The sequence below is a fragment of the Giraffa tippelskirchi genome, chromosome 3, assembly GCF_054371585.1.
Source record: "Giraffa tippelskirchi isolate mGirTip1 chromosome 3, T2T-mGirTip1v1.2.pri, whole genome shotgun sequence".
Taxonomy (NCBI): Eukaryota; Metazoa; Chordata; class Mammalia; order Artiodactyla; family Giraffidae; genus Giraffa; species Giraffa tippelskirchi.
In genome coordinates this window covers 192494638-192562917 of record NC_137277.1, presented here as the reverse complement: position 1 = coordinate 192562917, position 68280 = coordinate 192494638, and the positions used below count along the sequence as shown (strand labels likewise).

The 68280-nt window shown below is 47.7% G+C and overlaps 1 pseudogene; it reads left to right on the top strand.

Moving 5' to 3' along the window:
* The first annotated feature begins 39748 nt into the window (after positions 1 to 39748).
* On the top strand, positions 39749 to 47309 carry LOC145540520 (histone-lysine N-methyltransferase PRDM9-like; annotated as a pseudogene).
* Positions 47310 to 68280: the final 20971 nt, after the last annotated feature.

Sequence of the window (68280 nt, the reverse complement as noted above, 5' to 3'; positions counted from 1 at the left end):
TAACCCTAACCCTATTTTTTTTTTTTTTTTTAACCCTAACCCTAACCCTAACCCTAACCCTAACCCTAACCCTAACCCTAACCCTAACCCTAACCCTAACCCTAACCCTAACCCTAACCCTAACCCTAACCCTAACCCTAACCCTAACCCTAACCCTAACCCTAACCCTAACCCTAACCCTAACCCTAACCCTAACCCTAACCCTAACCCTAACCCTAACCCTAACCCTAACCCTAACCCTAACCCTAACCCTAACCCTAACCCTAACCCTAACCCTAACCCTAACCCTAACCCTAACCCTAACCCTAACCCTAACCCTAACCCTAACCCTAACCCTAACCCTAACCCTAACCCTAACCCTAACCCTAACCCTAACCCTAACCCTAACCCTAACCCTAACCCTAACCCTAACCCTAACCCTAACCCTAACCCTAACCCTAACCCTAACCCTAACCCTAACCCTAACCCTAACCCTAACCCTAACCCTAACCCTAACCCTAACCCTAACCCTAACCCTAACCCTAACCCTAACCCTAACCCTAACCCTAACCCTAACCCTAACCCTAACCCTAACCCTAACCCTAACCCTAACCCTAACCCTAACCCTAACCCTAACCCTAACCCTAACCCTAACCCTAACCCTAACCCTAACCCTAACCCTAACCCTAACCCTAACCCTAACCCTAACCCTAACCCTAACCCTAACCCTAACCCTAACCCTAACCCTAACCCTAACCCTAACCCTAACCCTAACCCTAACCCTAACCCTAACCCTAACCCTAACCCTAACCCTAACCCTAACCCTAACCCTAACCCTAACCCTAACCCTAACCCTAACCCTAACCCTAACCCTAACCCTAACCCTAACCCTAACCCTAACCCTAACCCTAACCCTAACCCTAACCCTAACCCTAACCCTAACCCTAACCCTAACCCTAACCCTAACCCTAACCCTAACCCTAACCCTAACCCTAACCCTAACCCTAACCCTAACCCTAACCCTAACCCTAACCCTAACCCTAACCCTAACCCTAACCCTAACCCTAACCCTAACCCTAACCCTAACCCTAACCCTAACCCTAACCCTAACCCTAACCCTAACCCTAACCCTAACCCTAACCCTAACCCTAACCCTAACCCTAACCCTAACCCTAACCCTAACCCTAACCCTAACCCTAACCCTAACCCTAACCCTAACCCTAACCCTAACCCTAACCCTAACCCTAACCCTAACCCTAACCCTAACCCTAACCCTAACCCTAACCCTAACCCTAACCCTAACCCTAACCCTAACCCTAACCCTAACCCTAACCCTAACCCTAACCCTAACCCTAACCCTAACCCTAACCCTAACCCTAACCCTAACCCTAACCCTAACCCTAACCCTAACCCTAACCCTAACCCTAACCCTAACCCTAACCCTAACCCTAACCCTAACCCTAACCCTAACCCTAACCCTAACCCTAACCCTAACCCTAACCCTAACCCTAACCCTAACCCTAACCCTAACCCTAACCCTAACCCTAACCCTAACCCTAACCCTAACCCTAACCCTAACCCTAACCCTAACCCTAACCCTAACCCTAACCCTAACCCTAACCCTAACCCTAACCCTAACCCTAACCCTAACCCTAACCCTAACCCTAACCCTAACCCTAACCCTAACCCTAACCCTAACCCTAACCCTAACCCTAACCCTAACCCTAACCCTAACCCTAACCCTAACCCTAACCCTAACCCTAACCCTAACCCTAACCCTAACCCTAACCCTAACCCTAACCCTAACCCTAACCCTAACCCTAACCCTAACCCTAACCCTAACCCTAACCCTAACCCTAACCCTAACCCTAACCCTAACCCTAACCCTAACCCTAACCCTAACCCTAACCCTAACCCTAACCCTAACCCTAACCCTAACCCTAACCCTAACCCTAACCCTAACCCTAACCCTAACCCTAACCCTAACCCTAACCCTAACCCTAACCCTAACCCTAACCCTAACCCTAACCCTAACCCTAACCCTAACCCTAACCCTAACCCTAACCCTAACCCTAACCCTAACCCTAACCCTAACCCTAACCCTAACCCTAACCCTAACCCTAACCCTAACCCTAACCCTAACCCTAACCCTAACCCTAACCCTAACCCTAACCCTAACCCTAACCCTAACCCTAACCCTAACCCTAACCCTAACCCTAACCCTAACCCTAACCCTAACCCTAACCCTAACCCTAACCCTAACCCTAACCCTAACCCTAACCCTAACCCTAACCCTAACCCTAACCCTAACCCTAACCCTAACCCTAACCCTAACCCTAACCCTAACCCTAACCCTAACCCTAACCCTAACCCTAACCCTAACCCTAACCCTAACCCTAACCCTAACCCTAACCCTAACCCTAACCCTAACCCTAACCCTAACCCTAACCCTAACCCTAACCCTAACCCTAACCCTAACCCTAACCCTAACCCTAACCCTAACCCTAACCCTAACCCTAACCCTAACCCTAACCCTAACCCTAACCCTAACCCTAACCCTAACCCTAACCCTAACCCTAACCCTAACCCTAACCCTAACCCTAACCCTAACCCTAACCCTAACCCTAACCCTAACCCTAACCCTAACCCTAACCCTAACCCTAACCCTAACCCTAACCCTAACCCTAACCCTAACCCTAACCCTAACCCTAACCCTAACCCTAACCCTAACCCTAACCCTAACCCTAACCCTAACCCTAACCCTAACCCTAACCCTAACCCTAACCCTAACCCTAACCCTAACCCTAACCCTAACCCTAACCCTAACCCTAACCCTAACCCTAACCCTAACCCTAACCCTAACCCTAACCCTAACCCTAACCCTAACCCTAACCCTAACCCTAACCCTAACCCTAACCCTAACCCTAACCCTAACCCTAACCCTAACCCTAACCCTAACCCTAACCCTAACCCTAACCCTAACCCTAACCCTAACCCTAACCCTAACCCTAACCCTAACCCTAACCCTAACCCTAACCCTAACCCTAACCCTAACCCTAACCCTAACCCTAACCCTAACCCTAACCCTAACCCTAACCCTAACCCTAACCCTAACCCTAACCCTAACCCTAACCCTAACCCTAACCCTAACCCTAACCCTAACCCTAACCCTAACCCTAACCCTAACCCTAACCCTAACCCTAACCCTAACCCTAACCCTAACCCTAACCCTAACCCTAACCCTAACCCTAACCCTAACCCTAACCCTAACCCTAACCCTAACCCTAACCCTAACCCTAACCCTAACCCTAACCCTAACCCTAACCCTAACCCTAACCCTAACCCTAACCCTAACCCTAACCCTAACCCTAACCCTAACCCTAACCCTAACCCTAACCCTAACCCTAACCCTAACCCTAACCCTAACCCTAACCCTAACCCTAACCCTAACCCTAACCCTAACCCTAACCCTAACCCTAACCCTAACCCTAACCCTAACCCTAACCCTAACCCTAACCCTAACCCTAACCCTAACCCTAACCCTAACCCTAACCCTAACCCTAACCCTAACCCTAACCCTAACCCTAACCCTAACCCTAACCCTAACCCTAACCCTAACCCTAACCCTAACCCTAACCCTAACCCTAACCCTAACCCTAACCCTAACCCTAACCCTAACCCTAACCCTAACCCTAACCCTAACCCTAACCCTAACCCTAACCCTAACCCTAACCCTAACCCTAACCCTAACCCTAACCCTAACCCTAACCCTAACCCTAACCCTAACCCTAACCCTAACCCTAACCCTAACCCTAACCCTAACCCTAACCCTAACCCTAACCCTAACCCTAACCCTAACCCTAACCCTAACCCTAACCCTAACCCTAACCCTAACCCTAACCCTAACCCTAACCCTAACCCTAACCCTAACCCTAACCCTAACCCTAACCCTAACCCTAACCCTAACCCTAACCCTAACCCTAACCCTAACCCTAACCCTAACCCTAACCCTAACCCTAACCCTAACCCTAACCCTAACCCTAACCCTAACCCTAACCCTAACCCTAACCCTAACCCTAACCCTAACCCTAACCCTAACCCTAACCCTAACCCTAACCCTAACCCTAACCCTAACCCTAACCCTAACCCTAACCCTAACCCTAACCCTAACCCTAACCCTAACCCTAACCCTAACCCTAACCCTAACCCTAACCCTAACCCTAACCCTAACCCTAACCCTAACCCTAACCCTAACCCTAACCCTAACCCTAACCCTAACCCTAACCCTAACCCTAACCCTAACCCTAACCCTAACCCTAACCCTAACCCTAACCCTAACCCTAACCCTAACCCTAACCCTAACCCTAACCCTAACCCTAACCCTAACCCTAACCCTAACCCTAACCCTAACCCTAACCCTAACCCTAACCCTAACCCTAACCCTAACCCTAACCCTAACCCTAACCCTAACCCTAACCCTAACCCTAACCCTAACCCTAACCCTAACCCTAACCCTAACCCTAACCCTAACCCTAACCCTAACCCTAACCCTAACCCTAACCCTAACCCTAACCCTAACCCTAACCCTAACCCTAACCCTAACCCTAACCCTAACCCTAACCCTAACCCTAACCCTAACCCTAACCCTAACCCTAACCCTAACCCTAACCCTAACCCTAACCCTAACCCTAACCCTAACCCTAACCCTAACCCTAACCCTAACCCTAACCCTAACCCTAACCCTAACCCTAACCCTAACCCTAACCCTAACCCTAACCCTAACCCTAACCCTAACCCTAACCCTAACCCTAACCCTAACCCTAACCCTAACCCTAACCCTAACCCTAACCCTAACCCTAACCCTAACCCTAACCCTAACCCTAACCCTAACCCTAACCCTAACCCTAACCCTAACCCTAACCCTAACCCTAACCCTAACCCTAACCCTAACCCTAACCCTAACCCTAACCCTAACCCTAACCCTAACCCTAACCCTAACCCTAACCCTAACCCTAACCCTAACCCTAACCCTAACCCTAACCCTAACCCTAACCCTAACCCTAACCCTAACCCTAACCCTAACCCTAACCCTAACCCTAACCCTAACCCTAACCCTAACCCTAACCCTAACCCTAACCCTAACCCTAACCCTAACCCTAACCCTAACCCTAACCCTAACCCTAACCCTAACCCTAACCCTAACCCTAACCCTAACCCTAACCCTAACCCTAACCCTAACCCTAACCCTAACCCTAACCCTAACCCTAACCCTAACCCTAACCCTAACCCTAACCCTAACCCTAACCCTAACCCTAACCCTAACCCTAACCCTAACCCTAACCCTAACCCTAACCCTAACCCTAACCCTAACCCTAACCCTAACCCTAACCCTAACCCTAACCCTAACCCTAACCCTAACCCTAACCCTAACCCTAACCCTAACCCTAACCCTAACCCTAACCCTAACCCTAACCCTAACCCTAACCCTAACCCTAACCCTAACCCTAACCCTAACCCTAACCCTAACCCTAACCCTAACCCTAACCCTAACCCTAACCCTAACCCTAACCCTAACCCTAACCCTAACCCTAACCCTAACCCTAACCCTAACCCTAACCCTAACCCTAACCCTAACCCTAACCCTAACCCTAACCCTAACCCTAACCCTAACCCTAACCCTAACCCTAACCCTAACCCTAACCCTAACCCTAACCCTAACCCTAACCCTAACCCTAACCCTAACCCTAACCCTAACCCTAACCCTAACCCTAACCCTAACCCTAACCCTAACCCTAACCCTAACCCTAACCCTAACCCTAACCCTAACCCTAACCCTAACCCTAACCCTAACCCTAACCCTAACCCTAACCCTAACCCTAACCCTAACCCTAACCCTAACCCTAACCCTAACCCTAACCCTAACCCTAACCCTAACCCTAACCCTAACCCTAACCCTAACCCTAACCCTAACCCTAACCCTAACCCTAACCCTAACCCTAACCCTAACCCTAACCCTAACCCTAACCCTAACCCTAACCCTAACCCTAACCCTAACCCTAACCCTAACCCTAACCCTAACCCTAACCCTAACCCTAACCCTAACCCTAACCCTAACCCTAACCCTAACCCTAACCCTAACCCTAACCCTAACCCTAACCCTAACCCTAACCCTAACCCTAACTCTAACCCTAACCCTAACCCTAACCCTAACCCTAACCCTAACCCTAACCCTAACCCTAACCCTAACCCTAACCCTAACCCTAACCCTAACCCTAACCCTAACCCTAACCCTAACCCTAACCCTAACCCTAACCCTAACCCTAACCCTAACCCTAACCCTAACCCTAACCCTAACCCTAACCCTAACCCTAACCCTAACCCTAACCCTAACCCTAACCCTAACCCTAACCCTAACCCTAACCCTAACCCTAACCCTAACCCTAACCCTAACCCTAACCCTAACCCTAACCCTAACCCTAACCCTAACCCTAACCCTAACCCTAACCCTAACCCTAACCCTAACCCTAACCCTAACCCTAACCCTAACCCTAACCCTAACCCTAACCCTAACCCTAACCCTAACCCTAACCCTAACCCTAACCCTAACCCTAACCCTAACCCTAACCCTAACCCTAACCCTAACCCTAACCCTAACCCTAACCCTAACCCTAACCCTAACCCTAACCCTAACCCTAACCCTAACCCTAACCCTAACCCTAACCCTAACCCTAACCCTAACCCTAACCCTAACCCTAACCCTAACCCTAACCCTAACCCTAACCCTAACCCTAACCCTAACCCTAACCCTAACCCTAACCCTAACCCTAACCCTAACCCTAACCCTAACCCTAACCCTAACCCTAACCCTAACCCTAACCCTAACCCTAACCCTAACCCTAACCCTAACCCTAACCCTAACCCTAACCCTAACCCTAACCCTAACCCTAACCCTAACCCTAACCCTAACCCTAACCCTAACCCTAACCCTAACCCTAACCCTAACCCTAACCCTAACCCTAACCCTAACCCTAACCCTAACCCTAACCCTAACCCTAACCCTAACCCTAACCCTAACCCTAACCCTAACCCTAACCCTAACCCTAACCCTAACCCTAACCCTAACCCTAACCCTAACCCTAACCCTAACCCTAACCCTAACCCTAACCCTAACCCTAACCCTAACCCTAACCCTAACCCTAACCCTAACCCTAACCCTAACCCTAACCCTAACCCTAACCCTAACCCTAACCCTAACCCTAACCCTAACCCTAACCCTAACCCTAACCCTAACCCTAACCCTAACCCTAACCCTAACCCTAACCCTAACCCTAACCCTAACCCTAACCCTAACCCTAACCCTAACCCTAACCCTAACCCTAACCCTAACCCTAACCCTAACCCTAACCCTAACCCTAACCCTAACCCTAACCCTAACCCTAACCCTAACCCTAACCCTAACCCTAACCCTAACCCTAACCCTAACCCTAACCCTAACCCTAACCCTAACCCTAACCCTAACCCTAACCCTAACCCTAACCCTAACCCTAACCCTAACCCTAACCCTAACCCTAACCCTAACCCTAACCCTAACCCTAACCCTAACCCTAACCCTAACCCTAACCCTAACCCTAACCCTAACCCTAACCCTAACCCTAACCCTAACCCTAACCCTAACCCTAACCCTAACCCTAACCCTAACCCTAACCCTAACCCTAACCCTAACCCTAACCCTAACCCTAACCCTAACCCTAACCCTAACCCTAACCCTAACCCTAACCCTAACCCTAACCCTAACCCTAACCCTAACCCTAACCCTAACCCTAACCCTAACCCTAACCCTAACCCTAACCCTAACCCTAACCCTAACCCTAACCCTAACCCTAACCCTAACTCTAACCCTAACCCTAACCCTAACCCTAACCCTAACCCTAACCCTAACCCTAACCCTAACCCTAACCCTAACCCTAACCCTAACCCTAACCCTAACCCTAACCCTAACCCTAACCCTAACCCTAACCCTAACCCTAACCCTAACCCTAACCCTAACCCTAACCCTAACCCTAACCCTAACCCTAACCCTAACCCTAACCCTAACCCTAACCCTAACCCTAACCCTAACCCTAACCCTAACCCTAACCCTAACCCTAACCCTAACCCTAACCCTAACCCTAACCCTAACCCTAACCCTAACCCTAACCCTAACCCTAACCCTAACCCTAACCCTAACCCTAACCCTAACCCTAACCCTAACCCTAACCCTAACCCTAACCCTAACCCTAACCCTAACCCTAACCCTAACCCTAACCCTAACCCTAACCCTAACCCTAACCCTAACCCTAACCCTAACCCTAACCCTAACCCTAACCCTAACCCTAACCCTAACCCTAACCCTAACCCTAACCCTAACCCTAACCCTAACCCTAACCCTAACCCTAACCCTAACCCTAACCCTAACCCTAACCCTAACCCTAACCCTAACCCTAACCCTAACCCTAACCCTAACCCTAACCCTAACCCTAACCCTAACCCTAACCCTAACCCTAACCCTAACCCTAACCCTAACCCTAACCCTAACCCTAACCCTAACCCTAACCCTAACCCTAACCCTAACCCTAACCCTAACCCTAACCCTAACCCTAACCCTAACCCTAACCCTAACCCTAACCCTAACCCTAACCCTAACCCTAACCCTAACCCTAACCCTAACCCTAACCCTAACCCTAACCCTAACCCTAACCCTAACCCTAACCCTAACCCTAACCCTAACCCTAACCCTAACCCTAACCCTAACCCTAACCCTAACCCTAACCCTAACCCTAACCCTAACCCTAACCCTAACCCTAACCCTAACCCTAACCCTAACCCTAACCCTAACCCTAACCCTAACCCTAACCCTAACCCTAACCCTAACCCTAACCCTAACCCTAACCCTAACCCTAACCCTAACCCTAACCCTAACCCTAACCCTAACCCTAACCCTAACCCTAACCCTAACCCTAACCCTAACCCTAACCCTAACCCTAACCCTAACCCTAACCCTAACCCTAACCCTAACCCTAACCCTAACCCTAACCCTAACCCTAACCCTAACCCTAACCCTAACCCTAACCCTAACCCTAACCCTAACCCTAACCCTAACCCTAACCCTAACCCTAACCCTAACCCTAACCCTAACCCTAACCCTAACCCTAACCCTAACCCTAACCCTAACCCTAACCCTAACCCTAACCCTAACCCTAACCCTAACCCTAACCCTAACCCTAACCCTAACCCTAACCCTAACCCTAACCCTAACCCTAACCCTAACCCTAACCCTAACCCTAACCCTAACCCTAACCCTAACCCTAACCCTAACCCTAACCCTAACCCTAACCCTAACCCTAACCCTAACCCTAACCCTAACCCTAACCCTAACCCTAACCCTAACCCTAACCCTAACCCTAACCCTAACCCTAACCCTAACCCTAACCCTAACCCTAACCCTAACCCTAACCCTAACCCTAACCCTAACCCTAACCCTAACCCTAACCCTAACCCTAACCCTAACCCTAACCCTAACCCTAACCCTAACCCTAACCCTAACCCTAACCCTAACCCTAACCCTAACCCTAACCCTAACCCTAACCCTAACCCTAACCCTAACCCTAACCCTAACCCTAACCCTAACCCTAACCCTAACCCTAACCCTAACCCTAACCCTAACCCTAACCCTAACCCTAACCCTAACCCTAACCCTAACCCTAACCCTAACCCTAACCCTAACCCTAACCCTAACCCTAACCCTAACCCTAACCCTAACCCTAACCCTAACCCTAACCCTAACCCTAACCCTAACCCTAACCCTAACCCTAACCCTAACCCTAACCCTAACCCTAACCCTAACCCTAACCCTAACCCTAACCCTAACCCTAACCCTAACCCTAACCCTAACCCTAACCCTAACCCTAACCCTAACCCTAACCCTAACCCTAACCCTAACCCTAACCCTAACCCTAACCCTAACCCTAACCCTAACCCTAACCCTAACCCTAACCCTAACCCTAACCCTAACCCTAACCCTAACCCTAACCCTAACCCTAACCCTAACCCTAACCCTAACCCTAACCCTAACCCTAACCCTAACCCTAACCCTAACCCTAACCCTAACCCTAACCCTAACCCTAACCCTAACCCTAACCCTAACCCTAACCCTAACCCTAACCCTAACCCTAACCCTAACCCTAACCCTAACCCTAACCCTAACCCTAACCCTAACCCTAACCCTAACCCTAACCCTAACCCTAACCCTAACCCTAACCCTAACCCTAACCCTAACCCTAACCCTAACCCTAACCCTAACCCTAACCCTAACCCTAACCCTAACCCTAACCCTAACCCTAACCCTAACCCTAACCCTAACCCTAACCCTAACCCTAACCCTAACCCTAACCCTAACCCTAACCCTAACCCTAACCCTAACCCTAACCCTAACCCTAACCCTAACCCTAACCCTAACCCTAACCCTAACCCTAACCCTAACCCTAACCCTAACCCTAACCCTAACCCTAACCCTAACCCTAACCCTAACCCTAACCCTAACCCTAACCCTAACCCTAACCCTAACCCTAACCCTAACCCTAACCCTAACCCTAACCCTAACCCTAACCCTAACCCTAACCCTAACCCTAACCCTAACCCTAACCCTAACCCTAACCCTAACCCTAACCCTAACCCTAACCCTAACCCTAACCCTAACCCTAACCCTAACCCTAACCCTAACCCTAACCCTAACCCTAACCCTAACCCTAACCCTAACCCTAACCCTAACCCTAACCCTAACCCTAACCCTAACCCTAACCCTAACCCTAACCCTAACCCTAACCCTAACCCTAACCCTAACCCTAACCCTAACCCTAACCCTAACCCTAACCCTAACCCTAACCCTAACCCTAACCCTAACCCTAACCCTAACCCTAACCCTAACCCTAACCCTAACCCTAACCCTAACCCTAACCCTAACCCTAACCCTAACCCTAACCCTAACCCTAACCCTAACCCTAACCCTAACCCTAACCCTAACCCTAACCCTAACCCTAACCCTAACCCTAACCCTAACCCTAACCCTAACCCTAACCCTAACCCTAACCCTAACCCTAACCCTAACCCTAACCCTAACCCTAACCCTAACCCTAACCCTAACCCTAACCCTAACCCTAACCCTAACCCTAACCCTAACCCTAACCCTAACCCTAACCCTAACCCTAACCCTAACCCTAACCCTAACCCTAACCCTAACCCTAACCCTAACCCTAACCCTAACCCTAACCCTAACCCTAACCCTAACCCTAACCCTAACCCTAACCCTAACCCTAACCCTAACCCTAACCCTAACCCTAACCCTAACCCTAACCCTAACCCTAACCCTAACCCTAACCCTAACCCTAACCCTAACCCTAACCCTAACCCTAACCCTAACCCTAACCCTAACCCTAACCCTAACCCTAACCCTAACCCTAACCCTAACCCTAACCCTAACCCTAACCCTAACCCTAACCCTAACCCTAACCCTAACCCTAACCCTAACCCTAACCCTAACCCTAACCCTAACCCTAACCCTAACCCTAACCCTAACCCTAACCCTAACCCTAACCCTAACCCTAACCCTAACCCTAACCCTAACCCTAACCCTAACCCTAACCCTAACCCTAACCCTAACCCTAACCCTAACCCTAACCCTAACCCTAACCCTAACCCTAACCCTAACCCTAACCCTAACCCTAACCCTAACCCTAACCCTAACCCTAACCCTAACCCTAACCCTAACCCTAACCCTAACCCTAACCCTAACCCTAACCCTAACCCTAACCCTAACCCTAACCCTAACCCTAACCCTAACCCTAACCCTAACCCTAACCCTAACCCTAACCCTAACCCTAACCCTAACCCTAACCCTAACCCTAACCCTAACCCTAACCCTAACCCTAACCCTAACCCTAACCCTAACCCTAACCCTAACCCTAACCCTAACCCTAACCCTAACCCTAACCCTAACCCTAACCCTAACCCTAACCCTAACCCTAACCCTAACCCTAACCCTAACCCTAACCCTAACCCTAACCCTAACCCTAACCCTAACCCTAACCCTAACCCTAACCCTAACCCTAACCCTAACCCTAACCCTAACCCTAACCCTAACCCTAACCCTAACCCTAACCCTAACCCTAACCCTAACCCTAACCCTAACCCTAACCCTAACCCTAACCCTAACCCTAACCCTAACCCTAACCCTAACCCTAACCCTAACCCTAACCCTAACCCTAACCCTAACCCTAACCCTAACCCTAACCCTAACCCTAACCCTAACCCTAACCCTAACCCTAACCCTAACCCTAACCCTAACCCTAACCCTAACCCTAACCCTAACCCTAACCCTAACCCTAACCCTAACCCTAACCCTAACCCTAACCCTAACCCTAACCCTAACCCTAACCCTAACCCTAACCCTAACCCTAACCCTAACCCTAACCCTAACCCTAACCCTAACCCTAACCCTAACCCTAACCCTAACCCTAACCCTAACCCTAACCCTAACCCTAACCCTAACCCTAACCCTAACCCTAACCCTAACCCTAACCCTAACCCTAACCCTAACCCTAACCCTAACCCTAACCCTAACCCTAACCCTAACCCTAACCCTAACCCTAACCCTAACCCTAACCCTAACCCTAACCCTAACCCTAACCCTAACCCTAACCCTAACCCTAACCCTAACCCTAACCCTAACCCTAACCCTAACCCTAACCCTAACCCTAACCCTAACCCTAACCCTAACCCTAACCCTAACCCTAACCCTAACCCTAACCCTAACCCTAACCCTAACCCTAACCCTAACCCTAACCCTAACCCTAACCCTAACCCTAACCCTAACCCTAACCCTAACCCTAACCCTAACCCTAACCCTAACCCTAACCCTAACCCTAACCCTAACCCTAACCCTAACCCTAACCCTAACCCTAACCCTAACCCTAACCCTAACCCTAACCCTAACCCTAACCCTAACCCTAACCCTAACCCTAACCCTAACCCTAACCCTAACCCTAACCCTAACCCTAACCCTAACCCTAACCCTAACCCTAACCCTAACCCTAACCCTAACCCTAACCCTAACCCTAACCCTAACCCTAACCCTAACCCTAACCCTAACCCTAACCCTAACCCTAACCCTAACCCTAACCCTAACCCTAACCCTAACCCTAACCCTAACCCTAACCCTAACCCTAACCCTAACCCTAACCCTAACCCTAACCCTAACCCTAACCCTAACCCTAACCCTAACCCTAACCCTAACCCTAACCCTAACCCTAACCCTAACCCTAACCCTAACCCTAACCCTAACCCTAACCCTAACCCTAACCCTAACCCTAACCCTAACCCTAACCCTAACCCTAACCCTAACCCTAACCCTAACCCTAACCCTAACCCTAACCCTAACCCTAACCCTAACCCTAACCCTAACCCTAACCCTAACCCTAACCCTAACCCTAACCCTAACCCTAACCCTAACCCTAACCCTAACCCTAACCCTAACCCTAACCCTAACCCTAACCCTAACCCTAACCCTAACCCTAACCCTAACCCTAACCCTAACCCTAACCCTAACCCTAACCCTAACCCTAACCCTAACCCTAACCCTAACCCTAACCCTAACCCTAACCCTAACCCTAACCCTAACCCTAACCCTAACCCTAACCCTAACCCTAACCCTAACCCTAACCCTAACCCTAACCCTAACCCTAACCCTAACCCTAACCCTAACCCTAACCCTAACCCTAACCCTAACCCTAACCCTAACCCTAACCCTAACCCTAACCCTAACCCTAACCCTAACCCTAACCCTAACCCTAACCCTAACCCTAACCCTAACCCTAACCCTAACCCTAACCCTAACCCTAACCCTAACCCTAACCCTAACCCTAACCCTAACCCTAACCCTAACCCTAACCCTAACCCTAACCCTAACCCTAACCCTAACCCTAACCCTAACCCTAACCCTAACCCTAACCCTAACCCTAACCCTAACCCTAACCCTAACCCTAACCCTAACCCTAACCCTAACCCTAACCCTAACCCTAACCCTAACCCTAACCCTAACCCTAACCCTAACCCTAACCCTAACCCTAACCCTAACCCTAACCCTAACCCTAACCCTAACCCTAACCCTAACCCTAACCCTAACCCTAACCCTAACCCTAACCCTAACCCTAACCCTAACCCTAACCCTAACCCTAACCCTAACCCTAACCCTAACCCTAACCCTAACCCTAACCCTAACCCTAACCCTAACCCTAACCCTAACCCTAACCCTAACCCTAACCCTAACCCTAACCCTAACCCTAACCCTAACCCTAACCCTAACCCTAACCCTAACCCTAACCCTAACCCTAACCCTAACCCTAACCCTAACCCTAACCCTAACCCTAACCCTAACCCTAACCCTAACCCTAACCCTAACCCTAACCCTAACCCTAACCCTAACCCTAACCCTAACCCTAACCCTAACCCTAACCCTAACCCTAACCCTAACCCTAACCCTAACCCTAACCCTAACCCTAACCCTAACCCTAACCCTAACCCTAACCCTAACCCTAACCCTAACCCTAACCCTAACCCTAACCCTAACCCTAACCCTAACCCTAACCCTAACCCTAACCCTAACCCTAACCCTAACCCTAACCCTAACCCTAACCCTAACCCTAACCCTAACCCTAACCCTAACCCTAACCCTAACCCTAACCCTAACCCTAACCCTAACCCTAACCCTAACCCTAACCCTAACCCTAACCCTAACCCTAACCCTAACCCTAACCCTAACCCTAACCCTAACCCTAACCCTAACCCTAACCCTAACCCTAACCCTAACCCTAACCCTAACCCTAACCCTAACCCTAACCCTAACCCTAACCCTAACCCTAACCCTAACCCTAACCCTAACCCTAACCCTAACCCTAACCCTAACCCTAACCCTAACCCTAACCCTAACCCTAACCCTAACCCTAACCCTAACCCTAACCCTAACCCTAACCCTAACCCTAACCCTAACCCTAACCCTAACCCTAACCCTAACCCTAACCCTAACCCTAACCCTAACCCTAACCCTAACCCTAACCCTAACCCTAACCCTAACCCTAACCCTAACCCTAACCCTAACCCTAACCCTAACCCTAACCCTAACCCTAACCCTAACCCTAACCCTAACCCTAACCCTAACCCTAACCCTAACCCTAACCCTAACCCTAACCCTAACCCTAACCCTAACCCTAACCCTAACCCTAACCCTAACCCTAACCCTAACCCTAACCCTAACCCTAACCCTAACCCTAACCCTAACCCTAACCCTAACCCTAACCCTAACCCTAACCCTAACCCTAACCCTAACCCTAACCCTAACCCTAACCCTAACCCTAACCCTAACCCTAACCCTAACCCTAACCCTAACCCTAACCCTAACCCTAACCCTAACCCTAACCCTAACCCTAACCCTAACCCTAACCCTAACCCTAACCCTAACCCTAACCCTAACCCTAACCCTAACCCTAACCCTAACCCTAACCCTAACCCTAACCCTAACCCTAACCCTAACCCTAACCCTAACCCTAACCCTAACCCTAACCCTAACCCTAACCCTAACCCTAACCCTAACCCTAACCCTAACCCTAACCCTAACCCTAACCCTAACCCTAACCCTAACCCTAACCCTAACCCTAACCCTAACCCTAACCCTAACCCTAACCCTAACCCTAACCCTAACCCTAACCCTAACCCTAACCCTAACCCTAACCCTAACCCTAACCCTAACCCTAACCCTAACCCTAACCCTAACCCTAACCCTAACCCTAACCCTAACCCTAACCCTAACCCTAACCCTAACCCTAACCCTAACCCTAACCCTAACCCTAACCCTAACCCTAACCCTAACCCTAACCCTAACCCTAACCCTAACCCTAACCCTAACCCTAACCCTAACCCTAACCCTAACCCTAACCCTAACCCTAACCCTAACCCTAACCCTAACCCTAACCCTAACCCTAACCCTAACCCTAACCCTAACCCTAACCCTAACCCTAACCCTAACCCTAACCCTAACCCTAACCCTAACCCTAACCCTAACCCTAACCCTAACCCTAACCCTAACCCTAACCCTAACCCTAACCCTAACCCTAACCCTAACCCTAACCCTAACCCTAACCCTAACCCTAACCCTAACCCTAACCCTAACCCTAACCCTAACCCTAACCCTAACCCTAACCCTAACCCTAACCCTAACCCTAACCCTAACCCTAACCCTAACCCTAACCCTAACCCTAACCCTAACCCTAACCCTAACCCTAACCCTAACCCTAACCCTAACCCTAACCCTAACCCTAACCCTAACCCTAACCCTAACCCTAACCCTAACCCTAACCCTAACCCTAACCCTAACCCTAACCCTAACCCTAACCCTAACCCTAACCCTAACCCTAACCCTAACCCTAACCCTAACCCTAACCCTAACCCTAACCCTAACCCTAACCCTAACCCTAACCCTAACCCTAACCCTAACCCTAACCCTAACCCTAACCCTAACCCTAACCCTAACCCTAACCCTAACCCTAACCCTAACCCTAACCCTAACCCTAACCCTAACCCTAACCCTAACCCTAACCCTAACCCTAACCCTAACCCTAACCCTAACCCTAACCCTAACCCTAACCCTAACCCTAACCCTAACCCTAACCCTAACCCTAACCCTAACCCTAACCCTAACCCTAACCCTAACCCTAACCCTAACCCTAACCCTAACCCTAACCCTAACCCTAACCCTAACCCTAACCCTAACCCTAACCCTAACCCTAACCCTAACCCTAACCCTAACCCTAACCCTAACCCTAACCCTAACCCTAACCCTAACCCTAACCCTAACCCTAACCCTAACCCTAACCCTAACCCTAACCCTAACCCTAACCCTAACCCTAACCCTAACCCTAACCCTAACCCTAACCCTAACCCTAACCCTAACCCTAACCCTAACCCTAACCCTAACCCTAACCCTAACCCTAACCCTAACCCTAACCCTAACCCTAACCCTAACCCTAACCCTAACCCTAACCCTAACCCTAACCCTAACCCTAACCCTAACCCTAACCCTAACCCTAACCCTAACCCTAACCCTAACCCTAACCCTAACCCTAACCCTAACCCTAACCCTAACCCTAACCCTAACCCTAACCCTAACCCTAACCCTAACCCTAACCCTAACCCTAACCCTAACCCTAACCCTAACCCTAACCCTAACCCTAACCCTAACCCTAACCCTAACCCTAACCCTAACCCTAACCCTAACCCTAACCCTAACCCTAACCCTAACCCTAACCCTAACCCTAACCCTAACCCTAACCCTAACCCTAACCCTAACCCTAACCCTAACCCTAACCCTAACCCTAACCCTAACCCTAACCCTAACCCTAACCCTAACCCTAACCCTAACCCTAACCCTAACCCTAACCCTAACCCTAACCCTAACCCTAACCCTAACCCTAACCCTAACCCTAACCCTAACCCTAACCCTAACCCTAACCCTAACCCTAACCCTAACCCTAACCCTAACCCTAACCCTAACCCTAACCCTAACCCTAACCCTAACCCTAACCCTAACCCTAACCCTAACCCTAACCCTAACCCTAACCCTAACCCTAACCCTAACCCTAACCCTAACCCTAACCCTAACCCTAACCCTAACCCTAACCCTAACCCTAACCCTAACCCTAACCCTAACCCTAACCCTAACCCTAACCCTAACCCTAACCCTAACCCTAACCCTAACCCTAACCCTAACCCTAACCCTAACCCTAACCCTAACCCTAACCCTAACCCTAACCCTAACCCTAACCCTAACCCTAACCCTAACCCTAACCCTAACCCTAACCCTAACCCTAACCCTAACCCTAACCCTAACCCTAACCCTAACCCTAACCCTAACCCTAACCCTAACCCTAACCCTAACCCTAACCCTAACCCTAACCCTAACCCTAACCCTAACCCTAACCCTAACCCTAACCCTAACCCTAACCCTAACCCTAACCCTAACCCTAACCCTAACCCTAACCCTAACCCTAACCCTAACCCTAACCCTAACCCTAACCCTAACCCTAACCCTAACCCTAACCCTAACCCTAACCCTAACCCTAACCCTAACCCTAACCCTAACCCTAACCCTAACCCTAACCCTAACCCTAACCCTAACCCTAACCCTAACCCTAACCCTAACCCTAACCCTAACCCTAACCCTAACCCTAACCCTAACCCTAACCCTAACCCTAACCCTAACCCTAACCCTAACCCTAACCCTAACCCTAACCCTAACCCTAACCCTAACCCTAACCCTAACCCTAACCCTAACCCTAACCCTAACCCTAACCCTAACCCTAACCCTAACCCTAACCCTAACCCTAACCCTAACCCTAACCCTAACCCTAACCCTAACCCTAACCCTAACCCTAACCCTAACCCTAACCCTAACCCTAACCCTAACCCTAACCCTAACCCTAACCCTAACCCTAACCCTAACCCTAACCCTAACCCTAACCCTAACCCTAACCCTAACCCTAACCCTAACCCTAACCCTAACCCTAACCCTAACCCTAACCCTAACCCTAACCCTAACCCTAACCCTAACCCTAACCCTAACCCTAACCCTAACCCTAACCCTAACCCTAACCCTAACCCTAACCCTAACCCTAACCCTAACCCTAACCCTAACCCTAACCCTAACCCTAACCCTAACCCTAACCCTAACCCTAACCCTAACCCTAACCCTAACCCTAACCCTAACCCTAACCCTAACCCTAACCCTAACCCTAACCCTAACCCTAACCCTAACCCTAACCCTAACCCTAACCCTAACCCTAACCCTAACCCTAACCCTAACCCTAACCCTAACCCTAACCCTAACCCTAACCCTAACCCTAACCCTAACCCTAACCCTAACCCTAACCCTAACCCTAACCCTAACCCTAACCCTAACCCTAACCCTAACCCTAACCCTAACCCTAACCCTAACCCTAACCCTAACCCTAACCCTAACCCTAACCCTAACCCTAACCCTAACCCTAACCCTAACCCTAACCCTAACCCTAACCCTAACCCTAACCCTAACCCTAACCCTAACCCTAACCCTAACCCTAACCCTAACCCTAACCCTAACCCTAACCCTAACCCTAACCCTAACCCTAACCCTAACCCTAACCCTAACCCTAACCCTAACCCTAACCCTAACCCTAACCCTAACCCTAACCCTAACCCTAACCCTAACCCTAACCCTAACCCTAACCCTAACCCTAACCCTAACCCTAACCCTAACCCTAACCCTAACCCTAACCCTAACCCTAACCCTAACCCTAACCCTAACCCTAACCCTAACCCTAACCCTAACCCTAACCCTAACCCTAACCCTAACCCTAACCCTAACCCTAACCCTAACCCTAACCCTAACCCTAACCCTAACCCTAACCCTAACCCTAACCCTAACCCTAACCCTAACCCTAACCCTAACCCTAACCCTAACCCTAACCCTAACCCTAACCCTAACCCTAACCCTAACCCTAACCCTAACCCTAACCCTAACCCTAACCCTAACCCTAACCCTAACCCTAACCCTAACCCTAACCCTAACCCTAACCCTAACCCTAACCCTAACCCTAACCCTAACCCTAACCCTAACCCTAACCCTAACCCTAACCCTAACCCTAACCCTAACCCTAACCCTAACCCTAACCCTAACCCTAACCCTAACCCTAACCCTAACCCTAACCCTAACCCTAACCCTAACCCTAACCCTAACCCTAACCCTAACCCTAACCCTAACCCTAACCCTAACCCTAACCCTAACCCTAACCCTAACCCTAACCCTAACCCTAACCCTAACCCTAACCCTAACCCTAACCCTAACCCTAACCCTAACCCTAACCCTAACCCTAACCCTAACCCTAACCCTAACCCTAACCCTAACCCTAACCCTAACCCTAACCCTAACCCTAACCCTAACCCTAACCCTAACCCTAACCCTAACCCTAACCCTAACCCTAACCCTAACCCTAACCCTAACCCTAACCCTAACCCTAACCCTAACCCTAACCCTAACCCTAACCCTAACCCTAACCCTAACCCTAACCCTAACCCTAACCCTAACCCTAACCCTAACCCTAACCCTAACCCTAACCCTAACCCTAACCCTAACCCTAACCCTAACCCTAACCCTAACCCTAACCCTAACCCTAACCCTAACCCTAACCCTAACCCTAACCCTAACCCTAACCCTAACCCTAACCCTAACCCTAACCCTAACCCTAACCCTAACCCTAACCCTAACCCTAACCCTAACCCTAACCCTAACCCTAACCCTAACCCTAACCCTAACCCTAACCCTAACCCTAACCCTAACCCTAACCCTAACCCTAACCCTAACCCTAACCCTAACCCTAACCCTAACCCTAACCCTAACCCTAACCCTAACCCTAACCCTAACCCTAACCCTAACCCTAACCCTAACCCTAACCCTAACCCTAACCCTAACCCTAACCCTAACCCTAACCCTAACCCTAACCCTAACCCTAACCCTAACCCTAACCCTAACCCTAACCCTAACCCTAACCCTAACCCTAACCCTAACCCTAACCCTAACCCTAACCCTAACCCTAACCCTAACCCTAACCCTAACCCTAACCCTAACCCTAACCCTAACCCTAACCCTAACCCTAACCCTAACCCTAACCCTAACCCTAACCCTAACCCTAACCCTAACCCTAACCCTAACCCTAACCCTAACCCTAACCCTAACCCTAACCCTAACCCTAACCCTAACCCTAACCCTAACCCTAACCCTAACCCTAACCCTAACCCTAACCCTAACCCTAACCCTAACCCTAACCCTAACCCTAACCCTAACCCTAACCCTAACCCTAACCCTAACCCTAACCCTAACCCTAACCCTAACCCTAACCCTAACCCTAACCCTAACCCTAACCCTAACCCTAACCCTAACCCTAACCCTAACCCTAACCCTAACCCTAACCCTAACCCTAACCCTAACCCTAACCCTAACCCTAACCCTAACCCTAACCCTAACCCTAACCCTAACCCTAACCCTAACCCTAACCCTAACCCTAACCCTAACCCTAACCCTAACCCTAACCCTAACCCTAACCCTAACCCTAACCCTAACCCTAACCCTAACCCTAACCCTAACCCTAACCCTAACCCTAACCCTAACCCTAACCCTAACCCTAACCCTAACCCTAACCCTAACCCTAACCCTAACCCTAACCCTAACCCTAACCCTAACCCTAACCCTAACCCTAACCCTAACCCTAACCCTAACCCTAACCCTAACCCTAACCCTAACCCTAACCCTAACCCTAACCCTAACCCTAACCCTAACCCTAACCCTAACCCTAACCCTAACCCTAACCCTAACCCTAACCCTAACCCTAACCCTAACCCTAACCCTAACCCTAACCCTAACCCTAACCCTAACCCTAACCCTAACCCTAACCCTAACCCTAACCCTAACCCTAACCCTAACCCTAACCCTAACCCTAACCCTAACCCTAACCCTAACCCTAACCCTAACCCTAACCCTAACCCTAACCCTAACCCTAACCCTAACCCTAACCCTAACCCTAACCCTAACCCTAACCCTAACCCTAACCCTAACCCTAACCCTAACCCTAACCCTAACCCTAACCCTAACCCTAACCCTAACCCTAACCCTAACCCTAACCCTAACCCTAACCCTAACCCTAACCCTAACCCTAACCCTAACCCTAACCCTAACCCTAACCCGACACCCTAACCCGACACCCTAACCCGACACCCTAACCCGACACCCTAACCCGACACCCTAACCCTAACCCGACACCCTAACCCGACACCCTAACCCGACACCCGACACCCTAACCCTAACCCTAACCCGACACCCTAACCCTAACCCTAACCCTAACCCGACACCCTAACCCTAACCCTAACCCGACACCCTAACCCTAACCCTAACCCGACACCCTAACCCTAACCCTAACCCGACACCCTAACCCGACACCCTAACCCTAACCCGACACCCTAACCCGACACCCTAACCCTAACCCGACACCCTAACCCTAACCCGACACCCTAACCCTAACCCTAACCCTAACCCGACACCCTAACCCTAACCCTAACCCGACACCCTAACCCTAACCCGACACCCTAACCCTAACCCGACACCCTAACCCGACACCCTAACCCTAACCCTAACCCGACACCCTAACCCGACACCCTAACCCTAACCCGACACCCTAACCCGACACCCTAACCCTAACCCGACACCCTAACCCTAACCCGACACCCTAACCCGACACCCTAACCCTAACCCGACACCCTAACCCTAACCCGACACCCTAACCCGACACCCTAACCCGACACCCTAACCCGACACCCTAACCCGACACCCTAACCCGACACCCTAACCCGACACCCTAACCCGACACCCTAACCCGACACCCTAACCCTAACCCGACACCCTAACCCGACACCCTAACCCGACACCCTAACCCGACACCCTAACCCGACACCCTAACCCGACACCCTAACCCGACACCCTAACCCGACACCCTAACCCGACACCCTAACCCGACACCCGACACCCTAACCCGACACCCTAACCCGACACCCTAACCCGACACCCTAACCCTAACCCTAACCCGACACCCGACACCCTAACCCTAACCCGACACCCTAACCCTAACCCTAACCCTAACCCGACACCCTAACCCTAACCCTAACCCTAACCCGACACCCTAACCCTAACCCTAACCCGACACCCTAACCCTAACCCAACACCCTAACCCTAACCCTAACCCGACACCCTAACCCTAACCCGACACCCTAACCCTAACCCGACACCCTAACCCTAACCCTAACCCGACACCCTAACCCTAACCCGACACCCTAACCCTAACCCTAACCCTAACCCGACACCCTAACCCTAACCCTAACCCGACACCCTAACCCTAACCCGACACCCTAACCCTAACACCCTAACCCTAACCCGACACCCTAACCCTAAACCTAACCCGACACCCTAACCCTAACCCGACACCCTAACCCTAACCCGACACCCTAACCCTAACCCGACACCCTAACCCTAACCCGACACCCTAACCCGACACCCTAACCCGACACCCTAACCCTAACCCTAACCCTAACCCGACACCCTAACCTGACACCCTAACCCTAACCCTAACCCTAACCCTAACCCTAACCCTAACCCTAACCCGACACCCTAACCCGACACCCTAACCCGACACCCTAACCCGACACCCTAACCCTAACCCTAACCCGACACCCTAACCCGACACCCTAACCCGACACCCTAACCCGACACCCTAACCCGACACCCTAACCCGACACCCTAACCCTAACCCTAACCCGACACCCTAACCCTAACCCTAACCCGACACCCTAACCCGACACCCTAACCCGACACCCTAACCCGACACCCTAACCCGACACCCTAACCCTAACCCGACACCCTAACCCGACACCCTAACCCTAACCCGACATCCTAACCCTAACCCGACACCCTAACCCTAACCCGACACCCTAACCCTAACCCGACACCCTAACCCGACACCCTAACCCGACACCCTAACCCGACACCCTAACCCTAACCCTAACCCGACACCCTAACCCGACACCCTAACCCGACACCCTAACCCGACACCCTAACCCTAACCCGACACCCTAACCCGACACCCTAACCCGACACCCTAACCCGACACCCTAACCCTAACCCGACACCCTAACCCTAACCCTAACCCTAACCCGACACCCTAACCCGACACCCTAACCCTAACCCTAACCCTAACCCTAACCCTAACCCTAACCCTAACCCTAACCCTAACCCGACACCCTAACCCTAACCCGACACCCTAACCCTAACCCTAACCCTAACCCTAACCCTAACCCTAACCCTAACCCTAACCCTAACCCTAACCCTAACCCTAACCCTAACCCTAACCCTAACCCGACACCCTAACCCTAACCCGACACCCTAACCCGACACCCTAACCCTAACCCGACACCCTAACCCTAACCCGACACCCTAACCCTAACCCGACACCCTAACCCTAACCCTAACCCGACACCCTAACCCTAACCCGACACCCTAACCCTAACCCGACACCCTAACCCTAACCCTAACCCGACACCCTAACCCTAACCCTAACCCGACACCCTAACCCTAACCCTAACCCGACACCCTAACCCTAACCCTAACCCTAACCCGACACCCTAACCCTAACCCTAACCCTAACCCGACACCCTAACCCTAACCCTAACCCTAACCCGACACCCTAACCCTAACCCGACACCCTAACCCGACACCCTAACCCTAACCCTAACCCTAACCCTAACCCGACACCCTAACCCTAACCCGACACCCTAACCCGACACCCTAACCCTAACCCTAACCCTAACCCTAACCCGACACCCTAACCCTAACCCTAACCCTAACCCGACACCCTAACCCGACACCCTAACCCTAACCCGACACCCTAACCCGACACCCTAACCCGACACCCTAACCCTAACCCGACACCCTAACCCTAACCCGACACCCTAACCCTAACCCGACACCCTAACCCTAACCCTAACCCGACACCCGACACCCTAACCCTAACCCTAACCCGACACCCTAACCCTAACCCTAACCCTAACCCTAACCCGACACCCTAACCCTAACCCGACACCCTAACCCTAACCCTAACCCGACACCCTAACCCTAACCCTAACCCTAACCCTAACCCTAACCCTAACCCTAACCCTAACCCTAACCCTAACCCTAACCCTAACCCGACACCCTAACCCTAACCCTAACCCTAACCCGACACCCTAACCCGACACCCTAACCCTAACCCTAACCCTAACCCGACACCCTAACCCTAACCCGACACCCTAACCCTAACCCGACACCCTAACCCTAACCCTAACCCTAACCCGACACCCTAACCCGACACCCTAACCCGACACCCTAACCCGACACCCTAACCCGACACCCTAACCCGACACCCTAACCCGACACCCTAACCCGACACCCTAACCCTAACCCTAACCCGACACCCTAACCCTAACCCTAACCCGACACCCTAACCCGACACCCTAACCCGACACCCTAACCCTAACCCTAACCCTAACCCGACACCCTAACCCGACACCCTAACCCGACACCCTAACCCGACACCCTAACCCGACACCCTAACCCGACACCCTAACCCGACACCCTAACCCTAACCCGACACCCTAACCCGACACCCTAACCCTAACCCGACACCCTAACCCTAACCCGACACCCTAACCCGACACCCTAACCCTAACCCGACACCCTAACCCTAACCCGACACCCTAACCCGACACCCTAACCCGACACCCTAACCCGACACCCTAACCCGACACCCTAACCCGACACCCTAACCCGACACCCTAACCCGACACCCTAACCCTAACCCTAACCCTAACCCGACACCCTAACCCGACACCCTAACCCGACACCCTAACCCGACACCCTAACCCGACACCCTAACCCGACACCCTAACCCGACACCCTAACCCGACACCCGACACCCTAACCCGACACCCTAACCCGACACCCTAACCCGACACCCTAACCCTAACCCTAACCCGACACCCGACACCCTAACCCTAACCCGACACCCTAACCCTAACCCTAACCCTAACCCGACACCCTAACCCTAACCCTAACCCTAACCCGACACCCTAACCCTAACCCTAACCCGACACCCTAACCCTAACCCAACACCCTAACCCTAACCCTAACCCGACACCCTAACCCTAACCCGACACCCTAACCCTAACCCGACACCCTAACCCTAACCCTAACCCGACACCCTAACCCTAACCCGACACCCTAACCCTAACCCTAACCCTAACCCGACACCCTAACCCTAACCCTAACCCGACACCCTAACCCTAACCCGACACCCTAACCCTAACACCCTAACCCTAACCCGACACCCTAACCCTAAACCTAACCCGACACCCTAACCCTAACCCGACACCCTAACCCTAACCCGACACCCTAACCCTAACCCGACACCCTAACCCTAACCCGACACCCTAACCCGACACCCTAACCCGACACCCTAACCCTAACCCTAACCCTAACCCGACACCCTAACCTGACACCCTAACCCTAACCCTAACCCTAACCCTAACCCTAACCCTAACCCTAACCCGACACCCTAACCCGACACCCTAACCCGACACCCTAACCCGACACCCTAACCCTAACCCTAACCCGACACCCTAACCCGACACCCTAACCCGACACCCTAACCCGACACCCTAACCCGACACCCTAACCCGACACCCTAACCCTAACCCTAACCCTAACCCTAACCCGACACCCTAACCCTAACCCTAACCCGACACCCTAACCCGACACCCTAACCCGACACCCTAACCCGACACCCTAACCCGACACCCTAACCCTAACCCGACACCCTAACCCGACACCCTAACCCTAACCCGACATCCTAACCCTAACCCGACACCCTAACCCTAACCCGACACCCTAACCCTAACCCGACACCCTAACCCGACACCCTAACCCGACACCCTAACCCGACACCCTAACCCTAACCCTAACCCGACACCCTAACCCGACACCCTAACCCGACACCCTAACCCGACACCCTAACCCTAACCCGACACCCTAACCCGACACCCTAACCCGACACCCTAACCCGACACCCTAACCCTAACCCGACACCCTAACCCTAACCCTAACCCTAACCCGACACCCTAACCCGACACCCTAACCCTAACCCTAACCCTAACCCTAACCCTAACCCTAACCCTAACCCTAACCCTAACCCGACACCCTAACCCTAACCCGACACCCTAACCCGACACCCTAACCCTAACCCTAACCCGACACCCTAACCCTAACCCGACACCCTAACCCGACACCCTAACCCGACACCCTAACCCGACACCCTAACCCTAACCCTAACCCGACACCCTAACCCGACACCCTAACCCGACACCCTAACCCGACACCCTAACCCTAACCCGACACCCTAACCCTAACCCTAACCCGACACCCTAACCCGACACCCTAACCCGACACCCTAACCCGACACCCGACACCCGACACCCGACACCCGACCCCCGACACCCGACACCCTAACCCGACACCCTAACCCGACACCCTAACCCTAACCCGACACCCTAACCCGACACCCGACACCCGACACCCGACACCCTAACCCTAACCCGACACCCTATCCCGACACCCTAACCCTAACCCTAACCCTGTACCGACACCCTATCCCACACCCTAACCCTAACCCACACTCTTCACACCCTCAACCCTACACTTACCTTTTGAAGTACATACCTGCATCATCTTCAATTTCGGCTCTTCACATGCATAACAAAAGACAGCGGAGTAATTTTTAAACATGGGACCAAGACCCATTACCTGTATAACAGGAATATAAACACTCTAAACACATTATTTAAATGACTCGCATCACCAAAATATCTCTCCACCACATTTCCAATGGATAAGAGTGGAAGACACGTTTGTGATACATATTGTAACATAGTAGTCTAACACCGAACAGTAATCTGGCTAATTATATACACAAGATATATTTAAACCACAAATAGTTCTACAAATTCCAGTTTCTACAATCGTTTCAATCTTCACAAAGGTAGGATTAACAGCACGTTTTTCCGTAGGATCCGAGGCATGGCGCAAAATGACAGTACAAATGTCATGCTCATCATTGACAATGAAAATCTTAATTATGACTGTCAGAAGAAAGGTCAGCATGGTTGCTCTAACAGATTTTTCAGTGTTCCAATACAAGTTCTACCCAAATCCATAAAGAAAGACATACGCATAGGAAACTACACATTGAAAGCAAGTCTATTCAGATAAATATTGGACATCATCTGTATCAATATTTAAGGCATAAACAACTTCAAACATTCTTCAAATTCACAGAATGACAACAAGAAAGTATGGCTACACACAGTTCGTTCAGTTTTATAAACTGCCAATGAATAACCTCCCATGGAATTTAAAGGCTGGTGACCATTTCAAATATCATTTTCAATTTTTAATAGCTTTGATCTATGAGCAAAACTGTAAGACAGAAAATTAAACAAGTATGACCGAAATAAATGAAGTAAATCCTCAATAGATATGAAAACATTCCATGGTAGTGAAATCAATTCACATAGTTATTAGGACTTTAATGCACAGACATATCTCCAGATTCAATGTGATCAGAATTCATATCTGGCAAAGATACAAAAGCTGATTTTAACACTCATATTATTTTTCTTTGTACCCCTAAAAAGAAAAACAACCTTCAAAAGCAAAATCGAACTTGGAGACTCACATTTCCCTATGTCATATGTCAGTATACAAAGCAACAGCATATCAAACTTTGCAATACTACCATGAACATACGCATTTAAATGAAATTGGCTGAAATACCCCAAAATAAACACATACTTCTAGACTCAGTGTTTCACAAGGCAGATAACATTCAATTAATGAAACTGAGAGGGTAACAGACAGGAAGGCCAGGGGTCTCCAAAGGGAGGAATTAGGCTGCAAATGTCAGACATTTTTTCTCTCTCTCTCTTAAGAGGCAGGAGGAAACAAGCTAGTGCTATCTTTTTTCCCCTTCTCTACACAAATTTAAAAAGAGGTTTTCTCTAAAAAATCTGTGTTCCTATAGTGACACCTGGTTCCACCTGAACTTAACTTTTCTCAAACCATGAGCGAACCAATGCATTTTTCTTTTGGAAATGTTTGCTTTAAGCTATGTGAATGTACTATGTATTTACCCTAGACTCTGTCTTCAAGTAGGTTCTGCCTAAAGGCTCAAAACTGACTTGACAAACCAATATGCTTTATTCATACACTGTCCTCCTAATCTATGGGAATGAAGCTATATATTTGCTCATGTCAAATGTTTTATGGCCCAGGATGACTCACCCGGTGCCAGGGTTATCTCCATGTAGCTTGTGGGTGAGGGGCCTGCTGCCATTCCTTTCTCTAATTAGTAGACTGCTAGTAGCTATATAACATCCGGCTAAAGACGAGCAGGGGGAGTACTCTCCTGCATTGGCAGGTGGGTTCTTTACCACTAGCACCACCTGGGAAGCACCAAGACACATGAACATCAGTGGATTTTGGGATCCACGGGGCATATACAGAACCATTCCTCAGAGAAAACTGAAGAAGGACTTTAACATCTCAAACAAAACATAAGTAGACGTGTTCACAACCTTGACGTAGCAAGGGTTTCTTCAATCTGACAAGTGCCATGGACCGATGAAGCACTATGTAAAGAATACTTCAAAGTCTATTTGGCAAACACAGCATAGGTTGGCTATATTTAGTCCTCCAGTGAATGAAAATGTCATTAATAGTGGTCGTTTCAAATAGGTAGCGTGGGAAGCTGTTTACACTTATTGTGATTCGCGGTATACGACATTCACAAATTTCAGTGGCATTGGTGCAAAATCTATACATTTCTCAGTGGAAGCTTCTACATGGACTGTTGGGATCAGAGCTCTAACTCACACAGGCATACTTTTACTTTTAAAATGATCCTGCATGATAATCAAACAAAACACTGGATGAACACCTAGACAGTGTTTGAGCTCTGCACTAAATGATTTTAAAGCTAGTAGATGGAATGTACTGATGAGGAAGACTATGAACGAGTCACGTTCTTCAACTTGGTCAAACTGCTGATAGTCATACAAGTTAATGAAAAGTTAAGCCTGTTGTCATTAAATCGGTTCAAAAGACATAGAATAATAAAACAAAGTAGTAAATCTTGTTTTCTTAATAAACATTGTATTATTTCTGGACAGCTTTGTTACTGGCATTAATAGAATACCTTAAATAATAACTTGACACAGTGAAACGGATCCACATCTTTAATTGATGCCATTGCTGTTTGATACTATTGCTTGAATGAACAGCATGATTCACACTGGCCAACAAACAGAAGCAATCTAAGTGTTCATGGCAGCCAATTCCATAAACAAACTGTGGTATACACACAATGGAATATGATTCATCCCTTCAAAGTCGGTCATTCTGACAATGCTACAATGTGGACGAACCTTATGGTCATTATATTAAGTGAAATAAACCAGACCAAAACGGGACAAACGTTCTGTGATTCCACTAGTATGAGATAGCCAAACAAGTCAAATCCAAAGCCAGAAAAAGCAGAAAGTGATTCCCAGGGATGGAAGACAGTTCATGTTTCATGGACCCCACCCAGTTTCCCTTGGGGAAACTGACTTCCCATGACATCGCCAAAACCAATTATACAAACAATTGGAAGCCATATCCAATCAAATGAATGTAGACATAATTTTACAGTGTACACCAACCTCACTCAAACTTCTCGATAGACAAAAGCCAAAACTGTATCTATGGTACCTCAGCTTTGCTTAAAACTGTATCTACAGGGCTTCCCTGGTGGCTCAGTGGTAAAGAATCTGCCTGCCAATGCAGGAGACGCAGGTTCAATCCCTGGTCTGGGAAGATCCCACATGTCTCAGAGCAGCTAAGCCTGTGCACCACAACTATTGAGCCTGCAGACCTAGGGCCTATGCTCATCAACAAGAGAAGCCACTACAATGAGAACCTGTGCATTGCAACTAGAGAAAAGCCCATGCAGCAATGAAGACTCAGTACAACCAAAAATAAATAAATAGATAAAATTATTAAAAAAAAAAAACAACTGTATCTACAGTACCTGAGTTTTGCTTATGAAATTTAACAACAACAAAAAAAACACTCAAGTCTATCCAAAAAAGGATATAAAACATATATAACATGAACTTTAAAAAATTAGAAGTTTAAACTGTGAAAAACCTTATTCACATAACTTAAACACAAGCCACATAAAAATACATTTACAAAATACATATCTGATCAAGGATTGTACTCCAACTATAACAAAAAATCTGGAACAAACAACTTCATTAAAAATGTATAAATCTGAACACCTGGCCGAAGAAAATATACAGATAGTAAATAAGCATGTCAAAAATACTCAAAATCATATATCATTAGGAAATTACAAACTAAAACAACAGTGAAGTAGCACTGCACATCTATTAGATGCAGTAAACTCAAAAAAGGGCTGGGAGGCACTTCTCTGGTGGCTCAGTGGTAAGGAATCTGCCTGACAATGCAAGAGACTCAAGTTCGATCCACAGAGAAACATAGCTGGATTTTTCCACAGCTAAACAAGGCTCACCTGTGACCTGAACAGTACACATCTAGTACTTAGTAAAGAGCTTTGAAAAAGTGTCCAGACAAAAACTATCACACAATTATACACAATAGCTCTACTTGTAATAGCTAAAAACTTTCAAATATCAGGATGTCTTTGGTAGATGACTGTGTCAACAAGTGGGGATACATCCAAAGTGAAGGGGAGCAAATGCTACCCCAAAATATACCACTTCAGCATGAGAATTAGTTGGACCTAATTAACTTTTTTTTTTTAAGAAGACACATGATCATCTCTGAAACTGAAGTTCAAGACAGCTCTTCCGTGAGTCACATTTACCAGAGAAATCTCATTTCAAAGGAATCCTCTGTATATACCAGATAGAAGGATGACAGTCTGTGAAACTCTTTTTTATCAATAGGGAAAGCTAAGACGTGAATCTGTACAACAACCATACCCTTCCTTTCCTTTGGTTTTATTTTTTTAATATTTATTTGTTTTTTTATTTGGCTGTGCCAGGTGGACCTTCATTGAGGCAAGCCAGATATTTAGCTACAGCATGCAAACTCTTTGTTGTGGCATGGGAGATCTAGTTCTCTGATCAGGGACTGAACCTGGGCCTCCTTCTTTGGGAGTGTCCAGTCTTAACCACTGGACCACCAGGAAGCCCCTGTTTTGTTTTTAGATGAAGATGGTACCTAACGTGATATCTTGGGCCACTTCAGTCACTGGCTCAGTTTCCTCAGTTTCTCCAAAGCACACACAAGGTACACATTATTAAACTGGTTGGCAAAACAAGTAAAGGTAGTTCATACTACAACACTGTATGCTTACAAAGATCTAAATGGTAAATGGCATGTTATTTATTTTTAATTACTATGGGGAAAAAAGAATGCAGTATTCATACATGTTACAACATGAATAAACGTTAAAACCATCTTTAGTGGAAAAAGTCCATATAGAAAAGACCACCCAGATCCCATATTCACCATGTCTGCTTTAAATCCATCAAGTTTGTCCAAATAACCGAAAATCTCAGTAACACTCTAAAGAAAGAAAAAAGGATGAGGATGGAAAAAAAGATATATTCATACAATTGAACAATTGCTAAAAGTGGAAGTGGGGTTGTGGATTACATTATAATGGAGAAACCACATGATTTCCTGATTTTGGAGGTTATGTGCTGGTTCTGCAAGAGAATGCACCCATTTTGGATAAAACACATGGAGTATTTTAGATGATGTGGCAAATGTGAGTACTTTTTCCCATTGCTAGGAATTTTCTGTACATTTTAAATTACCGGAAAGTAAATTATGTTTCAAAACAACCATGTCAATACCACAAAAGAAAATTAGATCAGACAGGCATGAAACTTTCTTATACAGACCAAGACTTACCCAGACGAGGTTCAAGGGAAGCTGTGATGCTCACTGCCATTGTAGGAGTCCACTTGGAATGAAGAAGTACTGTGGGAAGTCTATTAGTAACCACCATGTCTTGGGTCCTCTGCATGACCTACTGCAGGAGAAACAGATTTTACAAATAAAATTTTCCACATAACTTCACAAAAAGTTGTTAGACTATATTCAGTAAAGCTGAATAATTTCGGATCAATTTACAATGATATAAAATATTATAATTTACAATCCCAATCAATATGCAAACATCAGTTGCGTTTCTCTACACTAATAACAATCAGAAACAAAATTAGGAAAATCCCACTTATCATTGCATCAAACAGAATAAAACATCTAGCAACAAACTTAATCAAGGACATAAAAGACCAGTAGTCAGAAAACTAGAAAGCACTGATAAAGAAACCAAAGAAAACACAAATAAACAGAAAACTCTTCCATGCTCAATGCACTGCAACAATGAGGAATTAAAGTGTCCATTCCAGCCAAAGCCATCAACAAATACACTGACTGCAATCACAAAATAATATTCAATGGCATTTTTCACAGAAATAGAAATATGCCTAATATTAGGCTGCTAATATTGAACAGGACTTTAAACAGCCAACAAGACTGAGAAAAAAGAACACAGCTAGAGGCATCTTCCTCTCCAACTTCAAACTACCTCCCGGAGCTGTAGTAACCACCACAGTGAGGAACTGGCACGAACACAGACACACGGACTCGAGGAAAGAACAGAAAGCCCAGGAGCGAACCCCCATGTACTGGTCAGTTCATGAAAATCAAACCAGGAACGAGCGAAGAGGAAAGGACAGTCTTCTCGAGAGACAGTGACAGGAAAACTGGCCACCTACACTAAAGAACATCACTGGTCATCCTCTAGATCATCTAACAGAAATCTAACTAAAAACCCACTATTTTGCACATGGAGCTCTTTCCCCCCTGAGTCCTCTGAGATGGACCTCCGGTCAGCGCTCAGCTGGACACAGGAAACGTCTACTTCATCCTCATTTTTCCCTCTTGCAGTGCCTCCGTGCTGGCGGGCACTGAGGCAACCCCACTCCTCTCAGCCTGGGCTCAGCCCCGTTATCCAGAAGCCTTAGCCCTGACGCCCCTGAGGAGACAAAGCTCCCGCCAGTTGGTCACCAATCCGAGTCTGAAGGCAAGGCGTCCTGTGCCCGCGGGTCAGAGGGGCGTTTGGCGCCCCCCTGCGGGCCGCCAGAGAAGAGCGGGCAGCCCCGCGCTCACAGAGCCCAGAGGGCTCACCCAGAAGCAGCTCTGCTCTGAGCACTCAGACTGGAAGCCCAAACTGAAATGGAGCAGAATAGCTCCATGACCCTCCTCAAAACATGGCTAAGGAACAGTTAGAGACTATATGGAATGCAGCCGTAAAAGGGAACACATTTGAGTCAATTCTAATGAAGTGGATGAACCAAGAGCGTATTAAACAGGCAAGGCAGTCAGAAGGAGAAAAACATGGAATCTAGAAGGATGGTACTGATGAGTCTGTTCACATGGCAGCAATGGAGATACAGACATAGAGAACAGACTGACGGACAAGGGTGGGGAACAAGAGGGAGAGGGTGAGATGAATGGAGAGAGCAGCATGGATGCCCATGCACCAACATTTGTAAATAGACAACCAATGGGAATTTGCTGTGTGACTCGGGGAACTCAAACTGGGGCTCTGTAATAACCTAGAGAGGTGGGGAATGGGTGGGACGTGGGAGGGAGATTTAAGAGCGAGGGGACACACGTACACCTATGGTTAATTCATGTCGATCTATGACAAATCAAACCAATATTGTAAAACAACGATCAATCAACTAAAAATAAATAACCGTTAAAAAAAAAAACATATGGAATGAAATGAACATACACACAAACTTTGCAACACTGTAATTCAATTTTAAAAACTATAAAAATTTTAGAAAACAACAAAAGACCTACATGACCTTTGTTCTGGTGATGAGTTCCAACACAACAAAAAAGCCAACTTACCAAATTATTAACATAAATTATTTACAACATTGACTTTTACAATTTTATACATTTACTCTGTGAAGGACCTTACTCGAGAGAACCAAAAGACAAACTGTTAAACGAACCACTGACCACCAGCCCTTGCCAGGCCCCAGAGAAGAGAAAACACTTGCAGGAGTCATCTTACAACAGGAGGTCCTGGTAAGGAGCCAGGAACTAACCAGCTACCACCAACCAGGACTCTGGAGAGGTCAAAAGGAGATGGGGGACTCCAGTCCAGAGGTCCTACCAACCTCCCAGGATCCTCCTCACTGGAATCCTTCTCAGCTGAGGGATGTGTGTGCCCCCAGGAAGGATCCCAATTCAGAATGACGGGTAAGAGACAAACCAGACACTAACCCAATGACCATAAAACCTGAGACTGTGAGCCGCGTGGCAGAGCAGTTGTCTCCGTTTCCCTCGCCCTCCCGCCGTCCGCCCCGGCAGCCCTTCCCAATAAAGCCTCTCGCTTGGACAGCGCTCCGGCCTCGGACAACTCACTTCCAAGTGTCAGACAAGAACCCACTCTCAAGCCCCGGAAGGGATCCCCTTTCCTTCATCAAAACCAATACCCAGGAGAAAATATCTTCAAAATGCTAGCTTGTGGAGAAGGAAATGGCACCCCCTCCAGTATTCCGGCCTCACAAATCCCAGGGACAGAGGAGCTTGGTGGGCTACAGTCCAACAGCAGGGCATTTCTGAGAGGAGGAAACAGTCCCAGGAAAGTTGAGGCGCTCGCCAAAGGGCCCAGAGCTTTTGATAGCACAGCCAGAACTGTGCCCGAGGACTCCCAGCTGCCAGGCCTCTTGATCCTGGCCTCTTTCACCAGATACAGGTGTGGAAAGCTAGAATCTAAAATATGCCCTGGTGGCTCCGTGGTCAAGAATCCGCCTGCCAGTGCTGGAGATGCAGGTGTGATCCCTGGTGTGGGAAGATCCCACATGCTATAGAGCAACTAACCCCGTGTGCCACAACTGCTGAGCCTGTGCTCTAGATTCTGGAAGCCACAACGCCGAGCTCACATACTGCAACTACTGAAGCCCGTGAGCCTGTACCCCACAATAAGAGGAGCCACTGCAGTGAGGAGCCCTCACACCACTAGTTACAGCCCATGCTCACCAAAACTAGAGAAAAGCCCACACACAAAGACCCAACTCAGCCAAAAATAAATAACATCGTTTTCCTAAAAAATGCATATCTGACAAAGAATCTGTACTCAAATTGTCCAAGAACACTAGAGCAAACAAGCCCATTCATAACTGGCAAAGACTGACATAGACACCTGGCCACTGAGGGTATACTGATAGTAAACTATCATACAAAAACATACTCAAGACACTGGTGGGATGCATGCACAGCCCCCTTTGGAAGACAGTCTGACAGTTTTTTCAGTAACCCCATGGGACAAGCACTGAATTCTATACATGACAAGTGGTGGAAGCCAGGTATCTTACCATTGGAATGTGACGTTACAGATACACAAAAGGAAAGGTTACAATATCCATGTCATGGTGGATCAAGTTGGAGACATCATCACAAATTACCTTTAACTGAATATGTTCAAAGGTAAGCTGGAATACATGTATATATTTCCATGTATTGTCAGCCAAGCATATTTAGCTCCTACATGTATGTTTTAAATATCATTCTCTAATAAAAAGGAACAAGAAACGTCCCTGGTGGCCCGGTGGTAAAGAACCTGCCTACCAATGCAGGGAACACGGGTTCAATCCCTGGTCCTAGAAGATTCCACATGCCCAGGGGCAACTAAGCCCCCGTACAACTATTGAAGCTCGCATGCTCCAGAGCCCAAGTTCTGCAACCAGAGAAAGCACTGCAATGTGAAGTCATGGGATGGCAACAAGAGGGTAGCCTCTGCTCACTACAACTAGACATCTAGCAACACAGACCCAGCATAGTCAAAAATAATTTAATGTTAAAAAAAAAAAGGACAGAAGTTCTTTGAAGAAATGACTGAGACTAGGGGTGAGACAGTAAATATATAAGCCAGGGTAATCTTAAATTATGAGAAAGTAAAGAACGTAAAGACAACTATCAAGCTGTCCAAACTGATAAAAATGAATGATTACACAGTTCTATCTGTATACACTAGCAAATAACAATCTGAAAAGGAATTTAAAAAAACAATTCCCTTTCAATAATATCAGCATTAATAAAATACTTTGCCACGGATGTAATGAGGATGACAAGACAGGCACACTGGAAATTATACAATCCAAGGCCAGTGACAAAGCTTGATTGCTCAGAGCTTTTGTGTCATAAAGTTTTATTAAAGTATAAAAGAGATAGAGAAAGCTGCTGACATAGACATCAGAAGGAGGCAGAAAGAGTACCCCTTGCTAGTCTTTAGCAAGATGTTAAAGGACCACTAGCAGTCTGCTAATTAAATAAAGACAATGTCTCAGAAAACGGCACCAGGCCCCTCACCCACAACATGCATGACATAACATTGGCAGCAGGTGAGTCATCCCGGGCCATAAAATGATTGACATGAATCTTGAAGAAAGGCAGATTTCCAGGAAAATATATAGTTTCATTAACGTAGATTAGGAGAACAAGGTATGAGTAAAACATACTGGTTTGTCAAGTCAGTTCTGAGCCTTTAGGAGGAACCAACTTGAAGACAGAGTGTAGGGTAAACACATAGCACATTAACATAGCTTAAGACAAACATTTCCATAAGAAAAATGCATTGCTTAGCTCAAGGTTTGAGAAAAGTTAAGTTCAGGTGGAGCCAGGAGTCGTCATGGCAACACAGGTTTTTAAGAGAAACCTCCTTTTAAATTTGTATCAAGAAGGGGAAAAAATGGAACACTAGTTTGTTTCCTCCTGCCTCTTAAGAGAGAGATAAAAACGACCGACACTTGCAGCCTATTCCCTCTGTCTGGAGACCCCTGGCCTTCCTGCCTGTTACCCTCTGAGGCCTTTAGGAAGCAATACACAAGCTGACCCTAACATACACGTGGAGTGACAAGGGACTCCAAGGAGCCAAAACAATCACATGAGTCTGCAGTTCAAAGGGCCTCCGGTGTGCTGTGCTAAGTCGCTTCAGTCATGTCTGACTGTCAGAGCCCGCCAGGCTCCTCTGTCCAGGGGAATTTTCCAGGCAAGGATACTGGAGTGGGTTGTCGTGCTCTCCTCCAGGGGATCTTCCAACCCAGGGATCAAATTCCTGCATTGGCAGGTAGGTTCTTTGCCACTAGCACCACCTGGGGCAAAAGTGCCTGAATGGAGATCAGGGAAACCCAGCTAGGAGATGAGAGGAGGCTCAGAGAAAAGGAAGTTGAGGGAAGGAGACTCAGTCACATTCAGAGAAGCCCAGCAGGCAGTTCTCCAGGAAGAAGAGGAGGAGGAAGCAGGCTGGAGCTACGTAGAAGACGAAAGAGGGAACTAAAGCAGGGGCCTCCAACCTCTAGGATCTGATGCCTGATGATCTGAGGTGGTGCTGATGAAATAATAATAGAAACAAGTGTTCGCTCACTCAGCCAACCCTTTGTGACCCTATGGACTGTAGCCCACAAGACTCCTCAGTCCATTGAATTCTTCAGCCAGGAATACTGGAGTGGGCTGTCATTTCCTTCTCCAGGAGATCTTCCCGACCCAGGGATTGAACCCGGGTCTCCGCATTGCAGGCAGACTCTTGACCAACTGAGCCACCAGGGAACAGAAATAGAAACAGAGCGCACGGGAAACGGACGGCACTTGACACATGCTGGGGAGGAGGCTCCTTACAAACGCCGGAGCCAGGGTTCCCGGAAGGATATCCCATTCTCCCCTGGACCGTCCACCCTCTCTGGGTCTCAGTTTCCTCATCGGTAAAATCACGGACAACTGACTATAATTCATTCCTGGAACCCAAGCCCATTGAGAGGGATGGGAAATATTACTCCAAGGCCTGGATGATAGACCAGATTTAAAGAAAAATATGGCATTGCTGCTTTTCAAACAGACAAATACAATCAAGGAAGGAGTCCCTGGCCCTGCGGGATTTGCCTAGGGGTCTAGTCTGGGAAATTCTTACATATCAGGAGATGGCTCCGAGCTGGATTTCCATAAACAAGAACATCCATGCAAAGGACAAGCCTTCAGAGCTCTGTGCCCATCAGCCACAGGAAGAGACTGCCTCCTGACAGCCAGCAGCATTTATGAGTGACCTCCTAAGGCCTTCACCAAACTACAGGGGCACCTCTGGGTTTTCTGTTTCCCTCACTTTTCTGACTCTTTTCTGAAAAACACGCACGTTTCTTCATAGAATGCCACAGTGGAAGGAAAATAGGCCTTCAATTTTTAGACCTCAATTTGCAAAAAACTTGGAGCTTTTGTGTTTTTTTAATTAAAGCACCACATAATTTAAAAATTTTACACGTTCTAATTATTCAGTTCCAAAACACCACACTTATTGCACAGGGTCCCCATGGAAAGGCCCCCCTCTCAGCAGGACAGCCACAGATGCCACCATGAAAGGGCAGCCAGGTGCCCTCCTCCCTTCTTTTCCGCCTGGGTGGCCGCCAGGCTTTTAAATCCATGCACCCTACTAAGTTTCTAGGGTGCAATTCGTGGACCCCTCCCTTTCCCATCCCAGAAGGTGGTCAAGGGCCCGCTGGGCTGCAAACTGCCGGAAGCAGGGCTGGGCCAGCCGGCCAGCGGAAGGGTTGTGGAGTCCCAGCAGGTGAAATCACCAGGCAGGATAAATCCCTTGGACTTCCTGGGGACCTCGCTGCAGGCACTAGGCTGCTTGGGAAAACCACGTGGGTCTGAGCTTTAGGCGACGGGGTAAAGTGGTAAAGACTTTGACCCCATTGGCGAGGCCTTTCTGCCACCGCCAGGTTAGGGGGCTCCGAGACTGTGCCAACAGACAGGGCGGAACACGTGGTTCCCTACTCCGCCCCGCGCCAGAGCCGCAGTTCCCTTACCTGTGGTCCGCACCCCTCCGCTCCGCTCACCGGATGTCAATCGATGCGGACCCAGGAGCCCACGAAATGGGCGTTCCCAGCCGCAATGGAGACCCCTGAGACCCGAGACACACAGCCTAGGAGCTCGGAGGAGGCGCGCTCCGCCCCCGACGCGGCCAGGTGTGCTCCGCCCAAACGCCCGCTCCCAGGAGAGGCCCGCGGGCCTCGCTACTGCCGCCAGGTGAAATCCATCAGCGAGCAAATCCACCCCACCGAGACAACCCGAGCTTTCTATCCGCTGATCTGTCTATAATTCAGGGATAAAACTATGACTACAGGAAGGAACGATGACCTGACCTAGGATGGCCATGATATTCTATAGAACCAGAGAAAATTGGTTAAAATTAAAAAAAATTTCTTGGAAATTGTAAAGCTGGTTCTTTTGCATATGCACCTAAGAACAATTAGCTTGTTAAAAAGCCCTGCCTAGGGCAAAGCTTGAAGTTAATCCTTTCCTTGAAAAATACTGCCCACTTTGCCTGAGAACTCAGCCTTCGGCAAATGAGAACTTCAAGCCCCCCCCCCCCCAAAAAAAGAAGGTCAAAGAGATATTTTAAATCTTGGGCGGAAAACTAGAAGATCTCTGTCTGTCGGTCTGTGTGGTTTTATGTATGTCTCAGTGTGAGTCTTCTGTTTTTTGATAATATTGCTGAAGTTGTAAATGAGTTCTTATTTAAATAATCTAAAGAAAATGAAGCCCTTACAAACCAAACAGTTCTAAATACAAGAAAAAAATGACCTAAATGAATTTTAGATTCACGTGAACTGGGAAATATTCAATATTAAATATCTAGTATTTTTTTTTTTTGCTACTCTAATATAGACACGTCTGAGTCATTAACTTTAAGCATAAAATTTTTATAGTGCCTAAGTTTATTATCGGAGAAGGAAATGACAACCCACTCCAGTACTCTTGCCTGGAAAATCCTATGGACAGAGGAGCCTGGTAGGCTGCAGCCCATGGGTTCGCTAAGGGTCGGACATGACTGAGCGACTTCACTTTCACTTTTCACTTTCATGCATTGGAGAAGGAAATGGCAACCCACTGCAGTGTTCTTGCCTGGAGAATCCCAGGGACGGGGGAGCCTGGTGGGCTGCCGTCTGTGGGGTCGCACAGAGTCGGACACGACTGAAGTGACTTAGCAGCTTAGCAGCAAGTTTATTATAAGTTAAATACTGCTATATTGTTATATCTGTTACAAGCTTGTCAACAAAGAAAGCACCTCTAAAAACAAACAAAAAAAAAAAAAAACTCCTAAAAAATGTAAATGCGATATGAGCTTTTAGATAAACTATTAAAAATAGTTATACTTTAAAATATCTGTCTATAATAGTCTCGATTGAAGGCAGAGGAGAAGGGGACGACAGAGGATAAGGTGATTGGATGGCGTCACTGACTCGATGGATATGAGTTTGAGCAAGCCCGAGGAGTTGGTGATGGACAGGGAAGCCTGGCATCCTGCAGTCCACGTGGTCACAAAGAGTCAGACACGACTGAGCAAATGAACTGAACTGAATTTACAATAGTTTCTCCAGATTTTGGATACCTGAATTTCTATCGTTGTGCTAAACTAAGTGATGACAGTGTATTGAATAGCTAGATCATTTGCAAATAAATTAAGGTTCTGAAACATTCACTATTTGACAGGACCTTCCTCTTACACAGAAACTAAAGAGATGTTTGACTATCCATGAATAGTGTCTGGTGCCATCCTGAGATGTTCAATATAAGAAAGCAAAAAAAATTTTTTTAGATAATATCACTGATACGTATGTTCACCAATCTATAGAATGCCAATAAAAAAGTCAGTTCTTGGTTGCTTAAGGAAAATGTATGTCTTGTTGTGTGAGGAATGAAATCACATTTTATGAAGGAAAAAGTAGTTCTGACTTATAGGTGGCAGTTTCAGAATAGGAGGAGCAAAGGAATGGGTACAGAAAGGGATAAGGAGGTTTTATGGAAAGTGGACCCCCAGAAAAGAGTTTTGTGCCTAGTACAAGTTTTCTTGAGATATTGAACTGCCTTTGCTAATGGATTTTAAGTTTCTTTACCTCTTAAGTGATCTGTTCTAGGTTTACCTTTGAAATCTTTTGTTAACTTTGCCTAAGTGGATAAGTATTGTTTCACAGTGACTTATGTGATCCTACCTGTTATAAACCCTTTTGATATTTATGAACAAACTTTCTTAAATAATTGACTTCTAGCTAACGTTGGGATGCTTCAGAGGGCCTCTGAGACCTCCCAAAGAGAGATATTAAACAACCTGAGTTCATTTGGCCTGTTAAACTGCATGGGAAGTGTTGTCAGAGGAGTGATGAATCTTCTCAAGTTATATTGTATGGTTGATGATACTAATATAGATATCCTAGAAATTATGTGACATTCATGAAAATCTGATATGTTCTGGTAAAATGCTGTCAGTTATAATTCTAGTTATCATATTAAAGTGTTTCAAGTCACAGCAATGACCAGATTACTTTGTCAATTTCAACTTAATCAGGTTTTAAACATGCCTTCTATGGTTTCACACTGATGCCTTTGCAAAAATACTGCTACTTCAAGATATATGGAAAAGACTTTTCTAAGCTTACCCGTAAACAATATTTTTTGTTATCTAGTAAGCTGGTAGCAGACTGGAATTTAGCCTAGTCTCTAGGTTAAGAGAACAGTTTTCTTAGAATGCAGCTTTCGATCACAGATTATGAATTTCTTTACCTTTCAGTGATTTATATTTGTTTTTATAATCTTTTTTTTACTTCAGTAAAGTAAATAAGCATTATTTAAGATTATGGTACATGTAGGATGGATCAAGCTTTCCCCACTCCTGCAAATTCCCTTAAGCCCTCAGATTCTTCTGATGGGACCAAGGTCTCACTTCCCTCCAGAGGGACCATCCAAGCTTTTTATCAGCTGATCTGCCCCTGATATCAGAGTCAATTTGAGCACCATTGGGTCCATAATTTAGGCATCAAACTACGACTACATAAAGGAAAGATGACTTTTTGATGCAGGATGGTCATGATATTCCTTGGACTTCAGAGAAAATTGGTTAAAATGAAACTTTTTTCTTCTTGGAAACTGTAAAGCTGGTTCTTTTAGCATATGCAATTGAAAACATCTAGGTTGTTAAGTCAGTTTTCATTCCAGTCCCAAAGAAAGGCAATGACAAAGAATGTTCAAACTGCTGCACAATTGCACTCATCTCACACGCTAGTAAAGTAATGCTCAAAATTCTCCAAGCCAGGCTTCAACAATAGTGAACTGTGAACTTCCAGATGTTCAAGCTGGATTTAGAAAAGGCAGAGGAACTAGAGATCAAATTGCCAACATCTGCTGGATCAAGGAAAAAGCAAGAGAGTTCCAGAAAAACATCTATTTCTGCTTTATTGACTATGCCATAGCCTTTGACTGTATGGATCACAATAAACTGTGGAAAATTCTGAAAGAGATGGGAATACCACACCACTTGACCTGCCTCTTGAGAAATCTGTATGCAGGTCAGGAAGCAACAGTTAGAACTGGACATGGAACAACAGACTGGTTCCAAATAGGAAAAGGAATATGTCAAGGCTGTATATTGTCACCCTGCTTATTTAACTTATATGCAGAGTACATCCTGAGAAACATTGGGCTGGATGAAGCACAAGCTGGAATCAAGATTGCCAGGAGAAATATCAATAACCTCAGATATACAAATGACACCACCCTTATGGCAGAAAGGAAAGAAGAACTAAAGAGGCTCTTGATGAAAGCAGCTGAATCCATGCAGGCTGAAGAGCACCAATGACAGCAGAGAGAAATAGTTCTTCTATTGCTTCCTACCAAAAAATAAATAAGTAAATAAAAGAGAGAAGAAAGATTGTAACTCTTTTTCTGACACTCAGATCACCAAAGGGAGAAACTGCTGTGAGTATGTGGATAGAAAGGACACGTCTTTGGCCAACTGGATGAGGTGAGTGCAGTGAGTCTGCAGTTTGTAGATGTTGCTCTTCCCTCAAGCCCACACCCCTTTCCTTCTCAACCTGTCTCCCTCAATAGCTTTCACATCTTCTTTCCTCTTTTCCCTCCATATCATGCTTTTTCATTTCAAAAGACATTAGAAAGAACGAAATAAAAATATAGCATGTGCCCTCAAAATACAAGGCTATATGCTGAACAAAACTGGGGGACTTGAAAACAACTTGAGGAGTCTAGATTCACCAGGGACACTTTAACTCACTTAATTGACACTTACCAAGCACTTAATGTTTCAGTTTAGTCAGCGAACTTCATTACTGAAGTAGATCACACAAACCATGTCCTTTTGGAGAACATACTGCAGACAGACATTAGCCAATTGATTTTAGCAACAGTAACCTTAATTTTTCTATCTTTGAGTAACTGCACAGCGCCAGGATAACCTAACACAGGAGACCTTGAGTCCATGTGGGCAACAACTTCCCCAGGCTCGGTTCCAGTGAGAAGTGAGCCCTGAGGTGTGGGAAGGAATGGGGGGCAGGATGGCTGTGAGCATGGCCATTCTCTGAAGGCCTCTCCTTTCACCAGGGCAGGCAGAAAGTGAATAAACTATTACTGTTCTGGGTCTCAAGCTATGTCAGAGCACGCTCCAAGTTTCCATGGGACGGGGTGGGCAAGTGAGTAGGACCCTGGATACACGTGGGGAGATTGAAGAAAAGCCTCGGGAGAGAAGGCAGGCTGGGGTGAGTGCTGAGGGGTGTGTGCTAGCCAAGGAGCACCAAGTCCTGTGGAATGAAAGAGAACTTAATTTAGAGTTTAGGGGAGCTGGAGGTCACCAGCCTCGTGGACAGTCCAGGTGGAGATGAGTCTAGAACTGGGCTCTGGAAAATGACTAATTAAGTAAGGAGAGAAAAGCATTCGAGCCAGGAAGAGGACTGGAAACAGGATCTGGAAATAAGAGTTCACACGGCCTGGTCGAAGGTGTGAACAGAAGGTCCCCATGAGGGGCGGTGGGAACCACGGCAGCCTCAGAGCCTGAAGGCAAGGAGCTGGGCATGGTCCGACCCTGGAGGGCACTCATCACCTGAGGTTTCTTTCCGTCTCCTGGCCTCGACCCCAGGTATGTGAACTGTGCCCGGGACGACTAGGAGCAGAACCTGGTACCCTTCCAGTATCACGGGCAGATCTTCTACCGAACCTGCCAGGTGGTCAGGCTGGGCTGGGAGCTGTTGGTCTGGTACGGGGACGAGTATGGCCAGCACCTCGGCATCAAGCAGGACAGCAGGGGGAAGAGCGAGCTCGCGGCCGGGAGAGGAGCGCCACCCCTCTTCCAGCACCCCAGCCCATCCTGGGGAGCCTCCCTGGTCCGATTCCGAAGCAGAGTACAATCCAGTCTAAAGTCAGTCAAGTCGTCATTAAAATGCCTCAGAATTTGATTCATTTCATATGACTGTTAGGAAAGATTTTTATATTAAAAATGTTACTTCAAATTTTCAAAATTTTGTGCAAAAACTATGTCACATCACCTTCTGCTGAAAGGCTCAGAAGCAAACAGCAAGTTTCCCAGCACCTACCCGCCCTCTCACCTCTCCCTGTTTCTCCCTCATTTCCTCCCATTTCTAAGCGACACGTGTACAGTGATTTGCATTCAGCCACTGTTTCAGTTTGTTGTCATGTGAGCTCATACTCTGTGCCAGACAGGGCTCCACCCACCGAAACAGACAAAACCACTGCCCTGGGGCAGCACAGGCTTCATACCAGACAGGGGCTGGTGCTCTGAGGAAAACAGCGCAGGAAAAGTGCCTCGGATCAGCCTGAGCAGAGGGTGGGGTGTGGCGCAGGATGGTGGGGCAGGGTCTCTGCAGAGATAACACCCCTGGGAAACGATTCCAGGCAGGGGAGCAGCCAGTGCCGCAGCCCCAGGGCCGGGACGAGAGGCCATGCCGGTGGTCGCAGGAGGAAGCACAGAGGGCGAGGAAGGAGGCTGGACCGGACATGGAAGCCTCAGGGCCCGTGTCCACGTGCAGGCCCCAGGGCTCTTCCTGGGTGACACAGAACAACCGTGAGGCTTTCAGCTGCAAGCGGCATGTTCTCTGTTCTGTGACGATGCTTTGGTTCATTTTGGGGAAGAGACAGCAGCGGGGAGTCCCATCAGAGGTCAGTTCATTGCCAGACATGAGGTGAGAGTGGGCTGGCTGAAGATGCACGGGAGTGAGGGTGTGAGGAGTCTGGCCGGAGATGTATTCTTAAACAGGACTTCCTAGTGCATGTTAAATGAGCTAAGACTGAATGAAATAAATGAGGTATGAATACTGCTGAGACTCGAGAAAGGACATGCCTTTATTTTCTGATTTATGAAAAACTCAGAGAGGAGCAATTTGTGAATCAGTTGGGGCAGCAGGAGCCAGAGACCTGTAGTCAGAGGGACCTGGGCCACTCGGTCTCATCCAGTCTGAAACCCACTTCCTGCAGAGATCGGCACAAAGGCTGCTCTTTGAACCAGGAGCCGCAAAGTCAGCTTTACTCACACCTGCTCTAACTACCCCCTGTGCTGCCTCCCATATGCAGACAGCTCCAGGCCAGGTGCCCCTAACTTAATAGACCCTTTCCCCTCACAGGGAGCTGCTCAGGAAGATTCCACCTAAGTCATCAAGAGTCTTATCTCTCAGTACGGTAAAATACTATGACCACGGTGACATGACTTTTCAGATACTTACACGCAGGGAAAGGTCCCTGCAGATCCACCTGTATCAGGAGAGACGCTGCCTCTGATGCTGCTGGAAGGTCCCTAGTCTGGGTGATATGTAGAAAAGGCCCTTGACACAGGCTTCCTGGATTTCTGTAGATGTAGCGAATAAGAATGGAATGGAAAAGTGGACTGTAAAGACACACTTGATGGGAGACAAATTGTGTGCTGTCAACACTAAGATGATTAGTGGGCAGGCCTTCCCATGGCAAACCAGCTACCTGACCAAAGCTTTCTCTTTCAGCAGAACCGAAGCCCAAGATCCACCCATGTGCCTCCTGCTCTCTGGCCTTCTCTAGTCAGAAATTCCTCAACCAACATGTCCAACGCAATCACCCCTCTCAAACCCTCCTGAGACCATCTAAAAGAGACCACCTCCAAGCACAGGATCCCTGCCCAGGCAATCAAAATCAGCAGCAGTAATATTCCGATCCACACAGCCCGAGTGACAAACCTGAGGGTCACGAGGCTAAGGAAAGGCCCCAACCTTTGCTGGAAAGCATAAGGCTGAAGAGGATTTCAAGGGCCTCTTCCTACTCACCCAGAGGACAAGTGGGGGGTTCTGGGGTGCATGAGAGAATGACAGAAGAGCCCAGCACAAGCCAGAAACTGAATCCAGAGGGCACAGGCAAATCATTCATGGGGGCAGGGGTCTCAGGGATTATGAGAGACAAGTACAGAGAGTGTGGGCAAGTCTCCAAGGATAGGTCAAATCTCATCTCACACCAGAGGACACACACAGGGCAGAAGCCCTATGTTTGCGGGGAGTGTGGGCGAAGCTTCAGTCGGAAGTCCCATCTCATCACACACCAGAGGACACACACAGGGGAGAAGCCCTATGTGTGCAGGGAGTGTGAGTGAGTCATGACCAACAAACCACATCTTAGGATTACTGCAGCCACCCCATGCCTTAGCTCTAAGGGGGCCTCAGAGGAGGTCTATGACCCGTTACTGTCCCCAAGAGTATGAGGAGAGACTTCCCAGGTGGTCTAGTGGCCAAGACTCCAATGCAGAGATCCATGTTCAATACCTGATTGGGGAACTAGCTCCCACATGCTGCAACTAAGACACAGTGCAGCCGAATAAATAAATACATAAATAAATATTTTAAAGAAAGAGTGTGATAAGCACAGAATTAATTGATTAAATAGACCTTCCACTTTCATGACAGGAGAGGAGATGGATAAACAGCAGAGGGTTTCTTAAGTGTTCCGGAGATGTTCATGCCAATTGCCTTCGTGGTTTTTTGTACTCCTAATAAATTTTGTCTCCAAACAAATCTGAAGCCCAGACTATGTACTTATTCCCCACTTATTACTGAGAGCAGTGGGGTCCAGTGGTAGCTGAACCCCTGGGAAGGCATAATTCTGGAGCCAAGTCAGTTACGTCATGGTACAGTCGGTTCCTGGGTCCAGGGAGAGGAATCTAGGGTTTGAGACAGACAGGCAAATCTAGGGTTTGCCCTCTGGTTTCCTCTGACCTCTGTGGCCTCAAAGGTGAAGGCCTCATGCACGTATGTGTGTGCGTGTGTGTGTGCCTCACTCAGTCTCGGCCATCTGGTCTTTGCCGCTCCCTCAGGGTCATCACAGCATCTGGACTCCAGATTCGACCACAGGGGTCCAGTTCTCAGCCCTGCCCTCAGCAGCTGTGCGACCTGGGGAAAGATGCTCAGCCTCTCTGTGTCTCTGTTCTCATCTGTGACACACGGTGGAGGCAACAGCATTTTAGTCTGATGCATGAGCACAGGGAGAATCTGGCAGAGGCTGGCTGAGAAGGCAAGCCCCACCTTTGCTGTTTTTTGTGTTTTTTTTCTTTACCCTTTTCTTATTTTTTAATTGAAGGATAATTGCTTTACCGAATTTTGTTTTCTGAATGCCCTTCAGCCCCCACACCTTTCAGGTCTTCAGAGCTAGACGACGAAGGGGCCGTTTAGGCACTCGGCTGCCCTGAGGAGTGGGTGTGAGGTCAGGGGTGCTAAGGGAGGGAGCCCTCCCTTCCCACCACTGCCGTTCCTGCTGAGCTGGGCAGCCCCAGAGACCCTCCACAGACAGGCAGTGCCCACAGTCGTCCGCCTGCCAAGAACAAAGCCTGGAGCTGCGTGTGAAGGAAGTCCCTGTCCGGCCCCCATCCCACCCCCACACGGAGGGCCCTCGAAGCCCACACAGCAGCTTCTCTAAGCACGGGCTTCGTACCTGTGTCCACGTGCTCTGGTCAACACTGTCGCGACCTTGAAATTCTTAACTATGGAATAGTTCATCCTTACACGTCCCTTTTATGAGTGAAGTCGGATGGACCCCAGGGTGTGCTGTGAGCAGAGCAGATACGCACACACGGGTCCCAGGGGTGACCAGGTTGCACGAGGGGACAAGGTGGACACAAAGGCCCCCCGGTGAGTGAAGGTAGTGACCGCATCAGGAAGCCACGCTTGCTTTGACCCAGAACGGAGTGGAGGCAATGGCGTGCTAAAGAGTTGACCACACCCTCCCCTCTGTGAATGACCTCTGCCCTGGCCTGATCCTTCCAGGATGTGTTCAGGAGGCTGAAGTTCGCCCGGTCACCAGAAGACACCAAGGGGAGAGTGGGCCGTGGGATGGGGGGCGGAGGGTGCAAACTCCAGGACTGGGGGCAACAGCCCTCAGTTCCCTCCCTGTGCCAGTCTTCTGAAGCGTCTCTACAAGAACCGTGTCAGTAATAACCACCCACTAGTATTTTCTCGTTTCTTTCATGCTTTCTTAAAGGAACACGTTTGTCTGTGGCTTGGTTTCCCTACAGGAAGGGAAGCCGTATAGAGTCCCCATCTTCTGTGGCTTTAGGCAGGGGCCACGGGAGGGAGAGTTAGGGATGGTGCAGACAGAGGGGCTTCAACTGAAATACGGTGGGGACCCAGAAACTTGCAGGGGCTTCTCACCTGCACCTCCCACTGGAGCTGGGCCTGGAATCCCCTGCAGGCCTGAGCAATTCAAAGCTTCTCCCTCCCCTCTGCTCCCCTCTCTTCCCCTCAAAAAGCTGGCTCCTGGGCCAGCCCACAACACCCCCAAATCCCCATCACCCACAGCCCTGCACAGGCCCTCCCTCACAGAAGTGGGACGACCTGCATGTGGCAGGGATGGTGTGTGACCCCAGAGCTTGGGGTCTCAGCTGACCATGAGCAATGCAGCTGGTGTGTTACACAGCCTCCCAGCCCAGGGAGCTGCCAGCAGCCGCAAGCCACGACCTGAAGCGGGGATGGGGTGGGGTGGGGATGTGAGCTGTCTGAGGTCCCATCCTGTCCCCACGACAGCGGCCAGGCCTCACCTGACACCTTGACTGCCCTGCACGAACACACAGGACAGCAGCAGTCACGGGGACAGGACAGCCAGCTGCCTCCACCACAGGCTCCACTCTGACTGCAGTGGTCCCACGGCTGTACCAGCCCCGCCCGCGCGCCGCTCTGCTTGGCTACCAGGGCTCAGGGACCCTGCGTGAGTCGGTGAAGGCAGAGCTCCAGAGGCCAAGCCTGTCTTCAGCCGCCAGACCCACCCTGGTTGCCAGATTCATGAGCACAACTGGTATCTGAAGCCTTTGGGAGAATGACACCACAGACGCTGACCTCAGAGCTCAGACTCCTGAAAACTTACTAAACAGGTTGCTTTTAGTCTTTTTTTAAGTAGGAGGTTGGCAGGAAGGAGGGAGTGGAATGACTTCCGTGGTGGTGCAGTGGTTAAAATCCACCTACCAATGCAGGAGACATGGGTTCAATCCCTGATCTGGGAAGATCCCGCCTGCCATGGAGCAACTAAGCCCATGCACAACTACTGCAGCCATGAAATTAAGACACTTTCTCCTTAGAAGAAAAGTTATGACCAACCTAGACAGCATATTAAAAAGCAGAGACATTACTTCGCCAACAAAGGTCCATCTAGTCAAGGCTATGGTTTTTCCAGTAGTCATGTATGGATGTGAAAGTTGGACTATAAAGAAAGCTGAGGGCCGAAGATTTGATGCTTTTGAACTGTGGTGTTGGAGAAGACTCTTGAGAGTCCCGTGGTCTTCAAGGCGGTCGAACCAGTCCATCTGAAAGGAAATCAGTCCTGAATATTTATTGGAAGGACTGATGCTGAAGCTGAAACTCCAACACTTTGGCCACCTGATGCAAAGAGGTGACTCATTTGAAAAGACCCTGATGCTAGGAAAGATTGGAGGCAGGAGGAGAAGGGGATGACAGAGGATGAGATGGTTGGATGGCATCACAGACTCAATGGACATGAGTTTGAGTAAACTCCAGGAGTTGGTGATGGACAGGGAGGCCTGGTGTGCTGCAGTCCATGGGGTCGCAAAGAGTCTGACACGACTGAGTGGCTGAACTGAACTGAACTGATTCTTAAAGATCTTATTCAGAAAATCAAAAGACAAGCCACAATCTGGGAGACAAGTATTTGCAAAACTCACATCTGATGAAGGATTTGGACTCAAAATAGACAAAGACCTCTTGAACAACCCCATAAAAAATGAGTAAAGATCTGAACAGACAACCAGCCAAAAAAAGATATACAGATAGTCAAAAACAAAAACATGTTCAACATCATACACCATTGGGGAATTACAAATTAAAATCATGAGATATCACATCACATATTATTAGGACTGCTAAATTCTAAATATATGACAATACCAATTACTGGAGGCTGAGGAACAGCAGGAAAGCCCCCTCACTGCTGATGGGACGCATGCACAGCCACTTTGTAACACAGTTGGGCAGTTTTCTCCGAAGCTAAACAAACCTCACCTTGGGATCCAACAATCGCTATTTCCAGTATTTAAGAAACTGCTTTGAAAAATCCATGCCCAAATGCAAACAAAGATGAACTTCTGCACAGCAGCACTATTCATAATAGTTACAAACTTGAAGGCAAGTAGAGCAGGCCACCCCAAAATAAGCCTCTCTGGTGTGAGGATTATTCACGTTGACTTCAAGGGAGAAAAAAAAAGAGGACTCTCAGTCAACTAAGTAGCAATTGTCTTTTGTGAAGGACATTTACAACAGAGAAATCTCTGCATTTAAGGGTTGCCCCTGTTTGCACCAGAAATAGAAGGATAATTAACTCAAGTAACTTATCAATGGAAAGGTCCCACCTTAAATCTACCAACAATCATCCTTCTTTACTGTGTCTTGCATGATAACCTTCCATAACCAGCTTCTCCCATTCCCCAAGGTCTTACTTCTGTCTTCAGCTGAAGATGGTATTTAAGGTGATGGCTTAGGACATTTCAGGGAGTGACTCACTTTTCTTTGGTAGCTCCCCTGTATACAGTAGGCATTTGTTGTTTTAGTCACTAAGTCATGTTCAACTCTGGGATCCCATGGACTGTAGCCCCGCAGGCTCCTCTGTCTATGGGATTCCACAGGCAAGAATACTGGAGTGGGTTGCCAACTCCTTCTCTAGGGGATCTTCACAACCCAGGGATCAAACCCGTCTCTCCTGTTTTGCAGGCGGATTCTTTACCACTAAGCCCCCAGGGAAGCATAGAGGAGGTATGCATCTGTTTTTTCTCCTGGTGATTTGTCTTTTATTGTGGAAGGGCAGAATGAAAATTGTTTTTCCTCCCATACACATGCGATGGAGTATTACTCAGCAGTAGAAAGGCATGAACCACCAACCCTCAAAAGGCATGGTTAAATCTCACATGCATATTACTCCATGAAAGAACGCAGTCTGAAGAGACAGCGCGCAGCCTGACCTCATTGATGAGGGATGGGCTCGGTTTGGTGGGTCCTCCTGTTTCCTGGATCTCAGAGGGAGCAGGCTCCAGGGGGCCGTGGAGCAGATATGTGCAGTTCTGCTGCAGATAAGAAATTCAAACTGAAATAGAGATGAATATCTTATGATTTCTCCAAAATAGTTACAGAACAATCAACTGGAAACCATATGAAATGAAATGACTGTAAACACAAACTGTCAAACTTACACGAAATTCACTCAGATTTATTAACAGACATTTAAAATGCAAAACATTCAAAATTACATGTATATATAAGAAAATATACATGACCTTGGCTTTGGTCTGCAGATCATGAGCTTTGAGTTTTAACACAGAAAACGTCAATATACAAAAGAAAAAAATATGTGGACTTCATAAAATTAAAGTTTTCTCCCCTGAAAGACCTTATTCAGAAAGTCTAAAGACAAGCCACAAACTGGGAGAAAAATATTTGCAAACACATATCTAATAAAGGATTTGGACCTACAATAGACAAAGGCCTCTAAAACAGCCCCAGTTAAAAAAAAAAAAATGGGTAAGGATCTAACCAGAAACACCTGGCCAAAGGAGATATGCAGATGCTCAATATCATACAAAAATTATACAAAAGTATCATACTACTAGGGAAGAACATTTAAAATCAGGAGCTAACACACCGCACCTATTAGCACTGCTGTGCTTCGAATATATAACAGTAGCGATTGCTGGAGGGTGAGGAACAACAGACGCTCTCCTTCACTGCTGGTGGTGTTGCAGGAAGGGGGACCCCTTCCAGGCCCCGAAACTGGGCTCTTGTCTAACACTTGGAAATGAATTGTCCGAGGAGACACACGTGCTGACAAAGAAAGAGATTTTATTGGGAAGGGCGCCTGGATGGAGAGCAGTAGGGGAAGGGAACCCAGGTTTTACGGTGATGGGATTAGTTTCCGGATTGTCTTTAGCCAATCATTCTGACTCAGAGTCCTGCCTGGTGGTGCTGAAGGAGGAAAGTAGGCCGAACAGATTCCGTCTTGAAAATCAGTCTCTGTCTTGAAACCCCTGTGAACTTTGGACTATATGCTTGGGTGCTCACCCGATGGACACTAAATTATGTGCCCAGTATCCATGGAGACGACGTATCATTTGGAAAACCGACCCCCGGATAAAAGGCCTTCAGGACTCGTACCAAGACATCCTGTCACCAAGGGAGTGTACTGATTTACCCCAAAGCAAAACAAATTATCTGTACAATATCTATTGATATATGTTACCCTGTTTATCCAACTAAGACTTACTGCATATAAATCATAGCTAGCCTTGATTATATCTCTCCTTTACACTATCCAGACTAGTTTCAAGGAATCTGGGGATGTGGGTTTGGGCACGTACATTTACGGTATATAAGGTTGTCACAAAAACTGGTCGGGGTCCTTGGCTAAGAGGAGACTCTGCCTTATACCCACCAGTGTAATAAATTGCTCTCCAGTATTTGCGTTGTCCTTCTGAGTGAGTTTGCTTCCCGGAGAGCGTGGCTACAACAGTGCACACCCTGTTCAGCCAAGATGGATGCCAGAGAGGATTCTGGGAGGTGGTTGGACATATGGTGTCTCCTTTTGACCTTTCCCAAACTCTTTCAGTTGGTGGTGGCTCATGAGTTCTGTGTTCCTTACCAGGACCTCCTGTCGTAAAACAACTCATGCAAATGGTTACCACGGTGCCTGGGCAGGGTGGGCGGTCTCAGTCAGTGTGCTTCCCCTAACAGCGGGATGCCTGTACAGCCACTTTGTAAGACAGCTGGGCAGTTTTTTCCAAAGCTAAACAAGTCTCACCTTGGGATGCTCAGTATTTAGTGAACTGCTTTGAAAACCTATCTCCAAATTCAAACAAGGATGAAATTATGCACAGCAGCACTATTCATAATAGCTACAAACTTGAACAAATAAGGATACCCTTCAACAGATGAATGCACAAGCAAAGTGGGATACATCCATGTCAAGGCAAACAGAACATGCCGCCCCCAAATATGCCTTTCTGGCATAAGGAATATTTCAGTCTCATTAAAAAAAAAAAAAAAAACAAAACAGGAATCTCAGAAAACTGTATGGAGATGAAGGACATTACCACAGAAAAATTTCCATATTTAATGGCTATCCCTCTTTGCACCAGAAATAGAAGGATGATTAAATCTCAAGTAGCTCTTTTCAATGGTGGAGCCCTGACTTAAATCTGCAAACAATCATACATTTCTTTACTGTGTTTCGCATGATAACCTCCCCCAAGGACTTTCTCCTATTGTTTTTATCTGAAGATAGTATTTTAAGTAATGGCCTTGGACATTACAGGGAGTACCTCACTTTTTCTGGGTAGCTCTTGTATATACAGGAGGTATGTGCTTAGTCGCTCAGTCATGTCCGACTCTGCGACTCCATGGACTGTAACCCGCCAGGCTCCTCTCCTCTGTCCAGGGGGGTTCTCCAGGCAAGAATACTGGAGTGCGTTGCTGTGCCCTCCTCCAGGGGATCTTCCCAACCCAGGGATCAAACTCAGGTCTCCCGCATTGCAGGTGGATTCTTTACCATCGGAGCCGCCAGGAAAACCCATATAGGAGATATACAGGTTATTAAACTTCTGTTTTTCTCCTGGTAATCTGTTTTTTCTTTTTTACAGGGGAAGTCTCTACCAAGAATCTGGAAGGGTAGAAGGAAAATTGTTTTTCTTTACAAGCATATGCAATGGAACACTGCTTAGCAATAGAAAGGAATAAACCATCAACTTATACACTGTTAGTGAAAGAATCCAGTCTAAAGAAGCTGCACACACTATTGAACTCAACGAGGCAGCAGTTGTAACCAGGGAGGGTTAATTTTAAATTTACACTGGATCTGCTTCTATGACTTTAACCCTTTTTTATTATAATAAATATACATAATGGCCTGCCTCTGGGAGATAATCTGAGCCCCCTATGAAGGACTGTAAGCAAGTGAGACTAACACATCCCCCTGCCTGAGGCTTGCCCTTCTAGGAGACATCTGCAAGGATTGAAAAGTCTTCTTGCTTTGTTTCCTCACCTCCCTCCATTTCTGATCCATAAAAAAGCGTGGCCACCAGGCCCTGACAAGACGGATATTTTGAGGCACTAGCCTGTGGTCTTCTCAGTCAGCTGGCTCCCCAATTAAAGTCTCTTCCTTGCCTCAACACCTCGTCTCTTGGATTCATTGGCCTGTTGTGTGACGAGCAGAGTGAGCTTGGACTTGGTAAGACAGTGAGCAGGGCATGAAGCGGGATCTTAATTCCCTGCCCAAGAACTGAACACAGCCAGCCTGGATGAAAACCAGGGATCCTAGACACCAGCGCAGCAAGGGCTACAGGCTAGAAGATATTTTCCCTTGACTCTTTGTCCCAGAGAAAAATGCATTTATCCCGGAGGCAGAGACTGTAAATGCAAGTATAAAATTCATTATCATAGACATAGTGCAACAACAAGTGGGAGAGCACAGAGAGAAACCATTTGTTTAGTTGAGACAGAAGCAAGGCAGAGACGCACATCCGGAGAGAAAGTGTGTGGGCAGCCCCCCTGGGGAGCAGGAGTGCAGTAAAGAGGCGGTTAAGTCATTCACACAGGTCGGATCTTCCAGGTCTTTGTCTTCCTTCAGACAGTTACCTGGTTTCTTTTTCAACCTGATCTACGCTGGGACCCTCCCCTTGGTGTGCACACACCCCCAGCCAAGATGGACCTCAAAGTGAAGGGAGGCGCCAGACTCATTCTGGCCTGGCACTGTCCCCAGACTTTCAACCCACAAAGAGCCTTCCTGTGCATGTGGAGTGCCTCCTTTGTCCCAAAAGAGGGGGAGCAGCGATTCCTGACTCCTTTTCTCACACAGGGTTTTGCCCCTCTTTGTCCTTGCCTTGACTATTACCTTGACTATTGCCATGACTGTTACTTTAAGGTGTTTCCAAGAGACAAACCCTGGCTATTTACCCTGTTTCTGTTGTTACTTCCATTTCAGAGGGCAAACAGGAGGCTGATTGTAAATGCCGTAACCGGAGTCCAGCTATCTCTTGTCTCAGGAAATGCTAACAGTGGTGAGTATCCAGCTGAAGCCCACTTCTTCATGCCCCGTGAAATGCAAACAGGAGGCCAGTTGCTAGCGTCTAACCTGGAGCCCAGCTATCTCCGACATCATTGTGACCCCATTTATGACATCCTGGATGAGGCAAAGCTACACAGATAATAAGCAGATCATGGGGTGGAGGTTTAAAGGATTCCATGTGATACTTTAGAATGGATACCTGTCACTATGCATTTGTCTGAGCCTGCAGATTTGTATAGCCCAAGGGGTCGATTATAATCTATATGATTTTAGTTATTTTGGGTGTAGGAGTGGAACACACAATGGGACACCGCATCTGACTGTAATAGAACTACATAGAAAAATCTCACTGTGCGGGATGAGGCAAAAGGCGCTGACAACTGTGGGAATGAGCAGACTCTGTAGACTAAAGGCAAAACGGAGCTTCATAAACAGTGGGCTTGATTTTACAGAGGTCTCTCCAGGGTGTGGCAGCTGAGAATGCTCAAACCTCTGAACATGTCCTCTGGAAAGGAGCAGCACACAGAGAAATGGCGGATGGTGGGCACCGGGTTCTCACTGTGGGACTGACAGCTACACATAAAGGGAGAGAGGGCCTCTGCCCTGGTGACCCTGGATCTGGGCTTCCTGGGAGGATGACGTGGGGAGCTGACTAGCCGGGGAAACGCACAGACCTCTGCACTGGGAATGCCCTGCACACGTAGGAACCTCACGCCCCGTGGTTCCCCCATACTCGCTGGAAACACTCAGCCCTCCATGATCTGCGAGGTGCAGATTTTAAGATATTTTGACCCCAGGCAAGTATAGGAGTGTGAGGGTCTTCCTTACCCCTAAGCTGTCCCAGAAGCCAGGCCCTGGAGCCTGGAGCCAGGATGGGGATGCCTGGGCCTCTAAGCAGCAGCTGGTTGGGAGGAGGAGCCAGTCCTGAGGGCAAGAGCTCCCTGTCGTCTGTGAGCCCCGGGGCCCTGATGGGACTCATCCCCAGTGCGGACACAGGCGGGGCCGGCAGTGGTTCTATTTTCCCAGGGACCCTTTGATGAAAAGGCTTCCCGGGTGGCTCAGTGGTAAAGAAGGAGACAATGCAGGAGACACAGGAGAAGGGGATTCGATCCCTGGGCTGGGAAGATTCTCTGGAGGAGGAAATGGCAGCCCACTCCAGTATTCTTGCCTGAAAAATTCCAAGGGCAGAGGAGACTGGCGGGCTACAGTCCCCAGGGTCAGACATGACTGAGCATGGTCACATGCCCTTTGATGAAACCATGCAACACTGGGCTCAGAAGTCTCCTGATAGGGTTTCAGACTCTGACACAGGGGTTTCATAGGAACAGAGAAAGAAGCTGAGCTCCTGACAGGCAGCCCTTTCTGGCTCTGAGTTGACTCCACCAGGACTGCACCACAGTCACCCGCGTGGAGTCTGCTATGACCCACATGCCCCGGCCCAGCCTCTCCTTTTCCTGCAACGATTCCAGTGACATTTCCAGCCTAGACCCTCTCCCAGACCAGGTGCATCTCTCCAGCCACCGCATCCCCGTCTCACCTTGAGGGCCAAGAGGCCTCACAGAGGACTGTGATCCCGCTGCTCCCACACCCAGGAGGCAGCCCGACCTCCCCTGGTTGCTGAGTCCAGACACCCAGGGCCTCCCAGTCTCCCACTTGCTTGTGCCCCAGTGACTGCCAGTTCCCCCTCCAGAGCCTATGGCCAGTCCCCACACTGATTTCCCTCTAGGGCCACAACCTTGGCTCAAGCCTGATCCCTCCCTCAGGCCCTAACAAATCTCCCTGCCCACAAGGTGAATCTTACACCCCATCTCAACATGGTCTTTCTGAAGCATAAACTGTGGAACCACATGCTGGGGTCATAGGGCAATATTTCCAGAATTAGCGAAGCTCCATGGCAACCATCATCATGGGCCATTCTGTTTGTCATTCGTCATTCTGGCCCTTGGACTTCCCTGGTGGCTCAGACGGTAAACTGTCTGCTTACAATGCAGGAGACCCAGGTTCAATCCCTGGGTCGGGAAGATCTCCTGGAGAAGGAAATGGCAACCCACTCCAGTATTCTCGCCTGGAAAATCCCATGGACAGAGGAGCCTGGTAGGCTACAGTCTATGGGGTCGCGAAGAGTCGGACACAACTGAGCGACTTCATTTCACTTTTCACTTTACATGCTGTCCCTAAACAGCAAGTTCCAACCTCCATATTAGGCAAGGTGGGCAATCAAAAGACCCCCAACCAATGAGAACACCATCCCATCTCATAGGAACTTTCTTTGTCCTGAGACTATAACAATTGGCTCAAGCCCATGAAAGAGATCAGCTCTTCTGGTCGGTCAGGAAGTCTGCCCACTGTCTCATCAGCGGCCCTCCCTACCTCAGTCCTCTGTTCTCAGCAAATTCTCTCTTCTAAAAGACTGTCTGCTCTGCCTGTGTGTCTCTCCGTCTCCCTCCCTGCCATGTAAGGACACAGTGTTGTACATATTATCCTTTGTTTATCCTCACAACACTCCCTTCCCCTTGTAGTTACATATCAGAAAGGCCACAGAGTCACTGAACTGCTAGACTCAATTACTGGGCTATCGACACCAGCCTAGGACTGTTTTTGACAAGATCCTAACACCTCTGTTCCTCATCACTAAGTCCTGACTGCAAGCCCTCATCTTATATAAGCCCCTGGACTCCTCATGGGAGGGGGCGCAGTTCTCGAAGCATGATCCTATGGGGTTCCCCTCTCCACTGGCTGGAAATTTCTTTTAGGAAGTTCTATGTTCTGTAACTTCAGAGTTAAATTATTATGCCTTCAAAGATTGTATAAGACATTCACCACAGACCTTTTTCAATTTATAAATCGAGCCAAAGCAAAATTTCTATTTTTAAATAAGAGATTCTGGGATCGCCAGAGTAGGGTAAAGCTGAGGAAGTCAGGCCCTTTTTCCCTCAGTTCAGTTCAGTTCAGTCACTCAGTCACGTCTGACTCTTTGCAACCCCATGGACTGCAGCACACCAGGCCTCCCTGTCCATCACCAACTCCTGGAGCTTACTCAAACTCAAGTCCATTGAGTCTGTGATGCCATCCAACCATCTCATCCTCTGTCATCCCCTTCTCCTCCTGCCTTCAATCCTTCCCAGCATCAGGGTCTTCCTCAGTGAGTCAGTATTCCCATCAGGTGGCCAAAGTATTGGAGCTTCAACTTCAGCATCAGTCCTTCCAACGAATATTCAGAGCTGATTTCCTTTAGGACGGACTGGTTAGATCTCCTTGCAGTCCAAAGGACTCTCAAGAGTCTTCAACGCCACAGTTCAAAAGCATCAATTCCACAGCGCTCAGTTTTTTTATGGTCCAACTCTCACGTCCATATATGACTACTGGAAAAACCATAGCTTTGACTACACAGACCTTTGTCAGCAAAGTATGTCTCTTCTTTTTAATATGCTGTCTAGGTTGGTCATAGCTTTTCTTCCAAGGAGGAAGCGTCTTTTAATTTCATGGCTGCAGTGACCAACTGCAGTGATTTTGGAGTTCAACGAAAAAAAAAAAACACTCTCACTGTTTCCATTGATTCCTCATCTATTTGCCATGAAGTGATGGGACCGAATGCCAAGATCTTTGTTTTTTGAATGTTGAGTTTTAAGCTAGCTTTTTCACTCGCCTCTTTCACTTTGATCAAGACGCTATTTAGTTCTTTGCTTTCTGCCATAAGGGTTCTGTCATCTGCGTAACTGAGGTTATTCAGGCAGCCTCTCCCTCCCCTGGTACTGGGAAGCCCAGGTCCAGCCTCCTGCCTGAGGATGCAGCCTTCTAGCGCCTAAGAACCCCCAGCAGTGCACTGTGGACCCTGAAGGGACCCGTCTGGAAGAGCCATTTGTGAGCTGCTGTAGGGGGAAAGGAGTGAGACTCAGGCCCTGTCTTCTTTGCTCAGGAACATCCCACTCATTCATTGCTCAGCCCAGGCAGCCAGCTGGCCCTAAGGCTCCTCTTGCCCCCAAGATCCAAAGGTGGGCATGGGAAAGTGCTGCCACCTTGTGGGCATTTTCTGTAATTACAACATGACCACAGGCACCTCAGCTCAATCCACAAGGCCTGGGCTTCCCTTCCAGCCAGCTGCCCCCAAGGAATGGCAGCTGATGTTCAGGAAGCCAACTGCCAAAGGAAAATCGCCCTCACACCCTTAAAGGAGAAGAAAGAAAAAAAAAAAAAACAGAAAGCACAGACGCACTCAACCTCCCCCACCAAACAAGGTGCTCAGCATCCCTGATTACTGCAGGAATGCCAATCAAAAGGACAATGGGAAGTCACATTGCAACACTCACAAATGCCAACATGGCAAGGCTATAGGCAATCAACAAGGCAGAGAGTCTGGAGGAAGAAGGACCGCCCTGGACTGTGGCTGGGAGCGCCCATTGATAGCAGCCGCTAGAAGGGAGACAGCAGACTCTGAACGCCTGAAAGAAACACTCTCAAGCCAGGCCTTATGTCATTCCTGCACCTTGGCCTGTATCCTGAGAGCTCCATCGATCAAAAGGCACGTGCACCCCAACAGACCGCCAGCACTGCTTCCTTCAGGAGCCTAGATGTGCAACCTGCAAAATCCCCAACGAGAGACTGAAGCTTAAAGAAAATGTACACAGATCCGGTAGACGGTTTCTCCCTCACAGAAAAAAAAGATATGGAAAGTAGGGAACTCCAACCCTGGGAGACACGGATGGATGACCCAGGAAGGATCAGAGGCCAAGAGTAGTCAGTCAGGCAGAGGAAGAACTGGGTATATGAGGTCTAGTCTAGGCCAAGTGAGGACAGACAGAGAAGGCGACAAACTGACATCCCAGAAAGAGACCCTGAGAATTCAAAGTCAAAAAAAAGGGTTTTGGAAAGAAAGAAAGAGCATGGCCTGGAACAAATTAGTGGGTAAGTATCCAAAGCAAAAGCAGATCTGTATCTGTAATGAATCACCCACGTGGACTGTACCCTTTCCTCCTCCCTTCCATCCACACAGACATACAACTCTGTAGCTCTAAGAGATGATCCGTACCAGTTATCTGTTATCTTCCTGCTTTCCATTGGCAAAAAAAAAAAGGGGGGGTATATGAGGTAGAAAAGGCATGAAGACCTGATGCTCACCACTCTGCTCGACCCCCTAAGGCAGATAGTCCCCCCAACACCATAGAGAAAACCCATAGATGACTTCATACCTGAATCAGGCGACTGTGCAGTGACAATTGTCACAGCAGGTCAATTGGACTATGCTGCGGGCAGTATTGGTATGATGTTAAAGAAAAGGGAAGGAAAGCAGTGTCTACTGTATGACGTTCGACCTCCCTAACTTGGGACGCTACCGCATCCCTGGAGGCCGAGCAGGCTTGAGTCCCATTGCTGAACTGGGGTGGAGTCAAAACAGTCTGGCAGTGAAAATTTTTTAAATGTTTAGTGTGTGCTGTGTCAGGCTGGGACAAGATTACATTGTGGGATCGAGGCCGCTAGAAATTTCAAGGCAAAATTAAGCCAGTCTTCACCTCTGCTGATCCTGGGGATCTTAGTTCAAGCCTCCTTCCTGACAACGCTGCCTCCTGGCATAGAAGCACCCTCAGTAGTGTACTGTGGACCCGGAAAAGATGAGTCTGGATTGGGTGTTTGTGTGATGCTTTATGGGGAAATAGTAGTGACACTCAAGGCCTTTTCTGTTTGTTCAGGTAGAATCCAGATAGATAGTTCAGGTAGAATCCAAAACACAGAAAACTAATTAAACTGATCACAACAACCACAGCCTTGTCTAACTCAAAGAAACTATGAGCCATGCCATGTAGGGCCACCCGAGACAGACGGGTCATGGTGGAGAATTCTGACAAAATGTAGTCCACTGGAGATGGGAATGGCAAACCACTTCAGTATTCTTGCCTTGAGAATCCCATGAACGGTACAAAAAGGCAAAAAGATAGGACACTGAAAGATAAACTCCCCAGGTCAGTATGTGCCCAACATTCTACTGGAGAAGAGGAGAGAAATAGCTCCAGGAAGAATGAAGAGATGGAGCCAAAGTGAAAACAATGCCCATTTGTGGATGTGACTGGTAATGGAAGTAAAGTCCCATGCTATAAAGAGCAATACTGAATAGGAACCTGGAATGTTAGGTCCATGAATCAAGGTAAATTAGAAGTGGTCAAACAGGGGATGGCAAGAGTGAACATCAACATTTTAGGAATCAGTGAACTAAAATGGATTGTAATGGGCGAATTTCACTCAGATGACCATTATATCTACTACTGTGGGCAAGAATCCCTTAGAAGAAATGAAGTAGCCCTCATAGTCAACAGAAGAGTTGGAAATGCAGTACTTGGGTGCAGTCTCAAAAATGACAGAATGATTTCTGTTCGTTTCCAAGACAAACCATTCAATATCACAGTTCCAAGTCTAGGCCCCAACCAGTAATGCTGAAGAAGCTGAAATTGAATTATTCTGTGAAGACCAACAAGATGTTCTAGAACTCACACCCAAAAAAGATGTCTTTTTCATCATACGGGACTGGAATACAAAAGTAGGAAGTCAAGAGATACCTGGAGGAACAGGCAAAATTGGCCTGGGAGTACAAAATGAAAAGGGCAAAGGCTAACAGAGTTCTGCCAAGAGACCACATGGTCATACCAAATACCCTCTTCCAACAACACAAGAGAAGACTCTACACACGGACATCGCCAGATGGTCAATACCGAAATCAGATTGATTATATTCTTTGAGCCAAAGATGGAGAAGCTCTATACAGTCAGCAAAAAACAAGGCTGGGAGCTTACTGTGGCTCCTATCATGAACTCCTTATTGCCAAATTGAGACTTAAATGGAAGAAAGTAGGGAAAATCATTAGACCATTCAGGTATGACCTAAATCAAATCCCTTATGATTCTACAGTGGAAGTGAGAAATAGATTCAAGGGATTAGATCTGATAGACAGAGTGTCTGAAGAACTATGGATGGAGGTTTGTGACATTGTACAGGAGACAGGGATCAAGACCTTCCCCAAGAAAAAGAAATACAAAAAGGCAAAATGGTTGTCTGAGGAGGCTTTACAAATAGCTGTGAAAAGAAGAGAAGTGAAAGGAAAAGGAGAAAAGAAAAGATATACCCATTTGAATGCAGAGTTCCAAAGAAGAGCAAGCAGAGATAAGAAAGCCTTCCTCAGGGATCAATGCAAAGAAATAGAAGAAAACAATAGAATGGGAAAGACTAGAGATCTCTTCAAGAAAATTAGAGATACCAAGGGAATATGTCATGCAAAGATGGGCTCAATAAAGGACAGAAATTGTATGGACCTAACAGAAGCAGAAGATATTAAGAAGAGGTGGCAAGAATACACAGAAGAATTATACAAAAAAGATCTTCATGACCCAGATAACCACGACGGTGTGATCACTCACCTAGAGCCAGACATTCTGGAATGTGAAGTCAAGTGGGCCTTAGGAAGCATTGCTACAAAAAGCTAGTGGAGGTGATAGAATTCCAGTTGAGCTATTTCAAATCCTAAAAGATGATGCTTTGAAAGTGCTACACTCCATATGCCAGCAAATTTGGAAAACTCAGCAGTGGCCACAAGACTGGAAAAGGTCAATTTTCATTCCAATCCCAAATAAGGGCAATGCCAAAGAATGCTCAAGCTACCACACAATTGCACTCATCTCACATGCTAGCAAAGTAACGCTCAAAATTCTCCAAGCCAGGCTTCAACACTACATGAACCATGAACTTCCAGATGTTCAAGCTCAATTTAGAAAGGCAGAGGAATCAGAGATGAAATTGCCAACATCCATTGGATCATAGAAAAATCAAGAGAATTCCAGAAAAACATCTCCTTTATTGATTACGCCAAAGCCTTTGACTGTGCAGATCACACCAAAATGTGGAAAATTCTTCAAGAGATGGGAATCCCAGACCATCTGAACTGTCTCCTGAGAAATCTGTATGCAAGTCAAGAAGCAACAGTTAGAACCAGACATGGAACAATGGACTGGCTCCAAATGGGGAAAGGAGTACGTCAAGGCTGTACATTATCACCCTGCTTATTTAACTATATGCAGAGTACATCGTGTGAAATGCTGGGCTGGATGAAGCACAAGCTGGAATCAAGATTGCCAGGAGAAATATCAATAACCTCAGATACACAAATGACACCACCCTTTTGGCAGACAGTGAGGAGGAACTAAAGAGCCTCCTGATGAAAGTGAAAGAGGAGAGTGAAAAAGCTGTCTTAAAACTCAACATTCAATAAACAAAGATCATAGCATCTGGTCCCATCACTTCACGGCAAATAGATGGGCAAACAATGGAAAAATAACAGACTTTATTTTGGGGGGCTCCAAAAATCACTGCAGATGGTGACTGCAACCATGAAATTATAAGATGCTTGATCCTTGAAAGAAAAGCTATGACCAACCTAGACAGCATATTAAAAAGCAGAGACAATATTTTGCCGACAAAGATCCATCTAGTCAAATCTATAGTTTTTCCAGTAGTCATGTATGGATGTGAGAGTTGGACCATAAAGAAAGCTGAATGCCAAAGAATTGATGCTTTTGAACTGTGATGTTGGAGAAGACTCTTGAGAGTCCCTTGGACTGCAAGGAGATCCAACCAGTCCATCCTAAAGGAAATCAGTCCTGAATATTCTTTAGAAGGACTGATACTGAAGCTGAAACTCCAATACTTTGGTAACATGATGCGAAGAACTGACTCATTGGGAAAGACCCTGATGCTGGGAGAGATTGAGGGCAGGAGGAGAAGGGGATGACAGAGGGTGAGATGGTTGGATGGCATCACCAACTCAATGGACATGAGCTTGAGCAAGCTCTGGGCATTGGTAATGGACAAGGAAGCCTGGCATGCTGCGGTCCATGGAGTCACAAAGAGTCGGACACGACTGAGCAACTGAATAAGAAGATGTGCTACATGTATACGGTAGACTATTTCTCACTCATATAAAACTGCTGCTGAAGTTAGAGAATTATAACACTGGTAGTCACAGGGATGGAGCTTGAAGGATCATACACTAAGGCAGAGGTAGAACATGGTGTATGAGGTATTGTCCAGGTAAACTAAAAAATAGATGTGCAAGTCAACAAATTTCCAATTCTGAAAGGGACTCTGAGAATTCAAATCAAACAAATGGTTCCACGAAAAACTTGAAGTGAAGGGAGGGATGCATTAGGAGGTCCATACCTAAATTGACAAGAAATCAATATATGTAACAAGTAATCCACAAGGAAAATCCTCTGCCTTCCTTCCTTCATTCCTTCCTTCAGCATATACACAGAAATCTTTGTCTCTAAGAGATAATTCATAAAATTTATCCCCTATCTTCCTGTTCATATTCACAGAAAAGTGTATCTGATATAAATAACTCACAAGGACCTGATGCTCACCAATCTGCTCTACCTTCTAAGGCATAAAAAAGGGGTGGGGGGAAGTAGAGATTTCATAGAAAACTTGCATTCCAGTCCCTATGATGAAAAGGACATCTTTTTTTGGTCTTAGTTCTGGGAGGTCTTGTAGGTCTTCATAGGCTCAGTATTTCAGCTTCTTCAGTATTAGAGGTTGGGGCATCGACTTGGATTACTTTGATATTGAATGAATTGCCTTGGAAATGAACAGAGATCATTCTGTTGTTTTTGAGACTGCAGCCAAGTACTGCATTTCACATTCTTTTGTTGACTATCAGGGCTACTCCATTTCTTCTAAGGGATTCTTGCCCACAGTAGTGGATACAATGGTCATCTGAATTAAATTCACTCACTCTCATCCATCTTAGTTCACTTATTCCTCAAATGTTAATGTTCACTCTTGCCATCTCCTTCTTGACCACATCTAATTTACCTGGATTCATAGACCTAACATTCCAGGTTCCTATGCAATATTGCTCTTTACAGCATCGGACTTTACTTCCACCTCCAGACACACCCACAGCTGTTTCTGTTTTGACTTAGCCTTTTCATTCCTTCTGGATTTCTTTCTTCACTCTTCTCCAGTAGCATATTGGGCACCTACCAACTAGGGGAGTTCATTTTTCAGTGTCATATCTTCTTGTCTTTTCATACTGTGCAGCTGAATATTAAATGCCAGCTGAATTGCTAGGCAGTCAATATTCAGGAAGATCCAGGTTTTTGTAGTTGTTCAGTTGCTAAGTCATGTCTGACTCTTTGTGACCCCATGGACTGCAGCACGCTAGGCTTCCCTGTCCCTCACTATCTCTGGGAGTTTGCTCAAACTGATGTCTGTTGAGTGGGTAAAGCCATCCAACCATCTCATCCTCTGCTGTTCCCTTCTCCTCCCATCCTAAATCTTTTCTAGCATCAGGGTCTTTTCCAATGAGTCGACTCTTCGCCTCAGGTGGCCAAAAGATTGGAGCTTCAGCTTCAGTCCTTCCACTTCCAATGAATATTCAGGGTTGATTCCACAAGAACTTTCTCTCCAACACACACAAATTATTAGTACACCTCAGCCAAAAAAAAAAAAAAGAAAAACTCAACAAAAATATCAGCCAGAGATCCAAATGCATGTTTCTCTAAAGAAGTCATAGAGACGGTCATAAAGCACATAAAAGATGCTCAGCATCACTAGTTCTTTGAGAAAGGCAAATCAAATGTACAATGAGGCATCACCTCACATTGCTCAGAATGGCCACATTAAATACCTACAACAATAAATTTTGCAGAGGGTGTGGAGAGAAAGAAACCCTCCAACACTGTTGGTGGGAATGTAAATTGGTACACCAATCAGGGAGAACATTATGGCAGTTCTTTTAAAAACTAAACATAGAAGTACCCAGTGACCCAGAAATCCAACACCTAGAAGGAGATCAAGGAAAAAAAGCAACATTTTAAAAGACACCAGCACTCCACAGATCACGGCAGCGCCGGGTCAACAGTCAACACGGGGGAGCAACTTCAGTGAGCAAAGACAGACAGACAGACACAGAGAATGAGGTACATACCCACTGGGTACAACAGTCAGGACAGGGGAGTGACTTCAGTGAGCAAGGACAGACAGACGGACACAGAGAATGAGGTACATATACACCAGGTACAACAGTCAGGACAGGGGACCGACTTCAGCGAGCAAGGACAGATAGACGGACACAGAGAATGAGATACATACACAGCCAAGACAGGGGGGCAACTTAAGTGAACAAGGACAGACAGACGGACACAGAGAATGAGGTACGTATACACTGGGTACAACAGACAAGACAGGGGGCAACTTACGTGAGCAAGGACAGACAGGCAGACACAGAAAATGAGGGACATACACAGCCAAGAGAGGGGGCAACTTAAGTGAACAAGGACAGACAGATGGATCCAGAGAATGAGGCACATATACATAATGCAATATTGCTCAGACATAAAGAAGGATGAAATAACGCCAGTTCCAGTTACAGGGAAGAAACTAGAGGTGATCAAACTAAGTGAAGTAACTGAGAAAGGGGAAGTCAGATGATAGAGAGGATCACTTCTGTGGAATCTAAAAATGGATACAAATGAACGTCATTACAAAAGGCAAACAGTTTCACAGACTCAGAAAAGTATGGAAAGGTGGCAAACTGGAAAGGCGGCAGGGGGTGGAGGAGTAATTAGCTGGCACAGACCAAGATTTACATGTCAAAACGGGTGCAGTTGTTGTTGTTCAGTTGCTCAGTCGTGTCCGACTCTTTGCAACCCCGTGGACTGTAGCCGGCCAGGCTCCTTTGTCCATGGGAGTCTCTAGGCAAGAATACTGCAGTGGTTTGCCATTTCCTTCTCCAGGGGATCTTCCCAACCCAGGGATTGAGCCCAAGTCTCCTGCATTGCAGGCGGATTCTTTTACCACTGAGCGAGCAGGGAAGCCATAAAACAGGTGCTGAAGGGCTCTAAATAGTCACAAGTTTGACAGGGCTTTAAATGCCATCTGCCCTCAAGAAATGTCCCGGGTATTTCAACAGAAAAGAATTCCAAACAGGGCCGAGATTCAAGAAGCCATTTTCCAGAGGTAAATTGTACTCACAAAGCATAAAA